This window comes from Bufo bufo, chromosome 1 (genome assembly GCF_905171765.1).
Source record: "Bufo bufo chromosome 1, aBufBuf1.1, whole genome shotgun sequence".
In the NCBI taxonomy this organism is placed as follows: Eukaryota; Metazoa; Chordata; class Amphibia; order Anura; family Bufonidae; genus Bufo; species Bufo bufo.
Window position 1 is genome coordinate 32549219 of NC_053389.1, and position 72089 is coordinate 32621307.

Sequence of the window (72089 nt, forward strand, 5' to 3'; positions counted from 1 at the left end):
ACACCCGCCGCCAAGAGACTCCGCCTGCTACTGACCGCCGCCATCTGGGACCGAGCACCACAAAGGCAGCTTCAAGGAGTTCCCTGGCATGGCACTTCTTCAAACAATGTGCTGACGACAAGACCCGAGTGGTTTGCACAATGTGCCATCAGAGCCTGAAGCGAGGCATTAACGTTCTGAACCTTAGCACAACCTGCATGACCAGGCACCTGCATGCAAAGCATGAACTGCATTGGAGTAAACACCTTAAAAACAAGGAAGTCACTCAGGCTCCCCCTGCTACCTCTTCTGCTGCTGCCGCCTCGGCCTCTACTGCTGCTGCCGCCGCCTCGGCCTCTTCCTCCGCCTCTGGAGGAACGTTGGCACCTGCCGCCCAGCAAACATGGGATGTACCACCAACACCACCACCTGCGTCACCAAGCATCTCAACCATGTCACACGTCAGCGTTCAGCTCTCCATCTCACAAACATTTGAGAGAAAGCGTAAATTCCCACCTAGCCACCCTCGATCCCTGGCCCGAATGCCAGCATTTCTAAACTACTGGCCTATGAAATGCTGTCATTTAGGCTGGTGGACACAGACAGCTTCAAACAGCTCATGTCGCTTGCTGTCCCACAGTATGTTGTTCCCAGCCGGCACTACTTCTCCAAGAGAGCCATGCCTTCTTTGCACAACCAAGTATCCAATGAAATCTAGTGTGCACTGCGCAACGCCATCTGTGGCAAGGTCCACCTAACCACACATACGTGGACCAGTAAGCACGGCCAGGGACGCTATATCTCCCTAACTGCACACTGGGTAAATGTTGTGGCGGCTGGGCCCCAGGCGGAGAGCTGTTTGGCGCACGTCCTTCCGCCGCCAAGGATCGCAGGGCAACATTTTTTGCCTCCTGTCTCCTCCTCCTCCTACTCAGCTTCCTCCTCCTCTTCTTCCACCTGCTCATCCAGTCAGCCACACACCTTCACCACCAACTTCAGCACAGCCCGGGGTAAACGTCAGCAGGCCGTTCTGAAACTCATATGTTTGGGGGACAGGCCCCACACCGCATAGGAGTTGTGGCGGGGTATAGAACAACAGACCGACGAGTGGTTGCTGTCGGTGAGCCTCAAGCCCGGCCTGGTGGTGTGCGATAATGGGCGAAATCTCGTTGCAGCTCTGGGACTAGCCGGTTTGACGCACATCCCTTGCATGGCGCATGTGCTGAATTTGGTGGTTCAGAAGTTCATTCACAACTACCCCGACATGTCAGAGCTGCTGCATAAAGTGCGGGCCGTCTGTTCTCGCTTCCGGCGTTCACATCCTGCCGCTGCTCGCCTGTCTGCGCTACAGCGTAACTTCGGCCTTCCCGCTCACCGCCTCATATGCGACGTGCCCACCAGGTGGAACTCCACCTTGCACATGCTGGACAGACTGTGCGAGCAGCAGCAGGCCATAGTGGAGTTTCAGCTGCAGCACGCACGGGTGAGTCGCACAGCGGAACAGCACCACTTCACCACCAATGACTGGGCCTCCATGCGAGACCTGTGTGCCCTGTTGCGCTTTTTCGAGTACTCCACCAACATGGCCAGTGGCGATGACGCCGTTATCAGTGTTACAATACCACTTCTATGTCTCCTTGAGAAAACACTTAGGGCGATGATGGAAGAGGAGGTGGCCGAGGAGGAGGAGGAAGAGGGGTCATTTTTAGCACTTTTAAGCCAGTCTCTTCGAAGTGACTCAGAGGGAGTTTTTTTGCAACAGCAGAGGCCAGGTACAAATGTGGCCAGACAGGGCCCACTACTGGAGGACGAGGAGGACGAGGATGAGGAGGAGGTGGAGGAGGATGAGGATGAAGCAGGTTCAAAGCGGGCTGGCACTCAACGTAGCTCGGGCCCATCACTGGTGCGTGGCTGGGTGGAAACGCAGGACGATGACGATACGCCTCCCACAGAGGACAGCTTGTCCTTACCTCTGGGCAGCCTGGCACACATGAGCGACTACATGCTGCAGTGCCTGTGCAACGACAGCAGAGTTGCCCACATTTTAACGTGTGCGGACTACTGGGTTGCCACCCTGCTGGATCCACGGTACAAAGACAATGTGCCCACCTTACTTCATGCACTGGAGCGTGATAGTAAGATGCGTTGGTAGACGCGCTACTGAGAGCATTCCGAAATGTCACAGGGGAACAAGTGGAAGCCCAAGGCGAAGGCAGAGGAGGAGCAAGAGGTCGCCAACGCAGCTGTGTCACGGCCAGCTCCTCTGAGGGCAGGGTTAGCATGGCAGAGATGTGGAAAAGTTTTGTCACCACGCCACAGCTAACTGCACCACCACCTGATACGGAACGTGTTAGCAGGAGGCAACATTTCAATAACATGGTGGAACAGTACCTGTGCACACCCCTCCACGTACTGACTGATGGTTCGGCCCCATTTAACTTCTGGGTCTCCAAATTGTCCACGTGGCCAGAGCTAGCCTTTTATGCCTTGGAGGTGCTGGCTTGCCCGGCGGCCAGCGTTTTGTCTGAATGTGTATTCAGCACGGCAGGGGGCGTCATTACAGACAAACGCAGCCGCCTTTCTACAGCCAATGTGGACAAGCTGACGTTCATAAAAATGAACCAGGCATGGATCCCATAGGACCTGTCCATCCCTTGTGCAGATTAGACATTAACTACCTCCCCTTAACAATATATTATTGTACTCCAGGGCACTTCCTCATTCAATCCTAGTTTTATTTTCATTTTACCATTATATTGCGGGGCAACCCAAAGTTGAATGAACCTCTCCTCTGTCTGGGGCCTAAAAATATCTGACAGTGGCCTGTTCCAGTGGTGGGTGACATGAAGCCTGATTCTCTGCTATGACATGAAGCCTGAATCTCTGTTATGGGACCTCTCTTCTCTGCCTAGGTGCCTGGGCCTAAATATGTGACAGTGGCCTGTTCCAGTGGTGGGTGACGTGAAGCCTGATTCTCTGCTATGACATGAAGACTGATTCTCTGCTGACATGAAGCCTGAATCTCTGTTATGGGACCTCTCTCCTCTGCCTGGGTGCCTGGGCCTAAATATGTGACAATGGACTGTTCCAGTGGTGGGTGACGTGAAGCCTGATTCTCTGCTATGACATGAAGACTGATTCTCTGCTGACATGAAGCCTGAATCTCTGTTATGGGACCTCTCTCCTCTGTCTGGGTGTCGGGGCCTAAAAATATCTGACAGTGGCCTGTTCCAGTGGTGGGTGACGTGAAGCCTGATTTTCTGCTATGACATGAAGACTGATTCTCTGCTGACATGAATCCAGATTCTCTGTTACGGGACCTCTCTCCTCTGCCTGGGTGCCTGGGCCTAAATACCTGACAATGGACTGTTCCAGTGTTGGGTGACGTAAAGCATGATTCTCTGCTAGGACATGCAGACTAATTCTCTGCTGACATGAAGCCAGATTCTCTGTTACGGGACCTCTCTCCTCTGCCTGGGTGCCTGGGCCTAAATATCTGACAATGGACTGTTCCAGTGTTGGGTGACGTAAAGCCTGATTCTCTGCTATGACATGCAGACTGATTCTCTGCTGACATGAAGCCAGATTCTCTGTTATGGGACCTCTCTCCTCTGCCTGTGTGCCTGGGCCTAAATATCTGACAATGGACTGTTCCAGTGTTGGGTGACGTAAAGCATGATTCTCTGCTATGACATGCAGACTGATTCTCTGCTGACATGATGCCTGAATCTCTGTTATGGGACCTCTCTCCTCTGTCTGGGTGCCGGGGCCTAAAAATATCTGACAGTGGCCTGTTCCAGTGGTGGGTGACGTGAAGCCTGATTCTCTGCTATGACATGAAGACTGATTCTTTGCTGACATGAAGCCAGATTCTCTGTTACGGGACCTCTCTCCTCTGCCTGGGCCTAAATATCTGACAATGGACTGTTCCAGTGTTGGGTGACGTAAAGCATGATTCTCTGCTAGGACATGCAGACTGATTCTCTGCTGACATGAAGCCAGATTCTCTGTTACAGGACCTCTCTCCTCTGCCTGGGTGCCTGGGCCTAAATATCTGACAATGGAATGTTCCAGTGTTGGGTGACGTAAAGCATGATTCTCTGCTATGACATGCAGACTGATTCTCTGCTGACATGTAGCCTGAATCTCTGTTATGGGACCTCTCTCCTCTGTCTGGGTGCCAGGGCCTAAAAATATCTGACAGTGGCCTGTTCCAGTGGTGGGTGACGTGAAGCCTGATTCTCTGTTATGACATGAAGACTGATTCTTTGCTGACATGAAGCCAGATTCTCTGTTACGGGACCTCTCTCCTCTGCCTGGGTGCCTGGGCCTAAATATCTGACAATGGACTGTTCCAGTGTTGGATGACGTAAAGCCTGATTCTCTGCTATGACATGCAGACTGATTCTCTGCTGACATGAAGCCAGATTCTCTGTTACGGGACCTCTCTCCTCTGCCTGGGTGCCTAGGCCTAAATATCTGACAATGGACTGTTCCAGTGTTGGGTGACGTAAAGCATGATTCTCTGCTATGACATGCAGACTGATTCTCAGCTGACATGAAGCCAGATTCTCTGTTACGGGACCTCTCTCCTCTGCCTGGGTGTCGGGGCCTAAATATATGACAATGGACTGTTACAGTGGTGGGTGACGTGAAGCCAGATTCTGTGCTATGGCATGAAGAGACTGATTCTCTGCTGACGTGAATCCAGATTCTCTGCTATGGGACCTCTCTCCAATTGATATTGGTTAATTTTTATTTATTTTATTTTTATTTTTATTAATTTCCCTATCCACATTTGTTTGCAGGGGATTTACCTACATGTTGCTGCCTTTTGCAGCTCTCTAGCTCTTTCCTGGGCTGTTTTACAGCCTTTTTAGTGGCGAAAAGTTCGGGTCCCCATTGACTTCAATGGGGTTCGGGTTCGGGACGAAGTTCGGGTCGGGTTCGGATCCCGAACCCGAACATTTCCGGGAAGTTCGGCCGAACTTCTCGAACCCGAACATCCAGGTGTTCGCTCAACTCTACCCATGGACTTTCACTGGCTTACCGTTGCTGGCAATGATATCTAGCCAGGACTCCGGTGGCTGGGTGAGAAGACTTGAATCCCAGAACTTGTCAAAGGCAGGTCGTTGGATGGTGGTGACCTGTGACCCAGTATACAGCAGGGCTTCAAAGGGTATCCCATTGATACATATTTTAATTTTTGGACGGGATCCTACGTATTTAGGCATCCAGCCTGGATCCTTTGGACCTACTGTTCTACCTCCCGAGGGGCGGTCCTCTGCCTCAGGGGTTGCCCGTTTAACTGCCAGCACATTGATTCAGTATGTCCATATTTTTTACAATAGTGGCAAACAGGCTGTTTACGATTCCTAGACCGGGAACTCGGTCGTCCATCAGGTTCCTTTGTGTATACATATCTATATGCAGGTGGGAGCCTTGGAGGAAAAGGGCATTCATCCTCTAACAACAATGGTCTCTCCCACTCCTCTATTTTCTTGCATACTGTCTCTAAGCTCAGAGTGAGATGGTTCACCTGCTCCATTAGTGTTGCCACTACATCTGTTATTGGGGCCTGAGTGGCTTGACTGACTCCAGCCGGCCCCACATTGACAATTTTTTGTTGACAAACCTGAGGTTCAGGTGAGGCTGCTGGCCCTGCGGCCGGGTTATGGCCTAGAATACTGATGGCCAGCTCTTTAAAGTCCAAAAATGCACAATTGGGGTGTTGAGCTGACAGCATCCTCGGCTGGCCCTTTAAATGCTCAGTACTTATACCCGCAATGAACTGCTCTCTAAGGGTCCTGTCCTGGTCCTCAGCTTCTTTGGGATCCACCTGGACCACAGTCCTCAGGGTCTCTTGCATGGACAGAGCGACTCCCCAGGCTGCTGCTTCCTGCTGAAAAATCGCATTTTAACTTCGGACACCGTTCTGGCCTCAAATGTGGTGCCGAGGCGATCAAAAATCTGCTCCAGGCTACTCTTTTCAGAACGGGGCCATGACATAACTTCCCTGCGGGCGGCCCCTTCTAACTGAGCTAGGAGGATCTCCATAAGGCCAGTATCTGGTCTCTAAAGTCCTTTAATTTATGGGCTTCCCCTAAATATCGTGTGAACCAGGGGGCCCCAAAATAAAAAGGCATGGTCAGTGGCATCAGGCTTGATGCTGCCGCGGCGGCAGGCGCCCTATTATCAGTTGCGGGCACTTCGGAGGCACATCAGGGGTTACTTGCCCTGCCCCTTCAGGTGCTGACATAGTGTTGCTAGATGGGTATGGCCCTTTAAATGACAGCGGAACGGACCGGAGCTAAAATGTCAGATTAGATATATTTTTTAAGGTCAGGTCTCTTGTTGCTAGTGGGGGATCCTCTCCGGTCTCCTGACAAGGGTCGGGGCCGCTCCGGTACAGTAATAAGAAGGGGGCAGGTGAAGTGTAAAGTTTGTACTTACCAAGTCTCGCGAGATGCATGGCTACGTCAGACGGGAGTCCCACACGCAGCGTCGAAAGGTAGGCGCGGCCTCTAGTAGCTTCGGGATTCCAGGTATGCGGTATCCTCTTTCCAGACAGGGCGGCGTTTCTTCTTCTTACAGGCTGGGCAGTGTCTTCTCCTTGTCTTTTTTGCACCAAACGGGTACAGCGGGGTGCACTAATAATCTGACTCAGGTTAAGCGGCAATCTTTGAGCAAAAGCGCTGTCTATTCACTGACAGCAAGCGGTGACTAAATAAGCAGCAAAACAGTCCATGCAATATACAGTTTTTCACACCGCAATTATCAAAGTTCTTTGGCCCAGCAATTTCAAATAAACAAGTAGGGCTTGGTCACTTTATGGGCATATAACGACACACAGTTTTTGTATTCCAACAATGGCGCAGGAATGATCGGATCCTGTTCGTGACGCCAATTTATGCAGCACGCCAGACCTGCAGGGTTTTGCAAAGTGAGGTCACGGTTATGGGCAATCGAGGGTTACTCACTGTTCACAGGAGAACCCTGGGCAGGCATGCGGCAGTGAAGGAGAGGCTGACACAAAGTTCCTCTGGGGCACACTCTGTATGTAGAGACCAGGCCTGATGGTGGATGAGGTGCCCTGGATGTTGCAGGTGTTTTGAGTGCCTGAGGCAAGGTCCCTTTAAGAATCGTGACGCCAGTGCCTGTAACGGTGGCACACCGATTTATAGTTGTAGTAATTGAGGTACACAGATGGTATGGTGAACCAGACTTTGCTTTACTTGGAACAACAGTATAACTTTGTACAATAAGCTGATAATACAGTCCCTTGCATCAAGTGTTCACAAGCAGGCTTATTTCAATACTGGCAGGTATAATCTTGGCAAGATACTCAGAGGACAAATGACCGATGCTTCTCAGACCAGGCTGCACTAATTCACAGATATTCTGGCTGGCTGTATCCCAAGGCCCGTATGCCTAAATGCTGGCTTTTATCCTTGGCAAATAATCTTCCTCCCGTATTTATCCTTGCACTAACTTTATATTTCTTCTGCCCATCAGCTTACTTGTCCTAGCTGGATACACTGGCCCTGCTTGGCTTGAGGGTACTGCAGGTTTCTCCCAGGAGGCAAATTCTCTTCTACTGGGGTGACTTTTTCTGAGCTAAGCTTAGACTCAGGAACTTCAGGCTGACTAGGTTGCACTTCTAGCCACCTGGACTACACTCACCCTTCCCTGTCTGGTCCTACCTATATATACTCAGGGCTCTCTAGCTCCCTCTAACGTCTAGGAGGCTGAACTACACCCTAACAGGCCTGACACCCAGATAACACAGGGAAATGAACATTAAACTTTACATTAATGCAATAGACATGTTAACCCTTGTGTAGTGCCCACCCTTACTAGTGGGACACTACAGAAACATGTTGGTGATTACATTTCATCTCATGAATTATCTAGTGCACATATAAAAGCACGTCATTTGTGGATTGATGCAGAGAACAGCCTTAAAAAAAATGCAGGCATTGATACAGATTTGCAAGCCCAGATTACACAAGAACGCAATCGCTGGAGAGAAGTGTTGGAAAGAATTATAGCAGTAACTGTATATTTGGCAACTAATAATTTAGCTTTTCGGGGCTCATCAAATAAATTGCATACACCAAATAATGGACTTTTTCTTGGGCTTATCCAGCTTCTTGGCAAGTTTGAACCAGTAATGCGAGATCACTTAAAACGAGTTACCTCAAAAGAAGTCCATGCACATTATTGTGGAAATATAATCCAAAACAAAATAATCAACTTAATGGCCTCTCAGGTGAAAAACTGTATTTTAGAAAAAGCCAAAAAAGCAAAGTACTTTTCTGTGATGTTAGACTGCACACAGGATGCGAGTCATACAGAGCAACTATCGTACACCTTTCGGTTTGTTGACATTGATAGTGAACATGTTGCAATAAGGGAGCACTTTATTGGCTATCATCCTGCTAGTGACACATCTGGTAAAGGTCTTGCTAACCTCCTTTTAGAGGAAATTTCAAAATGCAGCCTGGATATGAACAATTGCCGAGGACAAGGATACGACAATGGTGCCAACATGGTTGGCATGAACAAAGGAGTACAGTCAAGAATCTTACAACAGTACCCTTGGGCATTTTTCAACCCAAGCGGTTGTCATAGTTTAAATTTAGTTACTGGTAATGCTTCAAAGTCATCAGTGAAATCTGTCAATCTGTTTGGTGTTTTGCAGAGACTTTACACACTATTTGCCTCATCTTCTAAACGGTGGTATATTATTAGTGATCATGTCAAGCATCTCACCCTGAAGAAAGTGTGTGCTACACGTTGGGAATGTCGAGTCTAGAGCTTAAAAGCAGTAAGATATCAATATGTCGAAATTCAAGATGCTCTCTTAGATTTAGAAGAAAATCTTGATGATCACACTCTTGCTTCAGAAGCAAGATCTCTTTCTGCAATGATGGAGGACTTCAGCTTCATTGTCACTCTTATCATATGGTATGATCTTCTCTTTCAGGTACACATTGTGAGTAAATCCATGCAGTCCAGAGACATGGAAATAAATCGTTGTAATAATTTGTTACAAAATTGTACTGCATTTGTCAAGAAATTTCGGGATTCTGGATACGAATCTGCAAAGATTGCTGCCATAGAAATAGCCTTGGCCTTGGGCATTGAAGCACAATTTATGACAAGCAAAAGACCTAGCAAGAAAAAACCTATGAGAGTCAAGATGAAACTATTTCTGATGCAGAAGAGCATTTCAAAATATCTGTTTTTTATCCCTTGATAGACAACATGACTGCTTCATTGGAAAGGCATTTCTCCCAGCTATCTAAACACAAGGAACTGTGGGGCTTTTTGTACAACATTATGAGTTTGCCAGAAAAAGAAACACTACAAAATATGTGCAAGAAATTAGAAGACATTTTAACCCAGCCTACAGGGGTAGACCTTGAAGGGAAACAGAGTGACATTGATGGGCAACAATTGTTTGAAGAGCTAAAACATATTCAGCCAATGATTTCCCAATCTTTAATTACACCTTTGGAAGTTTTGGAACTCATAAATTACACACAGTCACATGATCTTTACCTAAATATATGGATTGCAATGAGGATTTTGCTGACTATTCCCATTACCGTTGCAAGTAGTGAAAGGAGCTTCAGCAAACTTAAAGGGGTATTCCCATCTTAATGATCACTGTTAAATCTGTTAATGATTTAACCGTGATCATTTTTCTAAATATATTTAATTAACTAATTCCCACCCCTTAGAAGAAAATGAACATATACTTACCTGAATGTTGTCTTCCGTCGCGCTTGCGCAGACGACTTCTTCTCTTCTCCCGGCCGTGCGCAGTCCCGAAAGAAGTCACCAGGGCGCATGCGCGGCGGCGTGCGCGTTCAGTCCAGCGCGCGGCGCGGCCGGGAGAAGACTTCAATCAAGATGGAGCCCGCCCCCTGCCGAAACCAGGAAGTGGACAGCGCGCCGGGAGCAGGTAAGTATGAAACTGCGTGATGAGAATACCCCTTTAAATTGATAAAAACATATCTACGTACCACAATGACGGATGAAAGGTTATCATCACTTGCAATTCTTTCCATCGAAAGTGAACTAGCTGATGGGGTCACTTGTGGGGCAGTTATACTGCCCTGACATTTTAGGGGCCCTAATGCGTGAGAAGTAGTTTGAAATCAAAATGTGTAAAAAATGCCCTGTGAAATCCTAAAGGTGCTCTTTGGAATGTGGGCCCCTTTGCCCACCTAGGCTGCAAAAAAGTGTCACACATGTGGTATCGCCGTACTCAGGAGAAGTCGGGCAATGTGTTTTGGGGTGTCATTTTACATATACCCATGCTGGGTGAGATAAATATCTCGGCAAAAGACAACTTTTCCCATTTTTTTATACAAAGTTGGCATTTTACCAAGACATTTTGATTTCAAAGTAAAATGCCAGGGCAGTATAAATACTCCACAAGTGACCCCCTTTTGGAAAGAAGACACCCCAAGGTATTCCGTGAGGGGCATGGCGAGTTCCTAGAATATTTTTTTTTTGGCACAAGTTAGCGGAAAATGTTTTTTTTTTTTTTTTTCTCTTACAAAGTCTCATATTCCACTAACTTGTGACAAAAAATAAAATTTTACATGAACTCGCTATGCCCCTCATGAAATACCTTGGGGTGTCTTCTTTCCGAAATGGGGTCACTTGTGGGGTATTTATACTGCCCTGGCATTTTAGGGGCCCTAAAATGTGAGAAGAAGTCTGGAATATAAATGTCTAAAAAATTTTACGCATTTGGATTCCGTGAGGGATATGGTGAGTTCATGTGAGATTCTATTTTTTGTCACAAGTTAGTGGAATATGAGACTTTGTAAGAAAAAAAAAAAAAAAAAAAATTAATTTCTGCTAACTTGTGACAAAAAAAATAAAAATCTTCTATGAACTCGCCATGCCCCTTAAAAGTGATCTTTTTATAGCGCCACAACGGTTTTACGGTGTTCTTGCAGTGATCAGAAAAAAATAATTCTGTCACTGCGGTGGGGTGGACTGAACGCAAGTGTGCGCACAAGATCAGGCCTGATCGGGCGAACACTGCGTTTTTTTGTAGAGCCTATAGAACATGTCCTATTGTTGTCCGCAATTGTGGACAAGAAAAGGCATTTTCTATATAGTTCTGGCAATGTGCGGATCCGCAAAATGCAGAAAGCACATTGCCGGTGTCCGTGTTTTGCGGATCCGTGGTTTCTGTGTTTCGCGGATCCGCGGATCCGCAAAACACATACGGACGTCTGAATGGAGCCTTACAGGGGGGTGATCAATGACAGGGGGGTGATCAGGGAGTCTATATGGGGTAATCACCCCCCTGTAAGGCTCCATTCAGTTGTCCGTATGTGTTGTTGGTCCTGACTGAGAAACATGGATCTGGTTGGTTAATGCCATTCTCCTGTATCACAAAGCACTTTATCAGGCAAGAGGTGTGCATCATTGGTTTCTCAAAATTCAGTCGGTTTGGAAGCATTCCCTGCATTCTTCCATATGAGCCTTGCCATCTATGCTTTGAATCTGGTTTTATATGTTACTTGGTTTTTGAGACCATTTACTTGCGTGTTGAGACCTTCTGTGATTGGGTTTTAGTTAGTTAATAAATGCTAACATTACAGGTGATCACCCCCCCCGCGGATCCGCAAAACACATACGGACGTCTGAATGTAGCCTTACAGGGGGGTGATCAATGACAGGGGGGTGATTAGGGAGTCTATATGGGGTGATCACCCCCCTGTAAGGCTCCATTCAGACGTCCATATGTGTTTTGCGGATCCGCGGATCCGTGGGTCCGCGGATCCGCAAAACACATACAGACTTCTGAATGGAGCCTTACAGGGGGGTGATCAATGACAGGGGGGTGATCAGTGACAGGGGGGTGATCAGGGAGTCTATATGGGGTGATCAGGGGTTAATAAGGGGTTAATAAGTGACAGGGGGGGTGTAGTGTAGTGGTGTTTGGTGCTACTTTACAGAGCTGCCTGTGTCCTCTGGTGGTCGATCCAAGCAAAAGGGACCACCAGAGGACCAGGTAGCAGGTATATTAGACTCTGTTATCAAAACAGCATCTAATATACCTTAAAGGGGTTAAAAAAATCGGCTGCAGATCCACTCGATTACCTGCAGTTCCTGTGAACGTGCGCGCTTGTGTGCGTCTCGCGAGATGACGCACCGGCGCGTCCACTCGGAATAACAGGGCCGCCGCAAAGACGCAATCCTGCGTACGACGGTCCTGAGCTGGTTAAAGGCGTATTCCCATCTTAATGATCACTGTTAAATCTGTTAATGATTTAACAGTGATCATTTTTCTAAATATATTTAATTAACTAATTCCCACCCCTTAGAAGAAAATGAACATATACTTACCTGACTGTTGTCTTCCGTCTCCCCTGGTTATGGTCACCTCTCTTCACAGGAATCGCGGTGGCCGCGCTTGCACAGACGACTTCTTCTCTTCTCCCGGCCGGCCGCGCGCAGTCCCGAAAGCGCACGCCGAGGCCGCGCATGCGCTATGGTGATTTCTTCCTGGCCAGTATAGTATACTTGCCAGGAAGAAGCCAGGAAGAAGTCACCAGGGCGCATGCGCGGCGGTGTGCACGTTCAGTCCAGCGCGCGGCCGGGAGAAGACTTCAATCAAGATGGAGCCCGCCCCCTGCCGAAACCAGGAAGTGGACAGCGCGCCGGGAGCAGGTAAGTATGAAACTGCGTGATGAGAATACCCCTTAAAATTGATAAAAACATATCTACGTACCACAATGACGGATGAAAGGTTATCATCACTTGCAATTCTTTCCATCGAAAGTGAACTAGCTGAGAAGCTAGACTATTCAGCAGCTATAGATGCTTTTGCAGCTGCAAAGTCTAGAAAGGTGGATTTTTTCTAAAACTTTTTCCATCACATTTGTTGAACTGTTTCCTGAATACATCAATAATCAACTCCAGTTCCGTTACAATTGTTACATTTTCTTGTGTTACAAAAGACAGCAATGGATGTTTTTCTGTAGCCGTTTACTTTATTCTTTAGTAGACTGATCATAGTTATCATATTTATCATAAAAGTAAGACATTCTTTTGTTATTTAAAATAGTAACATAGGCAATTTCTACAAATCTGGGATATAACACACAGACTACTTGATACCAGTGGCCTTCTGAAATCTACACCTTTGTGGGATTTAAGTATACCAGACCTTTGTAACTTGTACTGTGCTCGGCTTTGGATTAATAAAGGACTTGTTCCTATAGCAGATACTTGACTCTGGTTCTATTATTCTATTTGCAACCCTGGCCTCAGAATATGCCCGCCCTCAGTCCATATGCAATTGTCGCACGCCCTTAGATCACAATATTCAACACAATATTCAACCATTCCGCCATGTCATTTCAGAGTCTGTCATACTCAATATCCTCACTGGTCTTTCCCCTAAAAAACTGATCTCGGTATTATGTTCTGCTATTATGCTGCCTGGTGCTACCTGCAGAGCCTACGTTAAAGAGGGAGGTTGGTCCGCTGGATGATGAGGAGTGGGAGAGTACCCTCTCTGCTTTGGTCCAGGTCTCGACACACTTGTGTGATGGGCTTCTTGCCCTTTACACCCACCATAGAGCCCATCTTACTCTGGTACTTCTCGCTAAATACCCCCAAGGTTAATTGGACCTTTGCCCTAAATGTGTTTTAGAGAGAGTTTCATTTTTCTATATCATGTGGCTCTGTCCTGAGGCCAGTACATAGTGGTCTCAAATAATGCCCTTCCTGCACAATCGTATGGGCTGTCCCATTTCAGTAGATCCTAAGATTCGTCTTGTAAACATTATCCCTGAAACCATCACCAGCAAAACTACTAGGGTGTTCCTCCTTGTATCCCTAAACATTGCATGAAAGCTCTATACCAAATTCTGGATTCAGCTGTTGGTCCTGACTGAGAAGCACTGGATCTGGTTGGTTAATGCCATTCTCCTGTATCACAAAGCACTTTATCAGGCAAGAAGTGTGCATCATTGGTTTCTCAAAATTCAGTCGGTTTGGAAGAATTTCCTGCATTCTTCCATATGAGCCTTGCCATCTATGCTTTGAATCTGGTTTTATATGTTACTTGGTTTTTGTACATTTACTTGCGTGTGATAGTTGAGACCTGCTGTGATTGGGTTTTAGTTAGTTAATAAATGCTAACATGACAGTTTTTTGCATTTGCACATTATTGATGATTGTATTTCATGACTACTCTTCTAAGGGTATTGCCTTCCTTTATACTGCAGTTCTCCTGCACCACTCTGCCTGCGACTTTTAGCATTTTGATGGGGGGGGGGGGGGGGGGGGGGTTTGACACTCGCCCTGAGAGAAATTTTACCTAGAAACTGCACTGCCTCTGCTGAAAGCTGAGTTAGTACCTGCAGCCCATGGTCATCTGTCTTTCACCGCACCCCCTTGTAAATTAGGCAAGCAGTCTGAGCCCCAAGTCATGCAGCAGTCTCTTCTGCTTTTAGATGGACTCTGCTAGCGGTGGTCGCACAGAGGCACCAGCACAGCAAAAGAGGGAGCAGGGTGCAAAAGTGTCTGTTACATTCTTGGGTGACATTTTACCAGTTTTGCAGTGAATAAACCCCTGCTTTGCATAGGTGACAGCGACCTAAATTTAAAAAATTCGTCTGTTACATATTCGGGTGACATTTTACCAATTTTGCCGTATACAAACCCCTGCTCTGCATAGGTGACAGGGACCAAAATTTTGTAAAATCGTCTGTTCCATTGGTGGGTGACATTTTACCATTTTTGCCGTATACAAACCCCTGGTCTGCATAGGTGACAGGGACCTAAATTTCTAAAATTCGTCTGTTAGGCCGAAGGCACACGGCCGTGAGCGGTCAGTGGTATCCCGGCCTGGCATACTGCTGACAGCAGGAGCGCACAGCGTCATTGGTTGCTATGTCGCCGTGCGCTTCATGCCGCCGCTGCACTACAGTAATACACTGGTATGATCTATACGACTGTATTACTGTAGTGCAGCGGCGGCATGAAGCGCACGGCGACATAGCAACCAATGACGCCGTGCGCTCCTGCTGTCAGAAGGATGCCAGGCCGGCATACCACTGACCGCTCACGGCCGTGTGCATTCGGCCTTACATTGATGGTTGCCATTAACCTATTTTTGCCGGTGAAAAACCCCTGATCTGCATTGCTGACAGGGAACTAAATTTAGTAAAAATGTCTGTTACTGATCGGAAGACTACAAACACACGCTGGTAGACGCGCTGCTGATGGCATTCCCACCTGACAGCGGGGGCTCAGTGGAAGCACAAGGCGAAGGCAGAGGAGGAGGAAGAGGTCGCCAACGCAGCTGGGGCACCGCCAGCACCTCAGAAGGCAGGGTTAGCATGGCCGAAATGTGGAAAAGCTTTGTCAGCACGCCACAACAACCAGCACCACCAGCTGATATGGAACGTCTTAGCAGGAGGCAGCATTTCAGCAACATGGTGGAGCAGTATGTGTGCACACGCCTACACGTACTGAATGACGGGTCTGCCCCCTTCAACTTCTGGGTCTCCAAATTAGAGGTGCTGGCCTGCACTGCAGCCAGTGTATTGTCTGAACGTTTGTTTAGCACGGCAAGAGGTGGTTGTCACAGACAAGCGCAGCCGCCTGTCCACAGCCAATGTGGACAAGCTCACGTTCATTAAAATGAACCAGGCAGAGATCCCACAGCACTTGTCCTTACCTTGTGCAGAATAGACATGCATACCGGCCTCACCCAGCTATTGTTGTACTCCAACACACTTTGTTTTATTTTTTTATATTTCCCAAAGTTTTGGGGTCTACCCATATTTAAACAAAAAAAAATAATAATAAAATAAAATAAAAAACAAAAACAAAAAACAGTGTTAGCAATAGCTACCTCCTCCTCCTCCACCGCCGCTTCTACCTACACCGCCTCCTCAACCCCCTACTCCATCTGGACCTCCTCCTCCTAGATCAAGAATATTATATTTTATTTTCACGTATTTTGTGTTATTTTAAGTAATTTCCCTATCCACATTTGTTTGCAGAGCACTTGCCATGCTCTTAACCACATTTTGCTGCCTTTTACAGCCCCCTAGCCCTTTCCATGACTTTTTTAGAGACAGTTTAGTGCTTCAAAGTTTGTGTCCCTATTGACTTCAATGGGGTTCGGGGTCAAGTTCAGGTCTCGTACTCGAACTTTTTTGTGTAGTTTGGCCGAACCCGCCGAACCCCAACTTCCAGGTGTCCGCTCAACTCTATCCACCACTTAAAATGTTTGTATAACCTGCTGCTGTCAGAGGTGTTTAAGTTTATTTTTGGTGTTGTGCAGGTCTGATTGGTGTCTATTCCTGGGAACACATTCCTGCTACAAATAAAGAACCTGCTGCTGTGTGTTCATGCTGAGTGAGGCCGAGCTATGTGTAGGCCTTAGACTCGACCATTACCATGTAATTGCTGCTGCTGCTGTTTGTCTTGATCATGTTGACCTATGTGTAGGTCTTATACTCCAAGGTTACCTTTATCTGCTGCTGCTGTCTGTCCTGATACTGATGAGTTTGCCCCAGGACTAAATAGTCCTCCCTGCAACCTTATAGGTTAAAATTAATCAAAAACATACCAATATCAAAAAACGAAAGCACACGTTAGAACCAAACATTTATTAACAATGTAAAGGAACAAACACGCCTCTAAGGCAACTGTTTCAGCTGCTTCTTGAGGTCCAGCAACTCCTGGAGCCCTTTTGGTGCTGCTCCTCCAGATGATTGACCTTCTTCTCCAGAAGCTACTTCTGCTGTTGGATTCTTCTTTGCTGCTCCATAATTTATTTTTGCTGTTTTTTGATTTCCAGCATTGCGGCTTGGTCGTCCCACTGCAGCTGGATCCTTTTTTTTTATTTAGTGAGAACTGTTAGGATTAAAAAAAATATAAAAATTACTTTCAATTAAGATTAAGAGACAATTAGTGCATTGTGGGGAGTATTTGTTAAAGCACTGACGATTTACATTACAATTCATTAGTTAACCTCCCTGGCGGTATGATTATGTCAGGAATTTTGTACCAAAAGTGGTACAATTTTTTGCATAAATATTTTATGGGCACAAATGACAGTAAAATGGCAGGCAAGGGGCACTGTACAGTCATCAAATGTCAGATCTGAGGTTATACAGTGTAATCCTCTCAGATTACAATGTATAACCTCTTTTATGTGTGTTTGTCACTTTTTATGTTTATATTTATTTAAATTTCCCGCCCAGTTCCGCTCCCATGCGCAGCTGCTGCTCGCAGGGAACGGAACCAGGGAGTCAAATGCCAGCCGGTGTTCTGCCAGATCTCTAGACCTTGCGAAAAGTCTATACCGGAAGTGACGCGGCCGCACAGAAATAACCTGGAGGAGGGTGTTCCCGGCGCTGCGCAAGCGCACATCCACTGGCTTGGGAAAGAATCGTTGCAGCACCGTGATAGAAGTACTTTGTGCATCGCGCGTGCGCACTTAGGGGTATAGAGATTTTGCAGCGCAAAATGTTGCATCAGATCTCCTTACCCCTGAGTGCGCACGCGCGCACAAATCATCAGATCAAATCAGGATGAACTGCAACTGATGATTTGTGCGCGCGTGTGCACTCAGGGGTAGGGAGATCTGATGCAACATTGTGCGCTGCAAAATCTCTACACCCCTAAGTGCGCACGCGCGGTGCAAAGAGTACTTCTATCTCGGGGCTGCAACGATTCTTTCCTAAGCCAGTGGATGTGCGCTTGCGCACACCCTCCTCCAGCTGATTCCTGTGCGGCGGCATCACTTCCGGTATAGACTTTTTGCAAGGTATGGAGATCTGGCAGAAGGTGAACGGACTCTACAATGTTACCCCGAGCGTGACTCGGGGTTACCGCTCCTGGCAGCGAAAATTAACCCTGAGTCACGCTCAGGAATACCGTCAGGGAGGATAATGGTATTTATGATGATTATATAGTTGGTTACTTAGTAATAGTTCAGTATAGTATAATGTTATTTAGTTGGTTAGTTAGTGTTAGTTCAGTAGAGTATAATTGTATTTAGTTGGTTAGTTTGTGAGAGTTATGTAGAGTATAATGTGATTTAGTTGGTTATTTATTGTTTTTTATGTAGATTACAGAGTTAGCCCTTTTGGCCCTTTTTTTCTGTACATGTTATGGATACTAAATTATAATGCTGTGTGCGCATATTTACCCTCCTGGCGGGGGCAGTGGACAACTTCCTCCTCCTCTTCTTCCTCCTCATCAGGAGCTGGCGGGGAGGGATGCGGCTTCTGACAGGGAGATGCCTCTTCGGCCTCCACATTTTCCCCAACATCAGATGGTGGTGGAGCATCTACATGCTGGGAGGGTCCTGCCTGTTCTCCCTCGTCCTCCTCTGCCGACACTACAACAACCTCCATCTCCTCTGTAGATGTCCGTACAGAGGGTAGTGGAACCCCTGTAATCACACAATGTTCAGAATGTAGACAAACATCTCAGAACTCAAAACAAATGCAAATTTACCCCTTAATGACCGGGCTATTTTTCACCTTTCTGCCCAGGCCATTTTTAGCAAATCGGACATGTGGCAGTAACTTTAAAATGCTTTTACTTATCCTAGCCATTCTGAGATTGTTTGCTCGTCAAATATTGCATTTCATGACAGTGGTAAAACTCAGTCACAAAATTTTGTTGTTTTTAAGAAATATATAAACATTTACCTAAAATTTGATCAGTTGGTATTACACTTTTTGTGATGTAAGATGACAAAAAAATGACTTTTTTGACACTGTTTTTATTTTCTTTTTTTTAATAGTGTTCACCTGAGGGGTTATGTCATGTGATATTTTTATACAGCTGGTTATTACAGACATGTATCCTTTTTTTGGGGGGATTTAAGTATTACACAATAAAATCATGGTTTAGTGTCTCCATAGTCTGAGAGCATTATTAGTTCTATTTTTTGGGCGATTGTCTTAGGTAGGTGCTCATTTTTTGCGGGATGGGGTGACGGTTAGATTAGTACTATTTTGGGCTCATTCGCCTTTTTGATCACTTGGTGTTGCACTAGTGATGTACTGTGCCAAAAATATGGTTTATTTAGCACAGTTTTAATTTTTTTTATTTTTAACGGTGTTCACCGGAGGGGTTAGGGCATGTGATATTTTTATAGAGCCGGTAAATATGGACGCGGCGATGGATAATATGTCTACTTTTTTTTTCCCTATTTTTTTCAATTTTTATTTAACTTTATCTTAGGAAAAGGACATTATTTTTTTCACTTGAAAATTAATTTTAATTTTTTTGAAAACTTTGTTTTTTTTTTACTTTTTTTTTCCTGTTTTTTTTCTGTCCCCCTCTGGGATTTCAACTTTTGGGGGTCTGATCCCCTTTGCAAAACATTACAAAACTTCTGTATTGCCTTTCATTGGCTGTAAGTGTAGTACACAGTGTAATACAGGGGGCTGGATCTCACAGGCCCTCCCGGAAGGCAGCCACGATGCCTAATGAAAGCATCGGGCTACCGTCCCTGCCACCGGGTCCCCGTCACAGCGGCACGAGAACCCGATGGACACCCCGCACATTTCTGAAGCTCGCACGTGCCGCGGTCAGCTCCTGAAGTCGCGTCTAGATCTGACGTACATGTATGTATTTCGTCGGGCATTAAGGAGTTAAGTGTGGGATGTATCTAATGTAATGATGGATGGGGCCGCTTACTGGAATACAGAATGATGATTGCAGTTTATGTTTATATACACACAAATATATATTTATGTGTGTGTGAAACGTACTATATAGTGTGCGTCAGGAAAATAAATATGTGCAATGTGCATGTGAGAGACATTTCTATGTTGTCCATACGTACATGCTACAGACATAGAGCTGTGACGTTACAACAATACTTAGTGCACCAATCAGTAATATCTACTTATAACTGATAAAAAGTGAAGTTGTAGGTACGTATATCAAAAAAGATATTTGCATCATAAGTGGCGATTTTCGCAATCGCAAATATTTTATAACACTCTATCTGCATATAAAGCGATTGGTCTGACATGCATGTGAAATGTAATCAAATACACTGGTGTAATGTGAAATTACTTACAGTGATCAGGGGTTCTTCCTCACTGTCGCGGAATTTGCTTCCAACCATCTTTTCCAATCGCATCAAACTTCGGGTAGTTCAAACCAGTTGCTAGACTAGGCCACCCCCTTTTTGCGCATGCGCATTATACAAAATGTAACTATGCGATTTTCTTATTGAAAAAAAATAATAATAATTTTTACGGAGATAGCTGCACATTTGTATACATTCAACCGAAAGGAAATACAATTTTTCTAGGCTCCAGCAGAGCACATTTTTTAGAGTTTCCCTTTAAGATGCATAAAAATGGCCTCTGATTAAAACATATTTTTTGTGGGAATTGTTGTCATTGATCCCTCTCTGGTATGTCACTGTCCATGTTGTGGGACTATTTGTGCACTCATAGTTTGTATTTGGTGGCTGCAAATATGGTTTGCCTGCTATTAAAGTCAATGGGGCCCGTCGCGAACTTGCGGCTCGCAAACATTTGATCCCGAACGAGCGTTCGCGAATTGCCCCGGCCAATTTTTTCCCATCACTTCTTATCTGTAGCTATAGGGCAGGGTGTGCAACGTCTATAGGAGAGCACTTAGTAGACACAGATCATATGTTCCATTCAAAAAGAAAAACATTTATATCAATTTTCTACTGTACATGTAGGAACATTTGTGAAATCTTATATAGATACCGTATGTTCTGCCTTACCTTTTCTCTTGGCTCATCATATCCCAATGTTTATCTTACATGTGTTCATGTCTGACCACCCAATAGTTGTGTGGAACTGCAGCCCTTAAAGGGGTTATGCAAGAATGGTTTTTGTTTTTAGCAACACCCCTCCCCCCAACCACTCCCCCACCCTCTCTTGGCCAGACCTGTAAAGGGAAGTCTACTTACCTGCTTTCTGGTGCCGACTTCCTGCTCCTCCTCCTTCCGGATAGTGATGCTCCGCATTGCAGGCCGGGAGGAGAAGGAGCAGGGAGTCAGCGTTGAGAGGCAGGTAAGTAAGTTTCCCTTTATAGCATTTTGCTAGCATGTTGTGATTTTGTGTTGAATTTATTTTGTGAGAAATTGGAAACGTAGACTCATCTGAAGTAGCAAAATTCTGATTTATTGATGGGATTATTCACCGGCTACAGCTAGAATGATTCCAAGAGAACAAAGCACCAAACCCCTTTGTAAACCAATAGCCAACTTACAACTTGTATGTATTGCATCTTCATGACGTCGACATTTGGATTTTCAAATTTTATAGTAAAACAATCTGGAAATATCTGACAATGACAGGAATGTCAGCATCGGCCACATGGACCTGTAAATCTTCTAGAAAAGACATTTCAGCAGTAGAAGACACACAACGGCCGGAGTCAGGACAATTTTTTGGACACTTATGCCTCAATTGAAGCAGATTGGATTAACAGCTGTAGTCTGGTCACGGGTTGGAGTAGCGGCTGTAGTCTGGACACGGGTTGGAGTAGCGGCTGTAGTCTGGTCACCGGAGCAAACTATGGTAATGCTGGTTGATTCACCTTGAAGAGTATAGGAGTAGTTCCCAAGGACACAGTAGCTTTCTGTTGCACATCCCTTGATTAGTGAGTTTTGTCCTACTGAAATATTATCATTATAGTTTCTGTTTAGAATTTTTGTTGATATTTTTTAATGTCACTGTCTATATTAAAAAAATCCTATAACTCATACAATTTTCACACTGGCCATTAGGCTTAAAATATATCAATACTTCCTCTTCTTTGACAGCAGCCACATGGGCCAAAGACTGGAGCTGACCTCATAGACTACTATGGGAGATTTGTGTAGGCTTGCTCTGTGACCTGGGCAGAGGTAATTGTGCAGGTAGGTGGAGTAGATAGACGGTGTCTATAACCTATTGTGATGTTATCTATACAAAGGTGATATCTGTCATTGTAATCCGTACTTTCATGCTATGAGATGGCTACTGAAGAGTAAATCTATGAATAGCAACATGAAAAAAAAATCCAAAATTCTAAAAAAATTATTTAACATAAAGCATGGTTTATATAATAAGTAATTTTATGGTCACACATTTAATTTAAATAGGTTTTCCGGTATTTGAACATCGGTGAACCTATCCTCACGATAGGTCATCAATATCTGATTAATGGGGGGTCCACCTTCCTTCATTCTGCCTATGCCCTCTTTGAAGGGATACCAGTGCTCTCACAAGGTCTCTAGCATCTGAGTATACCAAGCCCAGTGTCATGCTTTGTATAGTGGCTGAGCTTCGTATTGCATCTCAACCCTATTGACTTCACCAACAGGTGATGTGACTGATGGACATGACATCTCAGGCCAAGGAAGAGGTTGAGCACTGTGGCCCCTTCCCACAGCCAGGGGCGGATTGGTTATAGACCTTACAGGGAAGTTTCCCTGTGGGCTAATGTGCAGGAGGCTGCCCAAGCCCTCCTCACTCCTCACAATGAGCTGCCAGCGTTAATTAATGCTGTGAGAATGAGATACTCATGTACCCGGGCAGCGACCACACATGCCCTCCTGAATTCAACTGCTGTAACCCCCCATCTCCCCTCCTAAGCACCCTGCTCCATATCTTAATCTGAAAAAACTTCAGGAGTAGGATAGAAAATGTTATCTACTGATGGTCATCACAGTGGTTCAGATTTCGGCACAATAAATTCTGTTGCACTGTGGTATATAATGGGATGGTATTTTGTACTATGGTATTGCTGACTTTGCCTACTTGTGTTGCCCGTCTAAAACATGGGGCCACTCTTACGTTTTTTTTTTCCGGGGCTACTTTAAGTTCCCATTCCGCCCATGCCCAAAGCTGATAAGTGGGGGTGCCAGTAAACCTCACCAATCTGATGTTGATGACCTATTTTGCAGATAGGATGTCAATAGTTAACTCCCAGAAACCCCTTTATAAAAAATAAAAATCAATTTTCAGTGAGCTCCCCCTAGTGGTGGCTGCAGGCAAACAGTATGTCTATACAGAGGATTTGGATCTCTGTATCTGAAAAAAAACTAGGTGGACAAATAATGAAATTAATTTACATTTTGGATCTATACAAACAAGAAATTAATAGACATTATAATGATTAATCCTAAAATCTTAGATTCAAGAAGACTTACCTGTTTTATTTTCTGTCATGAAAATACATTTATTATTATTACCAGTACAAGTTACGGTTACTGAAGAGTCAGACGCGGAGACAGAATAAGACTGGTAAGAATAAGACTGGTATGACGGACACACCAGGCCATTGGTCTCAGAACTGCTGGATAATACTGTTGTGGAAAAGAGTAGTAAATAGTAATATATAATGGCTGCAGTACATAAAGTATCATATACAATATTCTAATCATGGATTAGAATCAGGATGTTATAGTCATCTCTGATATTAAATACAACGGAAACAGAAATGCCAAACCATGTTGGCCTGGTCTAGTTGAAAAAAAGTTAGATTGGACAATATATGGCGTGACTTATAGGTGTTGTAGCAGTCGCAGTTGCGATCATGCTCACAAGCCAGGACAACCAAGAGGCTCCTTTGTGATTTTCTTTGATGTCTGGCATTCAAAAGCTGTTAAGTGGGATATACCGGAGTGGAGGAGACGGGGAAAGAAGATTTATGATGTTGGACATTCCCCAGCATCAGAAAGAAGATCATTAACCTTTCGATGTCAAAAGTAACAGTTGGTCAGTATACAGTCAAAGAATGGAAGCTGTGGAGAAGAATGCAGACGGTTGGCTGCAAGAGTTAAAGTAAGAGATGAGCGAATTTCATATTTTGAAATTCGTTCATGCTATGTTTACCGGTAAAAGGTGAATTGCGTTATGGATTCCGTTACCACGGACCATAACGCAATTGTATGACGGAATGCCTTTAGAGGCATTCCTTTATTCAAGTTTATGGGCTGCAAAACAGATCCGTTCCGTTTCCGTTATGCAGGGGAGTCCAGCTGAGCTGGGCTGGAGATTATACTCTACCACTACTGCTACTTACAGTGGTGGTGGTGTGTGGCGGGGTATATGTGACTAATGTCTCACTCATGTCAGGATCTACAGCCCAAGTAAATTAAAGTTGGATATTCATGCACATGTACATACATAGAACTGCAAAAAAAGGTAAATGTGAGGTGAGAGCCCCCTTCTTCTGTCATACACCTTAGACACTGTGATCTCTATTTGAGAAGCAGACAACTCCATTCAGAGAAGATTCAAGTGCACTGCAATCACTGTCTGCTAGTGCTGCATTGATGGATCAGCAAAAGGGTTACACCAACTCATATACTGATTGCATATTTCTAGGATATGCCATCAATATCAAATAGGTGCTTGTCCCACCTCTGGGACCCTGTCCTTTCTCCATAACTGGGCCCTGAAGTGAAGGAGAATGTGCTACATGTTCTCCATTCATTTCCATGGAATTTCTTAAAATGCAAGTGAGCTCAGCTATTTTCAGAAATCCTATAGCAGCGAATGGAGAGCACACCACGCATTGACAGCCACCTCTCCATTCACCATTGTGGAACAGCCAGAAATAGTCAAGCCAGCACTTCCATAAAGATGAATGGAGACAATGCTTGTAGAGTTGAGCGAACCCAAACAGTAAAGTTCGGGTTCGTACCGAACTTTAGGTTTTTCGGCACCCGGACCCGAACCCGAACTTTTACGTAAAAGTTTGGGTTCGGTGTTCAGCGCTTTCTTGGCGCTTTTTGAAAAGCTGCACAGCAGCCAATCAACTACTTGCCCCAAAAGGCCATCACAGCCATGCCTACTATTGTCATGGCTGTGATTGGCCAACTGCAGCATGTGACACAGCCTCTATTTAAGCTGGAGTCACGTAGCGCCGCCCGTCACTCTGCTCGGATTAGTGTGGGAGAGGCTGCAGCTGCTGTGAGGGAGAGATCAGGGAGAAATCTTATCAAGAACTGTTTTTTGTACTCAACGATCTACAACAAATGTGTTTTGTGGGTGCAGTGCCCAATTTTTTTAAGCCTGCCCTGAGCCAACTACTGCTGAAAACGAACTTTTTTTTCTTCAGTTAGTCAATATCAATACATAATCGGCAGCCATTTTATGCAACAATAGTGCACCAGCACAGGCTATCTGCATGTCTGCAAGTCCAGAAATACAGCTTTTTGCTTACTGGGGTTAAAAAAAAATACATCTGTTAAATATAGTGCACATCTGGGATTACACGTGCATAAGTGACTGTCACATTTAGGACAGAAATACAGCTTTTTGGTTACTGGGGTGAAAAAACCCTCTAATATACTGCACATCTGGGATAAGACAAGCATAAGTGACTGTCACATTTAGGCCAGAAATACGGCTTTTTGGTTACTGGGGTGAAAAAACCCTCTGATATACTGCACATCTGGGATAAGACGTGCATAAGTGACTGTCACATTTAGGCCACAAATACCGCTGTCATATAGAGTTTTAAAAAAAAAAAAATGTGCAATACCCTACATCAGGGTTTTTATTGGGGGTTAATTATTTTTAACATACTTAACCACTTTTTACTTTGCTTTGTAAACGCTAACTATGAGGCAAACATCTAATAAGGGACGCGGTCATGGTCGTGGTGTTGGTGGAGCCTCTGGTGCAGGGAGAGGATGCGGCCGTTCTGCCACAGCTACAGGGGAGGAGGAAGAGGTCGTTAACGCAGCTGTGTTAGCGCCAGCACCTCAGAAGGCAGGGTTAGCATGGCCGACATGTGGAAAAGCTTTGTCACCTTGCCGCAACAACCTGTCCCAACTGCTGATATGGAGCGTGTTAGCAGGAGGCAGCATTTGAACAACATGGTGGAACAGTACCTGTGCACACGCCTACACGTACTGACTGATGGTTCTGCCCCATTCAACTTCTGGGTCTCCAAATTATCCACATGGCCAGAGCTTGCCCTGTATGCCTTGGAGGTGCTGGCCTGCCCTGCAGCCAGTGTACTCTCTGAACGTGTATTTAGCACGGCAGGGGGCATCATTACAGACAGACGCAGCCGCCTGTCCACAGCCAACGTGGACAAGCTCACGTTCATTAAAATGAACCAGGCTTGGATCCCACAAGACTTCTCTGTACCTTGTGCAGAATAGACATTTATACCACCATCAAACAAATTCTTGTACTCAAGTCAAATGCAATGATTCTTTGTTTTCTTTTCTTTTTTTTATTTGTCCCAATATTTTGCGGGCTACCTACCCCAATAAAAAAAATAAAAAAACATTGTTGGCTACCTCCTCCTCCTCCATTGCTGCCTCCACCTTCAACACCACATTCACCGCCTCCTCAACCTCCGACTCCATATCCACCTCCTTCTCTGTGTTGCAGGTTAATAATTTGTAATTTTTTGTTATTTTATTTCATTTTAAGTTATTTCCCTATCCACATTTGTTTGCAGAGCAGTTGCCATGCTCTTAAGCACATTTTACTGCCTTTTACATCCCTCTAGCCTTTTCAAGGACTATTTTAGAGCCATTTTAATGCAAAAAAGTGCCAATTTTAGTGCCCTAAATTGAAAAAATTCTTATTTTCAATTGTCGGGTGACATTTTACCATTTTTGGCGTATACAAACCCCTGCTGTGCCTGGGTGACAGGGGCCTAAATCTCTCAAAATCGTCTGTTCTATTGCTGGGTGACATAAACCCCCTTTTGCCATGAATGAACCCCTGCTCTGCATTGCTGACAGGGAACTAAATTTAGTGAAAACATCTGTTACTGATCGGAAGATTCGCGACTACAAGCGCACGCTGATGGCATTCCCACCTGACAGCAGGGGCACAGTGGAAGCACAAGGCGAAGGCAGAGGAGGACGAAGAGGTCGCCAACGCAGCTGGGGCACCGCCAGCACCTGAGAAGGCAGGGTTAGCATGGCCCAAATGTGGAAAAGCTTTGTCAGCCTTGGAGGTGCTGACCTGCCTTGCAGCCAGTGTATAGTGTGAACGTGTGTTTAGCATGGCAGAGAGCATTATCACAGGCCGCAGCCAATGTGGACAAGCTCACGTTTATTAAAATGAACCAGGCGTGGATCCCACAGGACTTGTCCGTACCTTGTGCAGAATAGACATTTATACTAGCCTCAACCATCCATTCTTGTACTCAAGTGCACTTATTCTTAGTTTTATTTTGTTATGTGTCCCAATATTTTGGGGGATACCCCAATTTAAAAAAAAAAAATAACCCAAATCAGTGTTGGCTACCTATTCCTCCTTCACCGCCGCTTCCACCTACACCGCCACGTCAACCTACACCACCACATCCACTCTTCCACCGCCTCCTCAACCTCCTACTCCTAGATCCAGATTGTTATTTTTAATTTTTCTGCGTTTTATGTTATTTTAAGTTATTTCCCTATCCACATTTGTTTGCAGAACAGTTGCCATGCTCTTAAGCACATTTTGATGCCTTTTGCAGCCCTCTAGCCCTTTCCAGGACTATTTTAGAGCCATTTTAGTGCCCAAAAGTTCGGGTCCCCATTTACTTATATGGGGTTCGGGGTCAAGTTCGGGTCCCGAACCCGAACTTTTTTTTCAAGTTCGGCCGAACTTGCCGAGCCCGAACATCCAAGTGTCCGCTCAACTCTACATGCTTGCACTGTGTGCTCTTCTTCAATTCAGAGGGTGCGTTCTAGAGATGGGAGTGGGTCTAAAAGGTGAGACCCACACCTATCTATGATTGATAGTATGTGTTAGTGATGTGCCTAATATCTATTTAAGAGACCCAGCAATGCTGCTATAAAGGTACAGATGAGCTGCAGCCGACAAGCACAAGGAGAAGTTGTGCTGGGGTGATCAAACTGAACTAATGCGCTGTATGGATGCAACTAGTGTTGAGCGAATCAGGGTGCACGACGTGGACTTCGATCCAAATTTCTGTGAAAATTAGATTCACTGTGAAGCTCAATTTCCTCGTGGTAAGTGGTACCGAATCGATTTTCCCTGAAATTGGGTAAAAAAAATAAAATAAAATCATACTTTATTTACCTCATCATTTTGAGCATGAAGAGCCCACCACTGCCATCGTGATTGACGATCCCACAAAATCCTTCATGTGGCGACGTATGATATGGATGATCTTCAATCAAGATGGCGGTGGTGGGCTCTTCATGCTCAAAATGATTGAGGTAAGTATGATTTTATTTATTTCAATTATAGACTTAAATATTAAAGTCAAATGCCGCGATCAGCGATGAACATTGCATCTGACGGGTACAATGACGGGGAACGATGCAATCGCCGCTCCATGACATTGCACTCACTAATTACAAAGAAATGCGCTTCATGATGAAGTAATTCGTCACGTAGCTAATTTTTTTGTAAAATTTGTTAAAGCAGCTGAATCGAATTTTAGAGAACTTTGCTCAACACTATACAACATGTGAATAAACCAGGGGTAGTGTGTAACGTCGGCATGTAATGCAATGTCAGGTTCTTTTATTCTAAGAGCTCAAGCAGGAACGTCTCTCTTCCAGGAAAGCAAGAGTCAGGCAGGTTTGGCCCATCTGATTTTTGTTTCCTTTGTGAGCCCTTTATGTTTCTCACCTCCTTGGCCAGTTTGAGTAGGCATTGTTATAAGGACACTGAGAAAGTAGGTGGAAGTTATCTTTTTGAATATGGGCGATCACCATTATCTATATCCCCTTTGAGGGTATGTGGATATTAGATGATGGAGGGGGGAGTGTTTCACTTATTTACTTGGAGGAGAAGCTTTTGCCTTGGCAGAGCCCATACAATAACATATTACATGGCTAACCATGTGCATGTCCTATGTATGTCTTACTTCTTGCAATGATAACAGATGATCACTGAGAGTCCCCATAGCCAGACCTTCTGTGATCTGGTCATTATTGGAGGATCTACCGCATAGTGTTCTACAATTTGAGAGCACCATAGTATGGGGACAGATCCAACCTACTATTAATGTAATATCAATCTACTAGAAGAGCTCTTCTCTCACTTCCAACAGTCAGCCGCCATGAATGACCAAGTATCATCTGCGTAATGTCATCAACACAAAGTGACCGACTTACATATAGGAACAGGAGGAGTGCAGTCGTCAGTAGAGCAGCAAGTATAGGCCATCCCTAATTTAACTCCATTCACGTCGACATTTCCCTGGAAGTTACATTCAGATTCAGGAACACATCCCCTGCTGAAATCTGTAAAAGTTTCTCCACCTGCAAATGTACATAAAGGAGGTTTTAAAGAAGGAAAGAGACTGCAGTGTGGAGATAAAGAATACATGTGAGCATCATTACAACCAGTTGATCACTCCTGTTCTGGCTTCTATAAAAGACTTGTTCTTTTCTTAAAAACTGATGTTCAGTCCTTAGGATAGTCCATCAATAATGACCAAGACGCTGCTAAAAGTACAGCATTGTACACTGTGGACGAGTGTAATCAATGAAGAGGACATTGGGTTTACAAGAGCGCCACAGCCCGCTCAATCAGCTGATTGGTGGCCGCGTCCAGAGTAGGACCCTAATAAAAGATATCAGTTTTGCAGAGTAAAATCCACAGGATCTGCCATAGATGTCTGACAGATGTGGCCCTCAAACCTTCTCCTGTTTGGTGAGATGACCAAAGGCTGCCACATCCATGCAGAGAGGATGGAGAGGGGTGAGAGGTGGGCGCCGCTCTCTCATTCTGGTCTATGGGAGTTAAAGGGAATGTATCACCTACATGTATTTTCCCAATTAAACCAGATAGTAATAAAATATTTTTTTTAAATCTGTTTTATTTTCTTATTGTAATTTTTTTCTGAACATGTTTATGGGAGCGGCCATTTTGCCTGAGTTGCTGTTAGCAGCATTTACAGATATGCTTTACAGCAGCCACATAGCTCATTAGTCCGATAGACATGAGATGTTTGATGGCTTCTATAGGAGAGTATTGCGGGCATGCTCTTTGACCTTTGCAGAGGTCACTCTGCAGGTAGGGGGAGTAGATAAGCTCTGACTGTCACCTACTGTTAATGACAGGTCCTGAGTTATCTATATAGAGGTGTTATCTGTCATTGTAACCCTGTCTGTAATGATAATGAGATGACTGCTGAAAAGTGATCTGTTCAGAACAGTGTCAGTGGTTTGTGTGTGGTATTTCATCTCAGTCAAATTCACTTCAGTGGAACTGAGCTGCAATAATGGACACAACCTGTGGATAAATGTGGCACTGTTTCTGAAAGAAGGCAGCAACGTTTTTCTAATCCTGGTCAATCCCTTTAAGCCAGGGATCAGCAGCCTTTGGCACTCCAGCTGCTGTGAATCTATAACTCCCAGCATGCAAACATACTCGGCTGTTCTTCTAACTCACACAGCAGTGAATGGAGCACTCAGGGAGTTATAGTTTCAGACCAGCTGGAGTGCCGGAGGTTTCTGATCTCTGCTTTAAACAGTAGGCCGTTTTCTGATTACGTGTTCCCTTTAAAGGGATTATCCTATGACATATAAAAAATGAAAATCAGACATCATATACCATATTTTTCACCCTATAAGACGCACCGGCCCATAAGACGCACCTAGGTTTTTGAGGAGGAAAATAAGAAAAAAAAATTTTTTAACCGAAAGGTGTGCTTTTGTTGGGTTTTGAACTAATGGTGGTCTGTGCATGACACTACTAAGGGGGATCTGTAGATGGCACTGTTATGGGGGGATCTGTGGATGGCACTGTTATGGGGGGATCTGTGGATGGCACTGTTATGGGGGGATCTGTGGATGGCACTGTTATGGGGGGATCTGTGGATGGCACTGTTATGGGGGGATCTGTGGATGGCACTGTTATGGGGGATCTGAGGGGGGCACTGTTATGGGGGGATCTGTGGATGGCACTGTTATGGGGGGGTGATCTGTGGATGGCTCTGTTATAGGGGGTGATCTGTGGATGGCACTGTTATGGGGGGGAGATCTGTGGATGGCACTGCTATATATGTGTCTCCCACAGATCCCCCACCCCATAACAGTGCCATCCACATATTCCCCACCCCATAATAGTCGCATCCACAGATGCCCTAATATACCGGAGCTAAACCTGTGGGACGGGGAAGGGAGGAGGGGCCGGTGTCATGCAAATGCAGGGGGGCCGGTGCGGTCACTGTACTCCGGCCCCTCCGCTCACTCACTGCATTATTGCCTAAACCTTATATAATAATAACTTTAATTGAAGTTCCGATCCCCAGACCAATATGTGCTACTTACTAAATGTCCTCTGTAGCAGGTAGAGCAGGGCAGGCGGCCGACCGTAACTTACTGACGTCACGTGCCTGCCCCGCCTACTTTATGAATGAAGTAGGCGGCGCAGGTACGTGACGTCAGTGAGTTACAGCCGGCCGCCCGCCCTGCTCTGCCTGCTACAGGAAGTGAGCGGAGGGGCCGGAGTACAGTGACCGCACCGGCCCTGCCGCATTTGCATGACACCGGCCCCTCCTCCCTCCCCCTCCAGCTGATACATCACAGTCTGCGATGTAAAATGGCAGCATTCGCCCCATAAGACGCAGGGGCATATTCCCCCCCACTTTTGGGGGGGGGGAAGTGCGTCTTATGGGACGAAAAATACGGTAGTACATGACAATATATTTCTAACAAAGCTAGAACCAGCCCTGTACCTCACATGGATCCAGAGATCTCCCCATTCATTGCTCTGCTAGATTTATATCAAGCTGACAGCTCAGGGGGCGTGTCTATTCAGCTCCAGCTAAGGGGGCGTGTCCATCTTCTCCCTATCACAACTCAGGAGGCAGTTGAAGGATGAAACTGAGCATGTGCGGCCATATCAGTGAGCAGGGACAAAGAAATAATAAGAAAAAAAAACAGCAGGTGGTGCTATACAGATACATTATATTGAATTACTCATTGGCTATGATAAATATTTAATTACATGGAAATACAAAAGTAATCAGATCCAGGTGCTGGTTTGAAAACTGTAGAATATTTTTCATCGGACAACCCTCTTTAAGGAAATGACTGTTTGTATAACAGCAGCAGAAGTTGTATTATAAAGTGTTACTGTCTCATGGAGGTAAACCCTTTTTTTTGTATTTGGGCAGCTGTCTTACTAAGAGAGATGGGGGGCCAGGGCCACTTGTTCCAGAGTGGAGCACCCCCCCCCCCCCTCTCAATGGTGAATGATAACTGGCTGCCTACATTGACATCAGCCAGACGATGAATGTGGGACTTACCCAGCTACATGGTCTCTGCTCTCTCCTATAGCGGATTTAATTTCACTCACACCCCCCGCCCGTCTTCAAACATGGTGGAGAAGTTGGTCTTCTTCTATCAGACACCTGCTCCTACAGCCCAACTCCTCTGCCACCCTCCATTAAGCTCACTTCATTTGAAGTACACTCTGTTTGCATCTACTGTCCCTCCAAGTAGCTGTCATTTACTGCCCCTCAGGCCCAGCCACCATTTTTCTTGACCACTTCAACACCTGGCTCCTACACTTTCTTTCTGCTGACATCCCCACTATCATCATGGGTGATTTCAACATCCCCATTGACACTTGCCATTCAGACGCCTCCAAGCTTCTTGCACTCTCCTCCTCCTTCGGCCTCTCGCAGTGGTCCTCTTCTCCCACCCACAGAGATGGTTACACTCTGGATCTTATTTTTACCCACCTCTGCTCCCTATCTAACCTTTCTAAATCGCCTCTCCCCCTATCCGACCACAACCTACTCACCTTCTCCTCACTGGTCTCTTCTTCTGCTCCCCTGGTCCACACACTAGCACACCCCGCAGGAACTTTAAACATCTTGACTTTCACTTGCTTTCTGACTCTCTTCTGCCTCTCTCTACCATTTGTTCCCTCCAGGACGCAGATGCTGCCACCACTCTGTATAACACCACAATAAGTACAGGTCTGGATTCTGTTGCTTCCCTCACACACAACAAAACCCGGAAAATCAACAGACAACCCTGGCACCAGCCTGACCAAAAAGCTCAGACAAGCTTCCACTGCTGCTGAGCGGCGATGAAAGAAATCCCATTCTAAGGATCACTTCACCATATATAAGCAATACCTTCTCATTTTCAAATCCTCACTCGCCGATGCAAAATAGGCCTACTTCTCATTTCTACTTCTTTGGATTAAAATTAACTCTTTTGCCCTGTGGATTGCAAAGGACTTTCATCAGTTTCCAAAGGACTCTGCAACTTTAAGCACTTTCAGGAAAGAAAAAGGACTCGAGTTATTGTTGAGCCTCACCTGACATTGACATTTGCACTTATAAAGATTGCACTATTTTATATCAAATGTTTGCAACATAAAAGCTTGCACTTAATTGTCATGCTATTTAATAACTTATGTCATCATAACCAGTTTACAAATGTTATGTAATGTTCAAGATATCCTGCCCATTGTGTGTGTTCTCCTTCTAGGTGCCGCAATGTGAATTTATGTATTGTCTACCATGATTGCACTTACCATTGCACTTAACAAAAAATGTAGCACCTTTCTTAAAGTGTGCCTTTTTACAGCTCTTGTTCTCTCCCCCTTATACGGACTGTCAATATACGGACGTTGTACACCAATGGCCTATACCCGGTGATATATACCCATAGGTACCCAGGGTAGGACTAAATGGTAAGTCCTGACAGGTCCAGATTACTTCACAGGTACCCCTGCTGCTTCGGGAATCGTTAGAAGCCCTAGGCTGCTCCTTCCCGCTTGTTTTATGTTCCGGATTGTTCCCATCCGGAGGTGTCTCATTTCCAGGAGCGCACAGGATTAAAGACCCTCCTCCTGTGACATTGCCAGAAGACACGGAGACAATAAATACCTCCCCTTCTGAGCGTTTGCCTAAGGTAAGGCGCCTCAAGCCTTAGAGCCATATATTCTAGCTTCCTCATAGACATCATAGTGATCGTGCTATAAGCCAAATTTCTTCAGGCTATGATGCAGGGAAGAGAATACAGGATAAAGCCACCCTTTCATTTGCGGGCATTCCATTACATAATGGTGGGATTACGGAGTAAAGACACCCCCATGTTTTCTTTGGTGTTTAAAGGATCCAGAACATACAAAGTCAGTCAGTAAAGGTTTTGCTTTGTGCAGTTATAGGTTACCTGGTTATACCAAGATAAGGAAACTGTGTGTTGGACACCTTATGCTAGCGGGTCAGGATCCTCGAGGAAACCGTTAAATGTTTTGTCTTTGTATGTCATTTATGTGTATATTCATGCAGCACTTTGTATTAATTGGGTACCCAGAGCTCACTCCTTACCCGCCTATCTTGTGCCAAGGGCGGCTTCACTTAAAGTAAAGGGGTATGTAACATCCTGAAGTATGTCACTAAACTTCTGTTCCCCTGCTTCATAATGTTAGGTATATGCATAATGTCATCTGGTATAAGTTTGCATCATTTTCCCCATCACGGTAAGAGCAGTGAGACTATGGAACTCTCTGCCTGAGGAGGTGATGGTGAGTACAATAAAGGAATTCAAGAGGGGCCTGGACGTATTTCTGGAGCTTAATAATATTACAGGCTATAGCTACTAGAGAGGGGTCGTTGATCCAGGGAGTTGTTCTGATTGCATGATTGGAGTCGGGAAGGAATTTTTTATTCCCCTAGAGTGGAGAAAATTGGCTTCTACCTCACAGGGTTTTTTGCCTTCCTCTGGATCAACTTGCAGGATAACAGGCCGAACTGGATGGACAAATGTCTTTTTTCGGCCTTATGTACTATGTTACCATGTTACTATGTTACTATGTGCATTTTCCAGGTCTGTTGCATTGTATTTATGCTGTAATATTCATATACACCAGCAGGTGGCAGCAAAGTATGTAGCAGAATAAAGCCAGTTAGTATACCTAGACTGGAATATTCCATTCCAGGCTAGCTTCCCCCTATCTGAGGAGGAGTGGAATGTTCCCACATCCTACTTCAGAGGGAGGACAGAAAGTTCTAGGCAAAGTGCACCAGCCACCCCCTGTTGGGGTAGGCTGTGTGAATAGGAGCTCCCAGAAACAGGGATCCCAACCAAGGATTCAGGCCTTTGCTGAGGCCCAAAGCAACATTCCCAGACTGAGTTCCTTACCTCAGCTTGTTGACCAAGAAAGCAGCAACTTCAGAACTACTAGATCTCCAGGACACCACTATCATTCCCTGCGAGCAGTCCTGTAAGTACAGATTCCAGAACAAGGAGAAGATAAGTACCTCCATAGCTAGTCAGGCCCAAACAAAGCAGAACCCAAGACAGAGCAGAAGACAGATACCTGCCAGATTCTTAAAGGTCTATGTACTAGATGCAGAAGATATATATAATTCCTGCCACATATTGCCAATACCTGCTGGGACCCCAGACTATTGCTGTAACATTGTATGGATCTAGAGCTGCATAAGATAACCTCAAGTAAAGACAAGGTGGAATTCCATCATTCCTCCATTACTCCTATTTACAACACTCAATTTGTTGCATGTGAGCCAGGATACAGGAGTCCAGCCTTTACTAAGGTAGGAGACACCGTTGACACAATACAGAGACAATATCCCCCTTTGGCATTCCTAACCTAGTACATGAGCTATACCATCTTAAAGGGCCCTGCTACAGAACCTGCGCAAGCTGCAACTGGCGTCACAAACTTAGTTACACCTAAATCTGACCCACTGCATAGCAGCCCCAATGACCCAGTGTCCTGCTCATTGCACTTGCGATGTAAAACTGCCAGCATTCGCCCCATAAGATGCAGGGGCATTTTTCCCCCATTTTGGGGGGAGAAAAAGTGCGTCTTATGGGGTGAAAAATACGGTACTTTTATAACCCTTTCCAGCTTTATGAAAGTCAACAATTCCTAATCATAGGTCTTCTGAGAGCTCTTTTGTGCGAGGCATCATTCACATCAGGCAATGCTTCTTATGAAAAGCAAACCCAGAAATGGTGTGTGTTTTTTATCGGGCAGGGCAGCTGTAACCAACCCCTCCAATCTTATCTCATTGATTAGACTCCAGTTAGCTGATACCTCACTCCAAATAGCTCTTGGAGATGTCTAGGGATTCACATACTATTTCCACCTACACTGTGAATGTTTACATGGTGTGTTCAATAAAAACATGGTAACATTTAATTCTTTGTGTGTTATTAGTTTAAGCAGACTGTGATTGTCTATTGTCGTGACTTAGATCAAGATCAGATCACATTTTATGACCAATTTGTGCAGAAATCCATATCATTCGAAAGGGTTCACATACTTTTTCTTGCAACTGTATGTGGCGCTGGGAAGTGTATCTGAAATCCTAGCAACGTACAGCTACAGCGCGCTGATCGGGTGGGAGCAGGAGCTGCGCCTGCCCGATCAGCTACAGGGGTCCGGCAGCCACTGATAGGACCCCTGCTGTATGCGCTGGCATCAGTGAAAACACTGATGCTGGCGCATTTACCCTTGTAATGCCGAGGTCAGCGCTGAACAGGGCATGTATGGTATACTGACGGGTCCCGGGTGTCCATCGGTTACCTGCGCTGCAGTGACAAGGACCAGATGGCTGGGAGGGCAGCCCGATGCTTTCCTTAGGCATCGTGGCTGCCTTACTTGTTAGCCTGTGAGATCCAGCCCCCTGGGTCTCACAGACAAGCAGGCTGAAGGCTTTTACACTGTGTAATACACTTACAGCCAATGCATTACACTACAGATGTATTGTAGTATTGGCTCCATCAGATCCTCCTTCATAGATGACCTCAAATCTGATAAAATTATTTTAAGGCTAGAGAACAGCCTCTCTACACCAACTTGGGTTGGTGGCAAAGCGGTGACCACATGGACAACATCTCTAACAATCTCAGGGTATGAAGGAATTGCCTCCTGCACAGTCAGTTTTGATGATCGGTTGAACTCTTCTACTTCTGTGAGAGCAAGTGAAAAAAAATACCGAAATACGGTCAATCTGTTTGCTTTGGGAGCGGAATCTTTTCCCCTGTGGCAATGCTTTGCCTGCTCCATGTCATCCAAATACTTGTCAAGGTAAACTCCTCATCTGATGAGGCTAACGATATGGCAGCAGTAGCACCGTCCAGACCCAATTCCTCTTGCTCTTGGCAGTCCTGTAGCCCACTCATCCTAATTGCTACCTCAGTCAGAGCTGTATTTAGAAAATGTCTTCTTTTAACTTTATGTTGAAAGCTAATCTTTGTAACTAGTGAGAAAACCTCTTTAAAGGGAACCTGTCACCTCCCAAAACCATCCCAAGCCGCCAGCAGTACCTGCGTGTAGCGAGCAGCGTGTTTCTGATGATGACTTTCTTCCTGAAGGCAGATGCAACAAAAGTACTGAAAATGTTGTTTTATCCCGTGTCCGGCGCGCTTCTCCACACATGCTTGAAGTCAAGAGGGCAGCGGCCTCCTTGCTTTAGGTCACGGTAACCAGCCCCCTTCCCTTCCCCTTCGCTGTGACAGACAACCGGCTGTTCAGCAAAGGCAGCCGTACATTCGTGCATAAGCGCTGTCAGTCACAGCGAAGGGGAAGGGAAGGGGGCTGGTTACCGTGACTTGAAGCAAGGAGGCCGCTGCCTCCTTGACTTCAAGCATGTGCGGAGAAGCGCGCCGGACACGGGATAAAACAACATTTTCAGTACTTTTGTTGCATCTGCCTTCAGGAAGAAAGGCATTATCAGAAACACGCTGCTCACTATACGCCGGTACTGCTGGCGTTTTGGGATGGTTTTGGGAGGTGACAGGTTCCCTTTAATCTTGTTTTCTCGAGCAGATCTGAGATGAGTGCAGCCATTCCTTCCCAGTGCCTTTCTCCTCTGATCTGTAGCGGAGGAGCTTCACTACTGAGCATCTACATAAAGGGCAGCACACAATCATCTCAACTAAAAGCCTAGATCCTTAGATCAGGAATAGAACAGACATATATAGCACATTTCATCATTTTCCCAAATTCATATGAAAATATATTCAGCACATACTGCATTGAACTAACTCTACCAATTTATTATATATTTTTAGAGTCTGAGTCGGTCCATTTTATAACAACTCTGACTCCACCAAAATGGACACCGACTCCGACTCCATAGCCCTGGTTCCATTGGTTGTATTAAATCGAAACGGAACAAACCGGATCCATCATGAAAATAATTGTAAGTCAATGGGTGACAGATCCATTTTTTTTTTAGTGATGGTTCAACACTACTACAAAACGGAACTGATGCATACTGATCAGTCTTGTCCTCTTTGGCAATAAATGGGGACAAAACGATCCCTTCTGGGTCACTTTTGAGATCCTCTGCCCAATCTAAATATCGGATTGCCAAAACGCTGATGTGAAAGTAGCCGAAGGGAACGGACACGTAAACAAAATACGTTCCTGTGAATGTAGCCTTATAGTTATTTTATAATTTGCCTAAATCATGCTACTGCATTCTATATATACCTGACCTGTAAAATACAGTATGTACCCCAAAGTGGTGCCATAAAAAAAATACAACTCATCCAAAAAAAAAAACTCCCACAGCTACATATAGGAAAAATAATGTTATGATCTAGAGATGCAATGGTTAAAAAAATAAATAAATAATGTTGGGCTTTCTTGGCCCTTTAGCGGTTACAGGTGAAATGGTTGATTGGACCCACTTTCTTCTTTCTATATCAATGGAATTTATGGGTTTTCAATAAAAGTTATGCTATAAGGCCGGTCCAGCACTTGGTTGGGGGTATTTAAGTTTACAGGTTTCAATAAGGTGGGACGTAGGAGGATATGTGTCATTTTCAAATTTTAATTAAAATCTTTTTGGGTGTGTTCAACAGGTAAACTCATAATAAAATGAGACATTCCTTCACAAATTATCACACGTTTTTTTGTAAACCTAGGTCTCTGAGGTTTGGTATGTGGTTCGCTTACATATTTATCAGATATTTCTGAGAATAGTCAATCTGTGTCATGTGTCAGCAATTACATCTATATTTGAGCATACCTGCAGGTGTGGGGTGGGGGCCGAGAAATAAATTAACTTAACTATGTAGCAAAAAATGTCTGGCCCCACACCTTCTTTGCAACATAGTTAAAGGGTTTCTGTCACCAGATTTAATCCTATTAAGCGATGTGCTAATGTCAGCTAAATCTAACTAGCCTATTCCTACTTTTATCAGTGCCCCCGTTAAGCCAGACCTTTTATAATATGCTAATTAGCCTCTAGGAGTAGGGGGGGGGGGGGGCGTTGTTCCTGCTCCTAGAGGCTCCATTCTCCCACCTCTGTCACCTCCCTCTATGTCCTGATTTACAGGGCCAGGCAGCACTCGCATCCGTCGGCCAGCCCTGTGCTCTGGTGAATTCTCACGCCATTCAGTATTCAGCGCAGGCGCCGTGAGGGAGAGACGCTCGCCGGCTGCCAGCTTCCTCACCGCGCCTGCGCCGAATACTGAATGGCACAAGATTTTCAACTCAACCTCATACTCAATACCAAGAAAACAAAGGAGCTAATTCTGGATTTTAGGAAGAAGAAACGAAATGGACACCATCCCATTAGCATTAATGGTGGAAACGTGGAGATAGTTCAAAGTTTCAGATTCTTGGGAGTTCATATTAGTCAGGACCTGTCATGGATAAAAAACACAACAGAAATTACCAAAAAAGGCCTTCAGAGGCTTTATTTTCTGAGGAGTCTGAAGAAAGCACAAATCCCAATACAGCTGCACCATAGAATCTGCTCTCACATACTGCATTACAGGGTGGTCCTCCGGCTGCTCTTCTGAGGACAAGAAGACCCTCAAGCGCATCCTCAGAATGGCTGGAAGAATCACTGCTACTCAGCTACCATCACTGGATGACATCTTCACTGCTCCCTGCAGCAACAGGGCAAAAATTATCTGCGGGGATCCAACTCACCCCGGCCACAGCCTTTTCATTCCCCTACCCTCTGGTAGGCGTCTTAGAGCCCTACATGCCCGCACCACTAGGCTGAAGGACAGCTTTTACCCCAAAACAATCAATCTCCTAAATGCTCGGAGATTATTGCCCCTTCCTAGGATAGAAACTACCACAGACTGAAAGTGACTGCTGCATTTATGACCCCATGATGATCTCTTGTCTGCAGTGGTGTCTGATCAGGGTGTATATATACTCATCAGCACTTCCTACCTTGCTCTTGCTATATATATGCTGTGAACTGTGAATAGTAATGCTTTCTAGTGAAATGTTTTTTTTTTTTCTAGTGTAATGCTTTAGTTTAAATGTCAGTTCTTGTTCCTCTGTCCATGGCATCTAGGATTGCTCCAAACAACATTTCATTGTATTGTACTTTGTATTACATTGTATTGTACAGTGACAACAAAGGCATCTTATCTTATCTTATATCTTATCTTATCTTAGATGTGAGTAAAGTCCAGAGACCCAGGAGAAGCCATATTCCTCCTCAGCTAGTCAGTCCACATACAGCAGAAGATAGAGAGTGCAGAAGCCAAATTCCTGCCACAGTATAGAGCTAACAAGCAGACGTCCTTTCCTGCAAGCTCCAGGTACATGAGAGAGCAGAAGATAAATTCCTGCCAACCATCGCCAATACCTGCTGGGACCCAAGACTAAAGCTGGATCTTGCTTGGATGAAAGTTACCATCAGTAAAGACAAGTTTGAACTTTATCAAAGGTCTGGATCTCGATTACTGCTGCAAATTCCTCTATTAGTCCTACTAGCACCACACTCCTTTTATTGCAAGTGAGCCAGGATCCAGGAGTCCAGCCGTACCCAGGTAGGAGACACCGTTGACACCATTATCACCACCATACAGAGACATTCCTAACCTGGGGCGTGAGTTATAACACCTTGGAGGGCCCTGTGACAGTACCCTGCGCACGCTGCAATTGGCATCATGAGCAAAACTATAGACTATTATATCCCTATCCTGACCCACTGCATAATTTAGCCTCTGTGTAACCGTACCACGGTCCTGCTCATTGCATATGGACATATGCTACTCTTTTTGCTAAGCATATATCCCCATCCAGGAATCCATCCCAGTGTTTTGTGAAACCTATGGAATAAGCCGGTCCACCCATATTTTGGGTATGAAAAGCAGGAAGTGGGGAGTGATAATAGGAGCCACTGAGGAAGGAGCTTGTTGCTCCGAAACGCGTTTGATACTATAAGCAGCCCCAAAAGACCCCTGACCGGGCTGCCTAGGATGACCGGCAGTTACAGAAAGAATTTGACTTAAGAAACTTGGACTATTCTAAGCCATACAAGCGCGCTCCCACCAACCTTCCAGGGGAGAGTCCGATCACGTGGGACGCCAAGGAGCAGCGCACGCCGGCAGCAGCTGGGAGAGTCGGGAGGCCGAGTCCAGGAGATGGAGATCATCGGGTGAATAAATGTGGTCACATCCGCTGTGCTACAGAGCGTTTTATGAACATTAGCTCTGGCTATATTGCTGACCCCATCTGCCACCTGTATGTTTGGGATGCACAACGTGCCACTGACATTCAAAAGCCATATTTGAACTGATATATTGAGGAACATCGTGAGCAGTTTATCAATTCAGCCACTAACAACAATCATGGATTTAAATTGATTGAACTACATCTGGCTTCAGATTTGCCCAATCTATCACTATACACCTGTTGCAGTTACATTTTTTCATCTATTTATTTTAGGGTGGGATTCATATTTTTAGGGTGGGATTTATGTTATAAGCTAGTGCAATGAGCAGAACCGTGGTACGGTTACACCGACGCCAAATTATGCAGTGGGTCAGGATATGGGTATAATAGATATGGGTATAATAGTCTATAGTTTGTTTGTGACACCAATTGCAGCGTGTGCAGGGTACAATCACAGGGCCCTTTAAGGATGTTATAACTCACGCCCCAGGTTAGGAATGCCAGAGTGGTGTAATGTCTCTGTATGGTGGCGATAATGGTGTCAACGGTGTCTCCTACCTGGGTACGGCTGGACTCCTGGCTCCCGGCTCACTTGCAATAAATTGAGTGTAGTGCTAGTAGGAGTAATAGAGGGATTTGCAGCAGAAATTAAGATCCAGACCTTGGGTAAAGTTCAAACTTGTCTTTACTGGTTGTGAATTTCATCCAAGCAATTTACAGCTTTAGTCTTAGGTCCCAGCAGGTATTGGCAATGGTTGGCAGGAATTTATCTTCTGCTCTCTCATGTACCTGGAGCTTGCAGGAAAGGACGTCTGCTTGTTAGCTCTATACTGTGGCAGGAATTTGGCTTCTGCACTCTCTATCCTCTGCTGTATGGGGACTGACTAGCTGAGGAGGAATATGGCTTCTCCTGGGTCTCTGGACTTTACTCACAGCTATCTTCTCAGGGCATGCTTTCTTCCTGTAACTAACGATGTCTGCTGTAACTAACGAAGAACCAGCTGAGGCTGAAGGGCTCAGGCTGGGGATGATGATCAATGTCTCAGACGAGACAAGATCCTGGCTTTGGTTCCCTATATCTGGGAGCTCCTACACGCACAGCCTTCCCCTAGCAGGAGTGGCTGGCACACTAACTCTAACTTCCTACTCCACCCTTGAGGCAGGATGTGGGAATAATCCACTCTGCTCACAGAGGGGGGGAGCTAAACTCGAATGAACTATTCCAGCCTAGAAACACTAAACTGAACCTAGTCCTTGACAGATTATTGCTGCCACCTGCTGGTGAACATGAAGAATGACAACAATATACATTTAACGAGGCTTAGAATGCACATTTGTGAGGATATAATGTAAAATTGCATGAGATGACAAGGTTAATTCTTTTAGCAGATTGTAGCAGGGTAAAAGAGTTTAGTAACACAACTCTGGGGTGTTACACTAGTGCCCTTTGAGATTTGGGTGGCTTGCATACAATGTTGTTTGCCTTCACTTGCTCCGGACTACACCATCTAGTGTCTCCGGGCCGGGTGAAGAATTGCACCCCCGTGTGCATGACCCCCCAATTTTAACGGGTTTTATTGACTAATATGTATGATGTGAATTAGTTGTGGATAGAATAAAATCCTCTATTTTTTGGTAATTTCCTTGATACGTTCTTGGATGAGAGAGTGCCTGTATTATCCTATATTTAGCCATCTTAGGAAGATGCTGAAATAGAGGCACAGAGAAATAGGGTTGCTAAGGGCTGAATGCAGAGATCAGAAAGATACAATTAACTGAAAAATAAAGCTTTATGAATATCTTCCCTTCAGCAGCACATATGTTGGGAATTTCATTTGTGGTAGTGAAATGGCAGTGTCAAGGTCACGTACACGCACACACAGGGGGGAGGATAGTGACCACTGCGCTCCACCCTCACCCCTGGCCCTGCCTACTTGCCTCGCAGGGGACAACTGGACGGCAGTCCCTAGCTTAAAATACGTGCTGGGAGGACAGACAAGACAAACAACGGATAGTGAACGGACCGAGTCAAAACCAAGAGAGCGACGAAATACAAATGGAGAAAGCAGCAAATAGTCAGGAGAAACCGGGGTCAAATACCAGGAGAGCAAATAAGTACCACAGTAATGAACAGGAACAGGTCAGGTCACAAGCCGAAGGTCAAGCCAAAAGGTCACGTCAGGAACAAAGGAGCAAGCAGTAGCGGGTCAAAAACAGGCATGAGTCAAAATCAAAATAGCACAGGGTTCACAGTAACAAATAGCCTTTGACAATTAATCACAGGCAACCTGTGGCTAGCAGGTTGCCTGTTTATATAGTGAAGAGCAGAGGTCATGTGACGTGGCCAGCGCCACATGACCTCCCCCCTGTCTGTAGCCGAGTGCAGAGTGTCCAGCTCGGCGCTCAGCCCCCTTGAGGGTAACTATGGGAACGGGGGACGCCGGCCACACAGAGAGAAAGCTTGCGGCCGGGCGCGCTCTGCCCCCCGTTGCCCCGGCAACCAAGACGCCGAGCGGATCCCCGCTCGGCGCTACAAAAAGACATGGAGAGCGTGTCTGCCGCCGTGTTATCCCAGGGAGACGGCGGCGCAGGAGAGGAGAAGCACGCCGCCGGCGCCCTGTGACAGGCAGTTATACTTTAAGAATCCTATATTGTGCCCTAAATGGGATCTGTGTTTTCTGTCTTTTAGAACATTGAATATCAAACCCCTGAATTGTAAGAAATCAGCCGAATGATCATTACAGCCTTAATTCCCATCTTATTCATAAGAATGGGAGCTTATGTGACCTATGGATTATACTAAATTAAACTAAAGCGTAGAGTGCAGCACGGTGGCTCAGCGGTTAGCACTGGTGGGCAGCACGGTGGCTCAGTGGTTAGCACTGGTGGGCAGCACGGTTGCTCAGCGGTTAGCACTGGTGGGCAGCACGGTGGCTCAGCGGTTAGCACTGGTGGGCAGCACGGTGGCTCAGTGGTTAGCGCTGGTGGGTAGCACGGTGGCTCAGCGGTTAGCACTGGTGGGCAGCACGGTGGCTCAGCGGTTAGCACTGGTGGGCAGCACGGTGGCTCAGCGGTTAGCACTGGTGGGCAGCACGGTGGCTCAGTGCTTAGCACTGGTGGGCAGCACGGTGGCTCAGTGGTTAGACTGGTGTCTTGCAGTGCTGGGGTCCTAGGTTTGAATCTGACCAAGGACAACATCTGCATGGAGTTTGCATGTTTTCCCTGTGTTTCTGTGGGTTTCCTCTGGGTTCTCCGGTTCCCTAGAACTTAGATTGTGAGCCCCACTGGGGGCGGCATGATGCTAATGTCTGTAAAGTGCTGCGGAATATATCAGCGCTATATAAGTGCGTATAATAAAATTTAAATGTGATCAAAAGTGTGACACATTCACCAAACTACAAAAAACAAAATGGCTGCACACCATTATATATACAAACAATAGAGCTAAGAAATGGGGGTCATTCTAGATAAAAGTGGTACAATACCGACTATAAATGAGTATACATGAATAATGGAAGCTCTTAGCGCACATACTTGTCGGGCCCATCTACCAGGCGTCAAGGTGGCTTCCGCAGATGGGTCCCTATCACTAAAGAAACTGCCTTACTTTGGACTTACTTAAGCCTACAATATTCATGGCAGTGTAGGAACCCATCTGCGGAAGCCACCTTGACGCCTGGTAGATGGGCCCGACAAGTATGTGCGCTAAGAGCTTCCATTATTCATGTATACTCATTTATAGTCGGTATTGTACCACTTTTATCTAGAATGACCCCCATTTCTTAGCTCTATTGTTTGTATATATAATGATGTGCAGCCATTTTGTTTTTTGCAATTATGTTTGCTTCATGGATATGCACCTGTGATCCTGAAGGTTTTAGTCTAAATTTTCTTGCAACACATTCACCAAACTCTCATGAATAATTTCCTAATTCTCCTGGGAAATGGCCGGAGTTTCCAAACTCCATTACCTCTGACCAGGGGAAGTGAGAGTTTTTAACCCATAGGGTACCAGCACCATATATACAGTTGCAAGAAAAAGTATGTGAACCCTTGGGAATGATGGATTTCTGCAAAAATTGGTCATAAAATGTGATCTGATCTTCATCTAAGTCACAACAATAGACAATCACAGTCTGCTTAAACTAATAACACACAAAGAATTAAATGTTACCATGTTTTTATTGAACACACCATGTAAACATTCACAGTCCAGGTGGAAAAAGTATGTGAACCCTTGGATTTAATAACTGGTTGAACCTCCTTTGGCAGCAATAACTTCAACATAACGTTTCCTGTAGTTGCAGATCAGACGTGCACAACGGTCAGGAGTAATTCTTGACCATTCCTCTTTACAGCAATATTCTTGGGATGTCTGGTGTGAATCGCTTTCTTGAGGTTATGCCACAGCATCTCAATCGGGTTGACTCCAGAAGGCGTATTTTCTTCTGTTCAAGCCATTCTGTTGTTGATTTACTTCTATGCTTTGGGTCGTTGTCCTTTTGCAACACCCATCTTCTGTTGAGCTTCAGCTGGTGGACAGATGGCCTTAAGTTCTCCTGCAAAATGTCTTGATAAACTTGGGAATTCATTTTTCCTTCGATGACAGAAATCCGTCCAGGCCCTGACGCAGCAAAGCAAATCATGATGCCCCCACCACCATACTTAACAGTTGGAATGAGGTTTTGATGTTGGTGTGCTGTGTCTCTTTTTCTCCACACATAGTGTTGCATGTTTCTTCCAAACAACTCAACTTTGGTTTCATCTGTCCACAGAATATTTTGCCAGTACTGCTGTGGAACATCCAGGTGCTCTTATGCAAACTGTAAACGTGCAGCAATGTTTTGTCGGACAGTAGTGGCTTCCTCTGTGGTATCCTCTCATGAAATCCATTCTTGTTTAGTGTTTTTACGTATTGTAGATTCGCTAACAAGGATGTTAGCATATGCCAGAGACTTTTGTAAGTCTTTAGCTGACACTTTAGGATTCTTCTTCACCTCATTGAGCAGTCTCCTCTGTGCTCTTGCAGTCATCTTTACAGGACGGCCACTCCTAGGGAGAGTAGCAGCAGTGCTGAACTTTCTCCATTTATAGACAATTTGTCTTACCGTGGACTGATGAACAGCAAGGCTTTTGGAGATACTTTTATAACCCATTCCAGCTTTATGCAAGTCAACAATTCCTAATCATAGGTCTTCTGAGAGCTCTTTTGCGTGAGGCATCATTCACATCAGGCAATGCTTCTTGTGAAAAGCAAACCCAGAATAGAGATGGCCCGAATAGTTCGCCGGCGAATAGTTCCCGGCGAACATCGCTTGTTCGCGTTCGCCGCGGCGGGCGAACATATGCGATGTTCGGTCCGCCCCCTATACATCATCATTGAGTAAACTTTGACCCTATACCTCACAGTCAGCATTCCACATTCCAGCCAATCAGCAGCAGACCCTCCCTCCCAGACCCTCCCACCTCCTGGACAGCATCCATTTTAGATTCATTCGGAAATCGGCATTCTCAGTGAAAGGAGGGACAGTGCTGCTGCTGATTCAATAGGGAAAGCGTTAGCTAGGGCAGTGTTCTGTGTCCACAGACTCATCTGCTGTAAGGACAGCGTCCTGACAGCACCCCAAAAAGCCCTTTTCAGGGCTGGTACATCAGTCTGCTTTTTTAAATTTTTTTATATATATATATATATATTGCAGTTGCCTGCCCGTGTGAGAGGCTGCAGGCTCAGTCACAGACAGTACTGTGTGCACACCATTCATACAGGGTGTGACAGAAAATACCTCGCAGATAAAAAAAAAATCTATTTAATATTTTTCTGTGATCTAATCACAGTTGCAAGCCAGTGTGTGTCAGGCCCACACAGACTGTATTGTGGCCACTGGCTAGGCCTCCACTTATACCGTTACAGGGTGTCACTCACTCAAATACCTTTCAGATAAAAAAAATTCTATTTAATATTTTTCTGTGATCTAATCATATTTGCAAGCCCGTGTGTGTCAGGCCCACACAGACTGTATTGTGGCCACTGGCTAGTGGCTAGGCCTCCACTTATACCGTTACAGGGTGTCACTCACTCACAAATACCTCGCAGATAAATAAAAATTCTATTTAATATTTTTCTGTGATATAATCATAGTTGCAAGCCAGTGTGTGTCAGGCCCACACAGACTGTATTGTGGCCACTGGCTAGTGGCTAGGCCTCCACTTATACCGTTACAGGGTGTCACTCACTCACAAATACCTTGCAGATAAAAAAATATTATATTTAATATTTTTCTGTGATATAATCACAGTTGCAAGCCAGTGTGTGTCAGGCCCACACAGACTGTACTGTGCCCAGTGCCCACCACTTATATAGGGTGGCACAGTACCTTGCACACATAGTAACACTTATCTAATAAAAAATGACAGGCAGAGGCAGGCCACGCCGCAGGGGCCAACGTGTTCGTGGTGCTGTGATTTCCACTGGCCCTGGAATAATGCCCAGTGTTCAGAGGCCACGTACCCTGAACCCAAAAAATTCGGAAAAAATAGTTGACTGGCTTACACAGGACACCCAATCTTCAACAGCTTCCGCTAAGAACCTTGACGCACCATCCTCCTCCAGCTCAGCTTTGGTCACCTGCTCTCAAGTTACCACTCTCCCGCCCGCCGCCACCACCACCACTACCACCACAGCCGCTTCAGTTGATCCCTCAGTTGGATGAAATTAGTGATGCGCAACCATTATTGCCAGAGGATGGAGATAACAGGGATATGTCTCAGTCAGGCAGCATTACACACATGGACGTACAGTGTGATGATAATGATGATGTTGTACCCACTGCTGCTTCCTTTGCTGAGGTGTCAGATACAAGGGAAGAGGTTGATGATGACGATAAGTCCGTGGATGCCACGTGGGTGCCTGCTCGAAGAGAAGAAGAAGGGGAGACAGAGAGAAGGAGGAGACGAGTTGGAAGCAGGGGGATGTCGTCGCAAGGAGCTAGTGGCACAGTCAGACAGCATGTATCGGCACCCGGGGTCAGCCAGACAGCACGCTAATCAACACATGCTGTTGCCACCACCAGAATGCCGTCATTGCAAAGCTCAGCAGTGTGGCATTTTTTTTGTGTGTCTGCCTCTGACAACAGCGATGCCATTTGCAACCTGTGCCAAAAGAAACTGAGTCGTGGGAAATCCAACACCCACCTAGGTACAACTGCTTTGCGAAGGCACATGATCGCACATCACAAACGCCTATGGGATCAACACATGATGACGAGTAGAAGCAGCACACAAGCTCAAAGCCACCATCCTCCTCCTGGTCCAGCATCTTCAGCCACGTCAACCACTGCTGTCCTCCTTGCCCCCTTTCAACCACCCTCCACTCCGCCTCTCACCTTCAGCAGTTCCATCTCATCTGCCCACAGTCAGGTGTCTGTAAAGGAAATGTTTGAGCGTAGGAAGCCAATGTCACAGAGTCACCCCCTTGCCCGGCGTCTGACAGCTGGCTTGACGGAACTCTTAGCCCACCAGCTTTTACCATACCAGCTGGTGGAGTCTGAGGCCTTCGCTATTGGGACACCACAGTGGAAGGTACCCGGACAATTTTTTTTTTCAAAAATGCAATCCCAAACCTCTACTCAGTGATTGAAAAGGAAGTCATGGCATCTCTGGCATACAGTGTTGGGGCAAGGGTCCATCTGACCACTGATACCTGGTCTGCAAAGCACGGTCAGGGCAGGTATATCACCTACACTGTGCATTGGGTCAACCTGCTGACGGCTGACAAGAATGGAATGCGTGGCTCTGCAGCGGAGTTGGTGACACCGCCACGACTTGCAGGCAGGCCTACTGCCACCTCCTCTACTCCTCCTACTCCATCCTCTTCCATAACCTCCTCGGCTGAGTCCTCTTCTGCTGCGGTGTCTGGCTGCACATCAACTGAATCCCCCCAGCTCCCCAGGGGCTATTCCACATACCGGATACGACAGTGTCACGCTGTCTTGGGGTTGACTTGCCTGAAAGCAGAGAGCCACACCGGACCAGCACTCCTGTCCGCCCTGAACGCACAGGTGGATCAGTGGCTGACCCCGCACCAACTGGAGATCGGCAAAGTGGTGTGTGACAATGGAAGCAATTTGTTGGCGGCATTGAATTTGGGCAAGTTGTCGAATGTGCCGTGCATGGCACATGTGTTGAATCTCATCGTACAACGCTTTGTGTCTAAGTACCCAGGATTACAGCACGTCCTCAAGCAGGCCAGGAAGGTGTGTGGCCATTTCAGGCGTTCCTTTTCAGACATTCAGCGCCGAAACAACATGCCAGTGAGGCGCTTGATTTGCGACAGCCCGACACGTTGGAATTCAACACTCCTAATGTTCGACCGCCTGCTGCAACAAGAAAAAGCCGTCAACGAGTATTTGTCCACGTTACTGGACGCTCATGCGCAATGCCTGTAGGCTCATGCGTCCTTTTGAGGAGGTGACAAACCTAGTCAGTCGCACCGAAGGCACCATCAGCGACCTCATCCCATTTGTTTTCTTCCTGGAGCGTGCCCTGCGAAGAGTGCTGGATCAGGCTGTAGATGAGCGTGAAGAGGAAGAGGAAGAGTTGTGGTCACCATCACCACCAGAAACAGCCTTGTCATCATCGCTTGCCGGACCTGCGGCAACGCTGCAAGAGGAGTATGAGGAAGAGGAGTCAGAGGAGGAATGTGGCTTTGAGGAGGAGGAAGACCAACCACAGCAGGCATCCCAGGGTGCTCGTTGTTGTCACCTATCTGGGACCCGTGGTGTTGTACGTGGCTGGGGTGAAGAACAGACTGTCAATGACATCTGTGAGGACGAGGAACGGGAAATGAGTAGCTCGGCATCCAACCTTGCGCAAATGGGGTCTTTCATGCTGTCATGTCTGTTGAGGGACCCTCGTATGAAAAGAATGAAGGAGAACGACCTGTACTGGGTGGCCACGCTGCTAGACCCCCGGTATAAGCAGAAAGTGGCGGAAATGGTTACCAACTTACCGAAAGTCAGAAAGGATGCAGCAGTTCAAAACAAAACTAAAAAATATGCTTTACACAGCTTATAAGGGGGATATCACAGCACAACGGGAATCTAACAGGGGAAGAGGTGAAAGTAATCCTCCTCCTACCACGACCACGGCGGCAAGGACAGGACGCTTTACAGATGTGTTGTTGATGGAGGACATGCAGAGCTTTTTCAGTCCTACACATCGCCACAGCCCTTCGGGATCCAGCCTTAGAGAACGACTCGACCGACAGGTAGCAGATATCGACACTCTAAGGAGCGATTAACCCCTTGACTACTGGGTGTGCAGGCTTGACCTGTGGCCTGAGCTATCTCAGTTTGCGATAGAACTTCTGGCCTGCCCCGCTTCAAGTGTCCGGTCAGAAAGGACCTTTAGTGCAGCAGGAGGCATTGTCACTGACAAAAGAAGTCGCCTCGGTCAAAAAAGTGTTGATTACCTCACCTTCATTAAGATGAATGAGGCATGGATCCCGAAGGGACTGACAGTGGGGGATACGTTTGTCTAACAAAAGGCCTGATGACATGCCTTGGCCTAAAAATGGTCGCTGCTGTATTTAATGTCTGCATACCGGATGACTTTTGTGAATTCTCCGCCACCAACTAGGGTTCAAGCCGCAATGTTTTAGTCACCTTTCTGCCTTGAAAACATCAATTTTTCCGGCCGCTGCTACAACAGCGGCTGCAACAATAACTATATTTTTCAGGCATGTGTACATGGCAAATTTTTCTGGCCTCTGGTGCTGCACTGTGGCTGCAAAAACAAAACAAAAAAAAAGGCACATACAAGTGTCAATTCCCCTTCGTGATCGTTACCTTGTTGTGGTGAAGGGGCTTGCGTATCACAATGAAGCGATCATCACCTCTATGAGTGTGTTGGCAATGTTGCCACACCCCAGATGATAAGGCCGTTGCTTCATTATGATCAGACCAAAAGCGATCGGCTGGATAATTTTTCATAGAAAAAAATTCAATTATTTTTTTTTTTAAGTTGTATGGGTGGGTTTTTAATTAATAAAATAAAAAAAATCATAATAAAGTCTCTTAATAGTTTATTAGAAATAATGCAGACAATTAAAAAAATCCCCATCAATTCCAATACAAAGCAAGTACAAAGCTCAGAACTAAATTATTCCAGGATGTCGTAATGGTTCGTTAATTCGACAATGGTTAATCAATTCGACACACGTCCCCGGATAGGGGACGTAACAGGGATTAAACTGATAGGAATAGTACTAGTTAAGACACCACTCATATAGGGTGTCACAGCACATTGCTCCGTGCACACGCAGTGCCCCAACTTGGGAGTAAGAGGACCGACCAAGCTCCTTTTTCCATCTCCCGGTTCCTAAAATCAATTCAGTTTGGTGTATCAGAGTTTGGTCTGTCACTGTGAAGGCAGTCGAAGGTACCCGGCCAAAAACTTTTATTTCACAAAAGGCAATCCCACCCTGATATGGGACGTAACAGGGATTAAACTGATGAGAATAGTACTACAGAAAATAGCACTCATATTGGGTGTGACAGTAAATTGCACCCTTGGTGTTGTACGTGGCTGGGTGGAGGAAGAAACCTTCAATGACATCGACGGGACATGGCTAGCTTGGTATCCAACCTTGTGCAAATGGGAAGTTTGCGGTTGGGCAAATGGACTGTTTGCGGTTGTTTGCGGTGCATTAAAAGGGGAGTTTGGTCTGTCAATGTCTGTGAAGCGGGCGTAACCCTTACACTACCTGATCGATACAACATCATACCTGATCGTATACACACACTGGATGTTTTAACCACCTCCCGTCCGCCCATAGGATATAAACGTCGAGGAGGTGGATCTCTATTTCTGAATGGACATTCCAGAACGTCCGTTCAGAAACTGCAGCTGCACGCTAATCGTGCAGCTGCTGATCGGGTTGCCCGCTGTCAGTGACAGCAGGGCAACCCAGAGAGAAGGCAGGGACAGTGCCCAGGTGTCCCTGCCTTCTGGATCGCTGCATACACAGCGCTCGCCGAGCGCTGTGTATGCAGAGCAGGAAGCGCTATGCGCTTCCTGTTCCGGCCCGGCGGTCATGTGACCGCCGTGACCGGAGAGTGCAGGAGCTGTGTGAGGTCTTTCACAGACCTCAATCAGCCCTGAACTGAGGCTGTACAGCGCAGTATTATGCTGTACAGCCTCTCTGGGGGGTGTATTTCTCCTGTAAATGGGGCTACTATGTCAGCCCCAGTTACAGGAGAAATCAACAGTGAAAAAAAAATGAAAAAGTGAAGTAAATGTCCCCCAGAGGTCTTATATGACCTTATGGGGGACGAAAAGTGTAAAATAAAAAAATAAAAAATAAAGGGTTGAAAAAATAAAATAAAAAAAACGGTTTTACATGTAAAAAAAAAAATTCCCCAAGTAAGGAATAAAAAAAAAAAGTTTAAAATAGAAAAAATAAAATAGACATATTTGGTATTTCCGCGTCCGTAAAAACCAGCTCTATAAAAATATCACATGACCTAACCCCTCGGGTGAACACCGTAAAAAAAAAAAAAAAAAAACGGTGTCAAAACAAGCAATTTTTGTCACCTTACATCACAAAAGGTGCAACACCAAGTGATCAAAAATGCGTATGTCCCACAAAATGGTACCAAAAAAACCGTCACCTCATCCCGCAAAAAATTAGCCCCTACATAAGAAAATCTCTCAAAAAATAAAAAAACTATAGCTCTTAGAACAAGGAGACACCAAAACATAATTTTTTGGGTTTCAAAAATGCTATTATGGTGTTAAAGTGAAACAAATAAAAAAAAGTATACATATTAGGTATTGCCGCGTCCGTAAAAACCAGCTCTATAAAAATATCACATGAGCTAACCCCTCAGGTGAACACCGTAAAAAAACAAAAAAATAACTGTGTCAAAACAAGCAAATTTTTGTCACCTTACATCACAAAAGGTGCAACACCAAGTGATCAAAAACGCGTATGTCCCACAAAATGGTACCAATAAAACCTTCACCTCATCCCGCAAAAAATGAGCCCCTATATAAGAAAATCTCTCAAAAAATAAAAAAACTATAGCTCTCAGAACATGGACACATTAAAACATAATTTTTTGGTTTCAAAAATGCTATTATTGTGTAAAACTTTAATAAATAAGAAAAAGTATACATATTAGGTATCACCACGTCCGTAACAATCTGCTCTATAAAAATGTCACTTGACTGAACCCCTCAGGTAAACGCTGTAAAAATAAATAAATAGAAACTGTGCTGAAACTTCAAATTTTTTGGTCACCTTGCCCCATAAAGTGTTATAATGAATGATCAAAAAATCATATGTACCCAAAAATAGTAGCAATTAAACTGGCACCTTATCCCCTAGTTTCCAAAATGGGATCACTTCTTGGGAGTTTCTACTGTAAGGGTGCATCAGGGGGCTTCAAATGGGACATGGCATCTAAAAACCATGTGGAGTTCCTTTTCTTCTGCGCCCTGCCGTGTGCCCATACAGCAGTTTATGACCACATGTGTGGTGTTTCTGTAAACCGCAGAATCTGGGTAATAAATATTGAGTTTTGTTTGGCTGTTAACTATCGATGTGTTAAAGAAAAAATTGGATTAAAATGGAAAATCTGCCAAAAAGTGAAATTTAAAAATGTGATCTCCATTTTCCTTTAATTCTTGTGGAACGCCTAAAGGGTTGACAAAGTTTGTAAAATCGGTTTTAGGTAACTTGAGGGGTGTAGTTTCTACAATGGGGTCATTTATGGGGGTATCCACTATGTAGGCCCCACAAAGTGACTTCAGACCTGAACTGGTCCTTAAAAAGTGGGTTTTGGCAATTTTCTTAAAAATTTGAAGAATTGCTTCTAAACTTCTAAGCCTTCTAACGTCCTAAAAAAATAAAATGACATTTCCAAAATGATGCCAACATAAAGTAGACATATGGGGAATGTTAAGTAATAAATATTTTATGAGGTATCACTTTCTGTTTTAAAAGCAGAGAAATAGAAATGTAGAAAATTGCGAATTTTTTAAAATTTTTGGTAAATTTGGGATTTTATAATCAAGGTATGGTGGCTCACTCTGTATACGGTTATGGAATGGGTGCTGCTAGGTCTGAAATGACTCACCCAGTCATAAATGGAGTAACGTATAGAAATGTGTAGAAAGACTGAGCACTCACCAGCTGGACCAATTGAAGACCAAGAACAAGTACGTGTGTTATATAACAATATAATTTATTTGTAGAATATTTATAAATAGCCCTAAATCTATAATGCAATAAAATCTATAATACAATGGCAATATGAAATCAAAGTGATACCTAAAAAACAAATAAAAAATACACCTATAATGCAGTAAAATAGATATTGCTAAAAAGGTAAAAAAGGGCAAATATTAACAATATATAAAACCAGATATATACGTGGTTAGAATATTCAATGAATATTCAATAAATTTTAGATAAACCACTGATCAATCCAGTGAAGAAATACGCCAGGTATAATGTCCGATAATTAAAGCGGATAAATGTCCCTGTGTTTGAAGAAATCAGTTCGCTTATGCAGGATATGACCAAATGAGCATACAGTCAATGGGTAAAATGCACCTGTTATTTGCCGTCTGATGTGAGTGTAACCGTGGCGTCCCACAAGGCTCACTATATCAGATTAGATGATACCTGGGTCTGGTCGCTTGCTTAAAGTGATTCGGATGATCATGTAGCTCTCAGCATGAGAGATCTCCTGGTAGTGTTCACCGAAGCTGCAAGCCTGGACCTGGTTAATGGTTAACAAGGCATTTTCCTCCGCATTAGCAAGAAGTCGCTGTTCCGGCAAAGTTAAAGTCCAATTGTCGGGATGTTGGGGTCTCGTAAATGTTCATCAGCTGATGTCCGAGGTGTGCAGAAACCAAACGCGTTTCGGGGTCCTTTCCTGGCCCCTTCCTCAGTGGTGATCTGTAAGGGGGGTTTAATCCTCCTTTTATACCCAACATCCCTTAAGGTAAGATGGAACAAAAGTGTGGTTTTGGATCTGGTCATACAGAAACTCTGGCATGGAGCAATCTGAATAATTGTTCTTTTTATAAAGAAAAGTATTTTCAAATGTTGTACTAACAATCAATTTCGGCGATCCCATTGTCTGGCGTTTCTCAAGCTTGTTATGCAATAATTTTCATATGCGTTATCAATGCGGTTTTATAATTTATAAAACGCAGATGCGATTCTTTCAGTGCATATGCGTTTTATTGTCCTTTATATATATAGGTGCGAATTATACTAGTTTTCATTGGTTTTACATCTTGAAATACAGTATATACCAAAAATATAAAATAGAAGTAAAAATAAAAATATATAAAAACAATTATAATATACATTTTTATTATAAGAAATATAAAATGTTAAATAGGTTAAAATATGTATGTCATTACTTTTGTAAAATGCTGATGCATTCCATGTATAGAGTATATCAGATACGGTCAATTATATGTTTAAAATATAGTATCACAAACAATATAAAAAAGATCTAACAATTTATAGAATATGACAATATATAGAATATGACAATATTTAACGAGACTGATACAGACTGTCTTAAAGCTATATTGGAACTGTATTCATTATTTCTGACTTGATTGTAGAGTCATTGGAGAGGAGAATGTAGGGGTGGTGGCCACCCACCCAAGGTGGACCAGAGTGGGTATTAATTCCACCTCTGGGCCACATCGGGAGGGGGGCCCCCACCCCCTCGGGAATACGTTATAAGAAGCCGAAAAGTTCAGATTCGGCATTCAAGCCCATGGGTATAATTGAATCAAAATTAAATATAAAGACATGAGACATATGTTTGATATTGTCCCCTCCTCTCCAATGAGGTCTAACTTTTTCAATAGCCGCAAAGGAAAGACAGTCTGGATTTTGATCATGGTGCAATTTAAAATGTCTCGACACCGTATGTTTATCTGATCCACCCCTAATTTTGTAAAAGTGTTCAGAAATTCTTTCTTTTAAGGTTCTTTTCGTGCGTCCTATATATTGTTTATTGCACGGACATTGAAGAATATAACTTACATTTTTACTGTTAAAGATGGATCCAGAATAGGGATACTAGATTTTACCGTAGGGGCGATTTTTAAACCCAAATTTGGGGCCTTCGTGTAAATTATAATCGGTTTACTTGGTAGTAGTGCTCCAATTGTTTTGTCTTTCTGAATAAAATGCCAGTGTTTATTTAAAATTTTTTCAATTCTTTTATGTTGTGAATTAAAAGGAAGAATTATATTTGTGCGTTCCAATCCTGGAATTTTTTCTTGTTCTGTCAGGTTTTCCATGTCGTTAGAGGTTTTATCAAAAAAGGACTGTCTATCCAATCTTTTGATTTTGTTTAATGATTCTTCAATACATTTTAAGGGGTACTTTTTATCTATAAACTGTGATTTTAGGATTTCTGCTTCTTGTTCAAAAGTTTCATTCTGAGTGCAGTTCCTCTTCAGACGTCTGAATTGGCTGCTTGGGATATTAAGCAGCCACCTAGGTAAATGACAGCTTGAATACAGAATAAAACTATTTCTAGCTGTGGGTTTTTGGTATGTGGAACATAGTAATTTATCCTGTTCGACTTTAATATTAAGATCCAAAAATTCTAGGTGTGTCTTACTGATGTTGGAGGAGAAGCGAAGGTTCCATTCATTTATATTAATTTGATCCAGAAAGGAAGTTAATGTGGTTTCACTTCCCCTCCAAATAAAAATCACATCATCGATGTAGCGGTACCATAGCACCAGGTCCGACCCCAGCTTGTGGTCTATATTTAATGTTTCCCACTCAGCCATAAATAGATTGGCGTAGCTGGGGGCGAACCTGGTGCCCATCGCTGTTCCGGTGATTTGTAGATAATATTCTGTATCAAAGTAAAAATAATTATGTTTTAAAATCAATTCTACTCCCTCCGCTATAAAATCGATTTGTTCATTATGGAACAATTTGCTACTTTTAAGTTGATTTTTCATCGCTATTACTCCTTGTACATGGTCAATTGATGTATATAGTGTCTGTACATCTAGGGTACCCAAGATCCATTGAGGATCATATTTTAGTTTTTCAATAATATTTACAATTTGTGTTGTATCTTTGATGTAAGACTTAGTTTTTTTCACAACCGGTTGGAGTAGGTTGTCTATATACTGGGAAAGGTTTGCCGTCAAGGAGCCAATTCCCGAAATGATAGGGCGGCCCGGTGGGTTAATTGGGTCTTTGTGCACTTTAGGTAAGCAATAAAAAACTGGGAGTTTACATTGTGTATCTAAAATAAATTTAACTTCATGATCTGATAAAATCTTATTATCTGTGCCTTTATTACAATAATTTTTTAAAATAGTTTTAAAATCATCTATGGGGTCTGCATATAATTTAATATAGGTATTTATGTCCAATAGTTGTCTCCTACATTCATTGTTATATGTTTCGGTGTTCATAATTACAATAGCCCCGCCTTTATCGGCGGGGCGTATTGTAATATTTTCCATCGATTGCAGATTTTTTATTGCTTGGACTTCCAAATTAGAAAGGTTAGATCTCATATTTTTGAATTTTAATGACCTCAATTCCTGTTCTACATTTTTTCGAAATGTGTTCATTTCGATACTAATTTCTTGTCTGGGGTATTTTAGAGACTTCGGTCTTAATTCTGTGTGTCTATATTTCAAATTTTCCTCTAGATTTGGAGCAATCGGATTTTTAAGGAAATATTTTTTAAGACATAATTTTCGGATATATTTTTCAATTCCTATATATATATCAAATTTGTTTGTTTTGGGAGTAGGGGCAAATTTAAGACCTTTATTCAAAAGTTTAATTTGAGATTCGGTTAGGTTGACATTACTTAAATTAATTATGGCATCCTGCTCTAATTTTGTTTCCTGTTGTGGTTGTGCTCCATTTCGTTGACTTCTCCGTGTTTTCCTGACCAATTGTGTTCTTGGTATTCGTTGTGTCTCTGGGGTGATATTTCTCGACGGGTTCTGTGATCCCAAATTGCATTCTCCTGTCGATTCCTCAAATTGTATGGGTGCAGACTGGGTGGGGGAGAATATTGTGACCTGTTCGGTGAGTGTCTGGTGTCTTTGTGATGGTGTCTCGTCCGTGCTCTGTGGTGTGGTGGTGTGCGATCTAAAAAATGGTCATTCATTAAAGCCTCATATCTGTTAGAAGTGGGAATATTAGGCTTCATTCTTGTGGTATCTTGTGTATGGTGATTTACATTGGTGTTAGTTAATTTTAAATCTTTTGTATTAGAGTGTGTGTCTGGAGATGACACATTTTCTACAAATTGAGTCTGTGAGTGATAGTTTTTTTTTCTGTCATAGTTAATAAATTTATTAAATTTTTTATCTATAATGTCATGTTCTAATTTATCAATACTTTTGCAAAGTCTTTCTTGCCAGATATTATATTCCTCATTTTTTGGGAATTCTCCTCTCCAATGACTCTACAATCAAGTCAGAAATAATGAATACAGTTCCAATATAGCTTTAAGACAGTCTGTATCAGTCTCGTTAAATATTGTCATATTCTATATATTGTCATATTCTATAAATTGTTAGATCTTTTTTATATTGTTTGTGATACTATATTTTAAAACATATAATTGACCGTATCTGATATACTCTGTGCCTCTATACATGGAATGCATCAGCATTTTACAAAAGTAATGACATACATATTTTAACCTATTTAACATTTTATATTTCTTATAATAAAAATGTATATTATAATTGTTTTTAGATATTTTTATTTTTACTTCTATTTTATATTTTTGGTATATACTGTATTTCAAGATGTAAAACCAATGAAAACTAGTATAATTCGCACCTATATATATAAAGGACAATAAAACGCATATGCACTGAAAGAATCGCATCTGCGTTTTATAAATTATAAAACCGCATTGATAACGCATATGAAAATTATTGCATAACAAGCTTGAGAAACGCCAGACAATGGGATCGCCAAAATTGATTGTTAGTACAACATTTGAAAATACTTTTCTTTATAAAAAGAACAATTATTCAGATTGCTCCGTGCCAGAGTTTCTGTATGACCAGATCCAAAACCACACTTTTGTTCCATCTTACCTTAAGGGATGTTGGGTATAAAAGGAGGATTAAACCCCCCTTACAGACCACCACTGAGGAAGGGGCCAGGAAAGGACCCCGAAACGCGTTTGGTTTCTGCACACCTCGGACATCAGCTGATGAACATTTACGAGACCCCAACATCCCGACAATTGGACTTTAACTTTGCCGGAACAGCGACTTCTTGCTAATGCGGAGGAAAATGCCTTGTTAACCATTAACCAGGTCCAGGCTTGCAGCTTCGGTGAACACTACCAGGAGATCTCTCATGCTGAGAGCTACATGATCATCCGAATCACTTTAAGCAAGCGACCAGACCCAGGTATCATCTAATCTGATATAGTGAGCCTTGTGGGACGCCACGGTTACACTCACATCAGACGGCAAATAACAGGTGCATTTTACCCATTGACTGTATGCTCATTTGGTCATATCCTGCATAAGCGAACTGATTTCTTCAAACACAGGGACATTTATCCGCTTTAATTATCGGACATTATACCTGGCGTATTTCTTCACTGGATTGATCAGTGGTTTATCTAAAATTTATTGAATATTCATTGAATATTCTAACCACGTATATATCTGGTTTTATATATTGTTAATATTTGCCCTTTTTTACCTTTTTAGCAATATCTATTTTACTGCATTATAGGTGTATTTTTTATTTGTTTTTTAGGTATCACTTTGATTTCATATTGCCATTGTATTATATATTTTATTGCATTATAGATTTATGGCTATTTATAAATATTCTACAAATAAATTATATTGTTATATAACACACGTACTTGTTCTTGGTCTTCAATTGGTCCAGCTGGTGAGTGCTCAGTCTTTCTACACATTTCTATAAATTTGGGATTTTTTCATAAATAAAGGTGAAATATTTTGACTCAAATTTATGACTATCATGAAGTACAATGTGTAACGAGAAAACAATCTCTGAATGACTTGGATAAGTAAAGGCGTTCCAAAGTTATTACCACATAAAGTGAGATATGTCAGTTTTGCAAAATTAGGCCTGGTCAGGAAGGGGGCAAATGGCCCAGATGGCAAGTGGTTAAACCACGTTGTTCAAAAAAAATTTGGATTGTTAGGTGATTTATGCCCTTTATGGATTAAAATCCAACTCTGCGTCAACTATGTAATTTTCCATGGGAGTTTTGCCATGGATCCCCCTCCGGCATGCCACAGTCCAGGTGTTAGTCCCCTTGAAACAACTTTTCCATCACTACTGTGGCTAGAAAGAGTCCCTGTGGGTTTTAAAATTTGCCTGCCTATTGAAGTCTATGGCGGTTCGTCTGGTTCGCCCGTTTGCGAACATTTGCAGGAATTCGCGTTCGCCGTTCGCGAACGAAAAAATTTATGTTAGCGACATCTCTATTGATGAATGCTCCAGCCGTCTTCCAACATTTTGTGAACAGCATTTTTTATCATTTAATGGGGAAATTTGTACTGGTGTATCTAGATGACATTTAGATTTTTTTCTCCTGATTTCAAGACTCATCCGGACCACCTATGTAAGGTCTTGCTGATTCTGCGGGAGAATAAATTATACGCTAAACTGGAAAAATGTGTGTTTGCGGTACCGGAGATACAATTTCTTGGTTTTGTTCTCTCCGCTTCTGGTTTTCGGATGGACCCTGAGAAGGTCCGCGCTGTGCTTGATTGGGAGCTTCCTGAGAATCAGAAGGCGCTGATGCTTTTTTGGGTTTTGCCAATTATTACAGAAAGTTCATTTTGAATTATTCCTCTGTTGTTAAGCCACTCACTGATATGACTAAAAAGGGGGTGGATTTTTCCTCGTGGTCGGTAGATGCGCTTAAAGCCTTTTCTAGTATTAAAGAGAGTTTTGCTTTTGGTACAACCTGATGTCTCTCTACATTTTATTGTTGAGGTGGATGCTTCTGAGGTGGGTGTGGGTGTGGTCTTATCGCAGGGTCCCTCTCCTGCCAAATGGCGACCGCCTTTTTCTCAAGGAAACTATCCTCTGCAGAGAGAAATTACGATGTGGGAGATAGGGAGTTGTTGGCCATCAAATTAGCTTTTGAGGAATGGCGCCATAGGTTAGAAGGAGCCAGACACCCTATTACCGTGTTTACCGACCATAAGAATCTGGCCTACTTGGAATCGGCCAAGCGTCTGAATCCGAGACAGGCCAGATGGTCTTTGTTCTTTTCTAGGTTTAATTTTGTTGTTAAAAATGTGAAGGCGGATGCCCTGTCACGTTGTTTTCCGGGAGGGGGGAACTTTGAAGACCTGGGTCCCATTTTGGCTGAAGGGGTGGTCGTCTCTGCTCTTTATCCTGATTTGGAGGCAGAGGTTCAGGCAGCCCAGGCAGAGGCTCCTGATCTTTGTCCTCCTGGGAGGTTGTTTGTGCCTCTCGCTTTACGACACAAGGTTTTTAAGGAGCACCATGATACTGTCCTTGCTGGGCACCCGGGGAGTAGAGCCACAGTGGATCTCATTGCTCGGAGATTCTGGTGGCCGGCTCTTCGTAAGATGGTTAAGGGTTTTGTGGCAGCCTGCGAGACCTGCGCTCGTGCCAAGGTCCCTCATTCACGGCCATCGGGTTCTCTCCTCCCGTTACCCATTCCTTCCCGTCCTTGGACGCATCTGTCCATGGACTTCATTACGGAACTGCCTCGTTCCTTGGGGAAGACTGTGATTCTGGTGGTAGTGGACCGTTTTAGCAAAATGGCACATTTCATTCCCTTTCCTGGGTTACCTAATGCTAAGACGCTGGCGCAAGCGTTTGTTAATCATATTGTTAAATTGCATGGCATTCCTTCAGACATCGTTTCTGATAGGGGCACGAATTTGTTTCCAGATTCTGGATGGCCTTCTCTTCTCGCTTGGGGGTTTGGTTGTCGTTCTCTTCTGCTTTTCACCCTCAGTCGAATGGTCAGACCGAATGCGTCAATCAGAATCTGGAGACATATCTGCGCTGTTTTGTTGCGGAGAATCAGGAGGATTGGTATTCTTTTTTGTCCCTTGCTGAGTTTGCTTTAAATAACCGTCGCCATGAGTCCTCTGATAAGTCACCATTTTTTGGTGCATATGGGTTTCATCCGCAGTTTGGGACATTCTCTGGAGAGGGGTCTTCTGGTTTACCTGATGAGAAGAGATTTTCCTCGTCTTTGTCATTTATTTGGCAAAAGATTCAGGGTAATCTGAAGAGGATGAGTGAGAGATATAAGCGTGTGGCGGATAAGAGACGTGTGCCTGGTCCGGACCTGAATGTTGGTGATCTGTTGTGGTTGTCTATCAAACTGAAGGATCCCTCCGGGAAGTTGGGTCCTAAGTTTATTGGGCCTTACAAGATCTTGTCTGTCATCAATCCTGTTGCCTTCCGTCTTGATCTTCCTCAGACTTGGAAGATCCATCATGTTTTTCACAAGTCCCTATTAAAACCTTATGTCCAACCCACTGTACCCTCCTCTTTGCCTCCTCCTCTGATTATTGTTGATGGTATTCTTGAATTTCAGGTCTCTAGGATTGTGGATTCTCTCATTATCCGCAGTTCTCTTCAGTACCTCGTTCATTGGGAGGGTTATGGTCCTGAGGAGAGGATGTGGGTCCCAGTGGCGGACATTAAGGCCACTCGTCTCATCAGGGCTTTCCATAGGTCTCATCCTGAGAAGGTGGGCACTGAGGGTCCGGAGTCCACCCGTAGAGGGAGGGGTACTGTCACCGCCAGTTCTGTTAGAAGGTCTGGCAGACGTTCTTCTCTACCTCTTGTATGATGTTCTTTGTTTTGGTTTCACTTTCTCATCTCCTTTCCTTCTGCCAGGTGTCACTTATTTCGACTAATCGTCTTCCTTTATATTCCCTCCCATACTGCCTCACTTTGCGGTTTATACTACTTCCTGGATGAAGTGTTCACTGCTGGAAGCTGCTTCTGCTTTTTGTTCAGATAAGTCTTTTACTTTATTGTGTTTCCTTGCTGGCTTGATTCTAGGTGATCCTGACTCCGTCCGTATTAAGTGCAGGGAGCCGGTGGTCGTGTCCCCTCACTATTATAGGGTTTTCAGGTGTCACACAGTCTTAGGTACGTGGGCATGCAATCGTCTACCATACAGACCCTTGCATGTGCCTAGCAGTCAGGGAGAGCTCTTAGGGTTTTATAGGGCTCACCTATAAGCTCCTTAGTTTGGGATCAAGCCAGTCGCTCATTTATTTATATGTTCCAGCTATCTGCTAACTTCATCCCTGACAATTGCGTGGGGGCATTAAAGGGGTTATCCAAGAGTATAAAATTCCCCCATATGCCAGGCACCTCACAGGGAATATACTCGCGCCGCTCCTGGTTCCCGCACTGCCGCTGCTGCTTCTCCCCGCACACAGGGAGAAGCAGCAGCAGTGGTACGGGGACCAGGAGCTGCGCAGGGAGCGAGGTAAGTATATTCAGTGTGGGGGCCCGGCATATGGGGGGACATTTTATACTCTGGGATAGCCCCTTTCATACGCACCACAGTATCTAAAGGGTCTCCACCATCTTTGATGCCCCTGATCACCCCTTCCTCTCCCCTTCTTGTAGGATTGGGGGGTAGATGACAAATTGGGGTCCCTTCTGCTGCCACACATCATTGTATTAATCTTTACCTATGACCTATGTTTATATCTGTATGTATGGTTTTGGGGGAGCCCAGGCACATTCGTTGCACAGAGGCCCTCTACTGTCTTTGTCCACCCCTGATGTATATATTTTGTTTTTCACTTTTTCCCAATATATGTGCCTGAAAAACACAGACGGCATTCAATTGCAGAGCACTGAGATTAACGGGTTAAACCGCAGAAAGCAAAAATGTGGTCAGATTCTGGGAAAAAAATTATTGTTTTCACTAATATTCTTCCTATCTCTGCCCCTGACACACAGAAGGTATTGCTGCACAGATGTCAGAAGTCACTGCAGACATCTTCTATTAATATAGCCAAAGAAGCTAAATTTGGTAAATAAAAATAAATAAAAAAAGTGCAACTGCGGTATGCCAGACCTTGCAGGGGAATTATGTGTGAGGCCACGGTGTGAGCAATAGGTGGGCCAAGGTAAATACAGTTCTGGTTACTCACGGTTATGTCGTCCCTGGGCAGGCTCGCATAAGTGAAAAGGAGAATGGCACAAGGATTCTCTGGGGCACGCTCTGGTGTAAAGGACACTGGCCAAATGTTGGTTCGAGGTGCCCTTGGTGGTCTGTATTAATGTGCCAGTGGCAATGTCCCTTGTAATCGTGACGCCGGTACCTTTTGGATGGAGGTACAACCATTTACTATAGTGTTAATAGAGGAACTGAGTCTGAGGCAAGCAGGGTGAAACTCCAAATGGCTCTTTACTGATGATGACTCTTGATTACAATACATCCACAGGCATTAAACAGTCTCTTGATACAATCCGGCATTAAGCACAATCTCCCATACATATGGGGAAAGGGAAATGCAAATCCTCAATGAAGTACAGGCTCTTGTAATACATAAGAAGCTACTGCTCAGACTAGGCTGATAATAATGAAAGTATTACACTGGTAACAACTCCGGCCTGATTCTAATCCTTGAATAAAAAGGTGCTTTTCTGAATCCTGAAACTTCTATTCCAATGTTGTTCTGACAGTTGGCCTGACTGTCCTCAGGATTTAAACTGGAGATGTAGATGCTTCAAGCTATCTCCTACACCTATTACAAAGGTGCCTAATAAGTCCTCAGGTAATGACTATCTTGCTAATCCTTTGTCTTGCATAAACATGATAATTCCTCAAATACTCGGCTGCATGCAATCTAGACATTGGTCACCCTGGAAGAGCGATCTATAGTAGTGGATTGCTCACCTCTAGGAAGAATGATTGCAGGCCTTAACCCTGGGTTATGGAGCCGACAGGGACAGAGCAGAGAGGCTAGGGATATGCCTCCCTCCAGATATTCAGCTACATGGCTGCTGCTTTCTTGTAGGCTCATGAGAGAACTGCATTGAACCGAACTCTCACTTGGATTTACCTGAGCTCATCTGCACTGGTTTGGATTTACCTCAACAAGGAACTGAACTGCTCTGCACAGCACACAACTGCACAAGACTGCACACACCGCCTAAGTTAGGTCTGAGCTAAGCTATTTATACACACTGACACTGCTCCATCCTGTGGAGAATCAAGTGTAGTGCACCCTGACTAGGCCTGTGTAAAGGATCTTTGCATGTAAAATCACATTGTGACATGGAGAATATGACAGGAGATAAAATACAAAATACAGGCATATCACATGACATTAATACATGATAAAAACACGTTTGCGGGGCCCACGGTTACTTGAGTGGGACACTGCCCAAATTTTGCACTTTCAAATTGCTGCCAACACACACAGTAGTCCTTAAAAGGACTTTTGGGTCTTTGAAACGTCTTTAAAATTAGTAATTTGCGATCAAGTTCTCCCTACACTGTCTGTCCCTTCCTAACAGCAGCTCTCCCTGATTCACAACGAGCCGAACCCGCGTGACCGGGTGCTATATAGCAGCCGATGACGTGTTCCGGCCAGCCAATCAGTGTAATGCCACTAGAAAACATGGCTAATGGCATTACAGTGATAGCAATACTTACCAACATGTTTATTGGATGATTAGAAGGCGCCAAACGTGCGGGGAGGAGACTTGAGCATGGCGCTCGAGCACATGTGGTACTCGGCCGAACGCCACCATTTTACGAGAATAGCGATGCTCGAGCCGAACCGGTATTCGGCCGAGCATGCTCGCTCATCACTAGAAATAATGTTTGTTTGTTTTTTAATTTCATCAAAAATATTTTTTTTTACTCCAGATGTGTGTGTAAAAAATGACTTACATTGTGGGCCTGGTGATCAGTCTAAGGCCTCTTAGGCAGCATCAGCAGCAGCATGGTGATGAAAATGAGTGGCAAGGTGACATACTGTGGAGATGGCAGCATGAGGAGGACACATAGTTGCACAATGACTCTGAATGAATGAGAGTCTGGATGAAACAAATTGATTATAAATATGCAGATGGCAAAGGCATCTTCAGAGCTGTATGACGGGCACCTGCAGAATAATGCAGCCATCAAAATGAAGTTGGGTTTGTCGGTTCCACCGCAGCTCACCAGCAGGACCGCAAATCTAATCTTAAAAAGGGTCACCTCACGTGCAGGCCCAAACCTAAAATCTTTTACAGGGTCAGCTCACCAGCAGGCCCGCAACTCATGCTGCCTTGCTTTGAAATGGTAGCCATATTCGTTTCTCAGGCGCCCTCTCCGAAAACGAACAATGATTCCCCATTACCGGTGGTCACCATGTTAGGCGCATAAAAGAACATCGAAAGTTGATAGGGAAGATATCAAAATGGATGGTGGACGTCACAGGGACGTGCGATCAGGCAGAAGTTATCTAGAGTCAACAAAGCGGCAGCAGGGCCTCTCCTGTATAACGTTTCATAATCCAAAATACCGCAGTGACATTCCCTGTAATTTTTTATTGCTAATTCCAATAACAGGGCATCTTAAGAGTCCTGTATTGTTATTTATCGTCAATACCTCCCAGAGTCAGGAGAAATGTGCGCGCCCCCCGCTTGCCTTCCTTGGATGTGGTAGCCGTTTTTTCAGGCTACCTCTCCGGAATCAAACACTGATTCCCCGTTCCCCGTAGTTTACAATTGTTTTGAGCTGACTATTACATGGACAGTTGATAGGCTAGACACCCGAATGGATCGTGGCCGTCACGGGGACGTGCCATCGACCCCAGGTTAACAAGAGTCACCAAATCGGCAGCAGGCCACCGCCCATAATGTTTTAGATGGTCAGATCAGCAGGCCATTGCACCTAATGTTTTTGAGGGTCACCAGCAGGCCCTTGCTCCTAATGTTTTTGAGGGTCACCAGCAGGCCATCAATCATAATTTTTCAAGGGTGTGTATAATGCCCTCCTTTATGTGTAACAAAGGGTATATTGGAGCGCCGGTTCCTTGTAATTTTTGGCAGCCCTTTCACTTAGTGCATAGGCCTTATGAGTCTAGGAGTCCCACTACCTGAACAATTGTACCACAATATGAATGATGCCCTCCTTTAAGTGATACAGGTTGTATCGGAGTGCCTCTTCCTTGTAATTTTTTGCAGCACTTTAACTTTATATGCAAGTAAATATACAGGAAATAATGTTTCCTAACAATTTTTACTGTAAAATTCATTTTTTGGGGGGGTTTTGTGCGTATTTTGGTCAGTCTGCAAAAGTGGGGTACAACGCGGACAAAATGGTTCCCCGCAGCGACCTAGGAGCCCAAGATGCATCCAGACATCGTCCCCATGCTGTTCCCGATCCATTTCGGTGGTGTTTCTGTCACTTTCTGACCTTTTCCAATGGACCAGGCACCCTCGCCTCTTCAGAGCAGGCGGTGCCTGGTTGTCTCCCATTGACTTCTATTATACTCGGGTGCTCGGCCGAGCACATGAACATAGCAATGTGTTCGGCCCGAACACCCGAATACTTTGGTGCTCGCTCATCACTAGTACTAATCAAACCATCATCTCATCCCACAAAAACAAGCCCCGACATTAGACAATCGCCTGAAAAATGTTAAAAGTATGGCTTTAAGAAAATGGCAACACTAAAACATGATTTTATCTTTTTAAAAATGCTCTTAATGTGTAAAACTTAACAAAAATGAAACAATAAGCATATTAGGTAATATGTGCATAACGACCGGCTCTATAAAAATATCACATGATCTACCTCATCAGATAAATACTGTAAAAGAAAAAAAAAAAAGTGCCAAAACAGCCATTTTTGTGTCATCTTGCCTCACAAAAAGTGTAATTGCAAATGATCAAAAAGTCATATCTGACCCAAAATATTACTCAGAATTATTAAAAACTTATCCCATAAAAAAAGTGAGCCTCCACCTAAGACAGTCGCCTGAAGAATAAAATAAATATGTCAGAACTTGGCAACACAAAAACAAGATGCTTTTACGGTGTAAAACTTAAAAATAGACACATTAGGTATCACCAAGTCCGTAACATCCTGCTCTATAAAAATATAACATAATCTACAGCCAGGTCCATAAATATTGGGACATCGACACAATTCTAACATTTTTGGCTCTATACACCACCACAATGGATTTGAAATGAAACAAACAAGATGTGCTTTACCTGCAGACTGTCAGCTTTAATTTGAGGGTATTTACATCCAAATCAGGTGAACAGTGTAGGAATTACAGCAGTTTGCATATGTGCCTCCCACTTGTTAAGGGGCCAAAAGTAATGGGACAGAATAATCATCATAAATCAAACTCTCTTTTTAATACTTGGTTGCAAATCCTTTGCAGTCAATTACAGCCTCAAGTCTGGAACGCATAGACATCACCAGACGCTGGGTTTCATCCCTGGTGATGCTCTGCCAGGCCTCTACTGCAACTGTCTTCAGTTCCTGCTTGTTCTTGGGGCATTTTCCCTTCAGTTTTGTTTTCAGCAAGTGAAATGCAGCTCAATCGGATTCAGGTCCGGTGATTGACTCGGCCATTGCATAACATTCCACTTCTTTCCCTTAAAAAACTCTTTGGTTGCTTTTGCAGTATGCTTTGGGTCATTGTCCATCTGCACTGTGAAACGCCGTCCAATGAGTTCTGAAGCATTTGGCTGAATATGAGCAGATAATATTGCCCGAAACACTTCAGAATTCATCCTGCTGCTTTTGTCAGCAGTCACATCATCAATAAATACAAGAGAACCAGTTCCATTGGCAGCCATACATGCCCATGCCATGACGCTACCACCACCATGCTTCACTGATGAGGTGGTATGCTTAGGATCATGAGCAGTTCCTTTCCTTCTCCATACTCTTCTCTTCCCATCACTCTGGTACAAGTTGATCTTGGTCTCACCTGTTCATAGGATGTTGTTCCAGAACTGTGAAGGCTTTTTTAGATGTCGTTTGGCAAACTCTAATCTGGCCTTCCTGTTTTTGAGGCTCACCAATGGTTTACATCTTGTGGTGAAACCTCTGTATTCACTCTGGTGAAGTCTTCTCTTGATTGTTGACTTTGACACACATACACCTACCTCCTGGAGAGTGTTCTTGATCTGGACAACTGTTGTGAAAGGTGTTTTCTTCACCAGGGAAAGAATTCTTCAGTCATCCACCACAGTTGTTTTCCATGGTCTTCCGGGTCTTTTGGTGTTGCTGAGCTCACCGGTGGGTTCCTTCTTTTTAAGAATGTTCCAAACAGTTGTTTTGGCCACGCCTAATGTTTTTGCTATCTCTCTGATGGATTTGTTTTGTTTTTTTAGCCTAATGATGGCTTGCTTCACTGATAGTGACAGCTCTTTGGATCTCATCTTGAGAGTTGACAGCAACAGATTCCAAATGCAAACAGCACACTTGAAATGAACTCTGGACCTTTTATCTGCTCATTGTAATTTGGATAATGAGGGAATAACACACACCTGACCATAGAACAGCTGAGAAGCCAATTGTCCCATTACTTTTGGTTCCTTAACAAGTGGGAGGCACATATGCAAACTGTTGTAATTCCTACACCGTTCGCCTGATTTGGATGTAAATACCCTCAAATTAAAGCTGACAGTCTGCAGTTAAAGCACATCTTGTTTGTTTCATTACAAATCCATTGTGGTGGTGTATAGAGCCAAAAATGTTACAATTCTGTTGATGTCCCAATAATTATGGACCTGACTGTACCTCACATGAATACTGTAAAAATAAATTAATAAAACAGTGCTAAAGCAGTAATGTTTTGTCACCTCACATAAAGTGTCATCTTTCCCACATGGTGTATGCCGCAATAACAAAACCTAATAAGCGATAAACAGAATTGTTGCAATTCTTTATCCTGCTTCCCAAAAAGCTAAATAAAAAGTGATCCAAAAGTTGTATATGCCCCAAAATAGAACCATTGATGATGGCAACTCATCCCACAAAAAAAATTTAAATAACTCCTCACACAGAGAAAAACCATGGTTGTCAGAAAATAGCTGTACTGGTATCCCAGAGACTGTTTAATACCAAAATGGTACCTGTAAAACAATCCATCAAAGTCTGCGGTGCTCCTTCCCTTCCGAGTCCTGTGGTGTGCCCTTAAAGCAGTTTATGACTAGAGATGTCGCGAACATAAAATTTTCCGTTCACGAAAGGCGAACGCGAATTTCCGCAAATGTTCGCGAACGGGCGAACCGGGCGAACCGCCATAGTCTTCAATAGGCAGGCGAATTTTAAAACCCCCAGGGACTCTTTCTGGCCACAATAGTGATGGGAAAGTTGTTTCAAGGGGACTAACACCTGGACTGTGGCATGTCGGAGGGGGATCATTGGCAAAACTCCCATGGAAAATTACATAGTTGACGCAGAGTCGGGTTTTAATCCATAAAGGGCATAAATCACCTAACATTCCTAAATTGTTTGGAATAACGTGCTTTAAAACATCAGGTATGATGTTGTATCGATCAGGTAGTGTAAGGGTTACGCTTCACAGTGACAGACCAAACTATGACAGACCAAACTCTCTGTTTAACGCACCGCAAACAACCGCAAACAGTCCATTTGCACAACCGCAAACTCCCCATTTGCACATGGTTGGATACCAAGCTAGCCATGTCCCGTTCCTTGTCCTCACTGACGTCATTGAAGGTCTCTTCCTCCACCCAGCCACGTACAACACAAAGGGTCCCCGAAAGGTGACAACAAGCCCCCTGGGATGCCTGCTGTGGTTGGTCTTCCACCTCCTCAAAGCCACCTTCCTCCTCTGACTCCTCTTCTTCAGACTCCTCTCTCTGCGTTGCCGCAGGTCCAGCAATCGACGACGACAAGGCTGCTTCTGGTGGTGATGGTGACCACAACTCTTCCTCTTCATGCTCATCTACGGCCTGATCCAGCACTCTTCACAGGGCACGCTCCAGAAAATACGCATATGGGATGAGGTCGATGATGTTGCCTTGGGTTTGACTGACCAGGTTTGTCACTTCCGCAAAAGGACGCATGAGCCTACAGCCATTGTGCATGAGCGTTCAGTAACGCGGCAAAAAAATACCCAGCCCCGCAGAGGCTGTCCTCTTTTTTTTTTTTATAAAAAAATCTGTTCTTACCAGTTTAATCTCTGTTTGGTGTATGGAATAGATTTTAGGAACGGGGAGATGGAAAAAGATGCTTGGTCGGGCCTCTTACTTCCAATTTGGGGAACAGCACGTGCGCTGTGCAATGTACTGTGCTACCCAATATGAGTGGTATGTTAAGTAGTACTATTCCTATCAGTTTAATCCCTGTTACGTCCCCTATCAGGGGCCGGTGTATGTAATAGATTTTAGGAACCGGGAGATGGAAAAAGGTGCTTGGTTGGTCCTCTTACTTCCAATTTTGGGTACTGCGCGTGCGCCGTGCAATGTACTGTGCTACCCAATATGAGTGGTATGATAAGTAGTACTATTCCTATCAGTTTAATCCCTGTTACGTCCTCTATCAGGGGACGTGTATGGAGTAGATTTTAGAAACCGGGAGATGGAAAAAGATGCTTGGTTGGTCCTCTTACTTCCAATTTGGGGCACTGCGCATGCACTGTGCAATGTACTGTGCTACCCGATATGAGTGG

At 44.3% G+C, this 72089-nt stretch overlaps 1 long non-coding RNA gene across 1 annotated transcript; it reads right to left on the bottom strand.

Annotated features, from left to right (window-relative positions):
- Positions 1–23294: 23294 nt before the first annotated feature.
- Positions 23295–38048, bottom strand: LOC120992920. The gene is made up of 3 exons (XR_005777111.1): positions 38034–38048; positions 29096–29236; positions 23295–23347 (listed from the first exon to the last, which is right to left on the bottom strand). It is a non-coding gene; the product is annotated as an uncharacterized LOC120992920 (long non-coding RNA).
- Between the last annotated feature and the right edge of the window lie 34041 nt (positions 38049–72089).